Source organism: Cebidichthys violaceus, unplaced genomic scaffold (assembly GCF_023349555.1).
Source record: "Cebidichthys violaceus isolate CVI_PGR_0920_01 unplaced genomic scaffold, fCebVio1.0.p SCAF_25, whole genome shotgun sequence".
Classification (NCBI taxonomy): Eukaryota; Metazoa; Chordata; class Actinopteri; order Perciformes; family Stichaeidae; genus Cebidichthys; species Cebidichthys violaceus.
In genome coordinates this window covers 827203-897523 of record NW_027176428.1, presented here as the reverse complement: position 1 = coordinate 897523, position 70321 = coordinate 827203, and the positions used below count along the sequence as shown (strand labels likewise).

General features: G+C 44.9%; 4 protein-coding genes across 14 annotated transcripts in view; 1 reads left to right on the top strand and 3 right to left on the bottom strand.

The window, feature by feature from the left end:
* Positions 1-14801, bottom strand: part of dido1 (death inducer-obliterator 1) — a 20471-nt gene extending 5670 nt beyond the window's left edge. Inside the window, exons 1-16 of one of the 3 annotated variants that reach the window (XM_068719952.1) lie at positions 14697-14801; positions 13109-13203; positions 12137-12255; positions 10754-11876; positions 9324-9717; positions 7940-8293; positions 5849-6098; positions 2700-3261; positions 2419-2578; positions 2162-2278; positions 1890-2042; positions 1416-1572; positions 806-1319; positions 443-590; positions 249-338; positions 1-133 (exon numbers count right to left, since the gene is read on the bottom strand). The exon at positions 1-133 is cut by the window's left edge and continues 63 nt beyond it. In XM_068719952.1, coding sequence (XP_068576053.1) covers positions 1-133; positions 249-338; positions 443-590; positions 806-1319; positions 1416-1572; positions 1890-2042; positions 2162-2278; positions 2419-2578; positions 2700-3261; positions 5849-6098; positions 7940-8293; positions 9324-9717; positions 10754-11876; positions 12137-12218 — 4237 coding nt within the window. In that variant the 5' untranslated portion in view covers positions 12219-12255; positions 13109-13203; positions 14697-14801. The remainder of the gene's footprint in view (positions 134-248; positions 339-442; positions 591-805; positions 1320-1415; positions 1573-1889; positions 2043-2161; positions 2279-2418; positions 2579-2699; positions 3262-5848; positions 6099-7939; positions 8294-9323; positions 9718-10753; positions 11877-12136; positions 12256-13108; positions 13204-14696) is intronic. The other 2 variants (XM_068719953.1, XM_068719954.1) reach the window with 2 other exon arrangements.
* A 667-nt stretch (positions 14802-15468) lies between these two features.
* Positions 15469-29168, bottom strand: zmynd8 (zinc finger, MYND-type containing 8). 9 transcript variants are annotated; one of them, XM_068720054.1, is made up of 21 exons: positions 29077-29168; positions 24510-24577; positions 24157-24308; positions 21959-22180; positions 21653-21766; positions 21150-21215; positions 20858-20950; positions 20671-20758; positions 20380-20435; positions 20203-20280; positions 19968-20083; positions 19371-19882; positions 19158-19292; positions 18840-18995; positions 18146-18673; positions 17489-18007; positions 17151-17347; positions 16875-16955; positions 16690-16768; positions 16346-16585; positions 15469-16194 (listed from the first exon to the last, which is right to left on the bottom strand). In XM_068720054.1, exons 1-21 carry the CDS (start codon positions 29088-29090, stop codon positions 16019-16021), a joined length of 3690 nt encoding a protein of 1229 aa, XP_068576155.1. In that variant the 5' UTR covers positions 29091-29168; the 3' UTR covers positions 15469-16018. The 9 variants fall into 9 exon arrangements, with proteins under 9 accessions (XP_068576155.1, XP_068576156.1, XP_068576162.1 ...); XM_068720055.1 differs by having other exon boundaries at positions 19383-19882; XM_068720061.1 differs by having other exon boundaries at positions 21959-22102.
* Positions 29169-33699: 4531 nt separating this feature from the next.
* Positions 33700-62415, top strand: ncoa3 (nuclear receptor coactivator 3). The gene is made up of 22 exons (XM_068719991.1): positions 33700-33769; positions 50458-50562; positions 50777-50937; positions 52226-52326; positions 52536-52710; positions 52861-53052; positions 53176-53262; positions 53577-53720; positions 54548-54695; positions 54803-55398; positions 55489-56441; positions 56533-56656; positions 56803-57048; positions 57257-57469; positions 57659-57776; positions 58074-58245; positions 58628-58990; positions 59106-59348; positions 59461-59716; positions 59810-60002; positions 60163-60412; positions 60567-62415. Exons 2-22 carry the CDS (start codon positions 50477-50479, stop codon positions 60576-60578), a joined length of 4833 nt encoding a protein of 1610 aa, XP_068576092.1. The 5' UTR covers positions 33700-33769; positions 50458-50476; the 3' UTR covers positions 60579-62415.
* A 2503-nt stretch (positions 62416-64918) lies between these two features.
* Positions 64919-66172, bottom strand: id1 (inhibitor of DNA binding 1, HLH protein). Its single transcript, XM_068719992.1, is given in 4 exon segments — positions 64919-65495; positions 65684-66075; positions 66078-66129; positions 66131-66172. Coding segments are annotated over 4 exon segments (522 nt in total). The 3' UTR covers positions 64919-65459.
* Positions 66173-70321: the final 4149 nt, after the last annotated feature.

Below are 70321 nucleotides of genomic sequence, written 5' to 3'. Positions count from 1 at the left end.
AGAGGTCTTTGATACGACGGTTGTTGTTAGCCACCACACCAAACCGTTTCCTGCTGCTAAAGTAAGAGTACAGAGAGACGTAGGCCACCTCCTCTTCCTCTGTGGCTGGGTGGAAGCGGATCAGACACAGCTCCTGCAAACACAAAGAGAGCAAAAAAAAAAAAAAAAAAAAAAAAGCAGCATGTGAGTGACGCAAAGGCCTTTAAAGAACGCACTTCTACACAAATTAGTTTTTCTCCCGAACAAACCTTGGAGAGCGAGGTTTTGAGTTTCCCGACGTAATCCCACACCGTGCTTGGAGATATTCGTCCTCCGACATGAATGGTGTCTGGCAAATCCTGCACAACATTGACAACACTAAGTATGACACTCTTGCTTTTATGTATGCCCAACGTTTTTGAAAGGAAGTAAATTTAAGTTTGAAAGGAAGTAAATTGCTAACCTCCTTCAGGTGCTCAAAGGCACCAGACACCAGATACGCCTTGGTCACAAACTTGGCCACAGACTGCATGTTGATTAATCCTTTCCAAATCTTCTCTTGACCGTGGAGGAAGATTGCTGTCTCACCAGCAGGAGGAGGCTCAGATGTACTGTAAAACCCCAAAAACCCAAATCTCAGTCTCAGGCCCGTATTCTTGTACACAGGGCTTATCAGAAAGATTACAACAATGAGCTGTAGAGCTGCCCTATCATACTGTAGCACCACCAATCTACGCATAGTCAATGCAAGTCTAGCACACAATGTAAAAACATAACTGACAAATGTTTTAATGTAAATATATAAAAGCGTGATGAGATTGAGCACCTTGTTTTTGCCGTTTTGGACGCGGCTACTAAAGGCGGTGGCGCTGGGGGCATCGGCAGCGGTGCCTTGAGTGCAACTTCCACCAGGGCGGCGACGGGAGCCGGGAGGGGTTCTGCCGAGTTGTTGATGGGTTTTTCCGGAGCAGGGTAGGTGACGGTCACACCGGAGCTGTGCCGTGCCATGCGCGGGTCTCTGCGGGTGATGCTGACAGAGGACAAGGTGGGGTTGATGGGTGCGGGGGCTTGTGTCAGAGGTGCCAGCATATTGAGGTCCAGATGCTGCTGCTGCTGCTGCTGCGATTCTGGGACGACTGGCTCCATGTTAGTCGGGTAGGACGGGGGGATTGGGTAGGCTAAGGGGTCTTGGTGCTGGTGAGCTGAGGGGACCTGAGCATGACCCGCAGGAGAGACATCCCCCGACCTCGACAGATGCTGCTCTTGTCTGGCAGGCCGAGTTTCAGGCTTCTTGGTCAGTCTGGCTTTCTTAGCTGCAGGCTCATCTTCTGTCTTCTGACCTGGAGGGCAAGATAAAAAGAGTTATCTGTTACATATCTGTAAAACAAACTCAATCAACTTCACCGGATGAATTTGACACCGTGTGTCTCATTTACCTGTGCATATTTTACAGTTGAGGTCAAACAGGTGAGTCCTGTGTTGAGAGGTGGTGTCTTTGAGCATGGTACCGAAGATGTCTAGCATGCCGCTGCCACTGTTCCCCTCCGCAGCAGAGGGCTGAGCCGAAGCTGAAGGAGTGGACTCGTCTTGGTCCTGTGGACACAGAAAAGACCTCCGTCAACACTGAGGTGAACTGGAACTGGAGGGTCATTCCCATAACACACAGAATTCTGGATTACTTTTATGTACAACTCTGTATTTTGTAGTAGATAATGAAGAAAGACAAAGCTTCGGTAAGAAAGTAACAGCATTGGGAAAAACAGGATAGTTGGCAAGATGACTGACCTGCGATACCTTGGCAACAGTCTTGACTTTGTCAAACATGTGTAACAGTTTGTTCCTAAGCACCTCATGCAAAGATGAAAAGGAAAAGTGTGAAAGCTAGAGAAAGACAGCATGCCACCACTTACTGCAGCAGAAGCCATGCGAGAGGCAGAAGTGGCGGCAGAGATACATACATCCGTATCAGACGTGGGCGGAGCATCCTCCATATCCATGCTATGTGAGCTCGCATCGTGCCTGTTGCCCAGTTTGGAATGGGCCCTGGCACTGGGAGACTGGGCCTGCAGGGGACAACCGTATATGCTGTAGCAATTTCTATACATCCTGGAGAACAGTTTAATTAAAAAAAACAGGGAGCTCTTTAAAGCTGAAGTTGACCTGTGCTCGGTGTAACATTTACCTCCGCGGCGTCGGGCTTCTTCCACTCGGATATCTCTTTGGAAAGCAACTCTTCCGCACTTAGTCTCACCAGTCTGAAGGGACTAACCTCTCCACCCACCACCCTGTAGAACAAGCCCTGAGGCAAACACAACACACAGTGAGCTTAACGTCTCAGCATGAGGGACATCAACCTAAAGCTTGTCAGGCTGTAGGCATCCCCCCTTTTACATACAGAACTCTGCAAATACAGGCGGATGCATGTTTATGTCGACTCACTTTGTTTTTCGGGTCTTTCAGGTTGAACATGAGGGACCTGTATTTGTTCTTGTACCTGCTGTCAGTGTTAAGACAGAGGTTGAACATTTCCTTCTCAATGGCGACCGACAGCCTCGCCACCTCAGTCTCGGTCTTTTTCAGATCATCACTGTCGCTCACCCTGGTGGTAAGAAACAGAAATATTCGTGTGTGTGTGTGTGTGTGTGCCGTTTTAAAAAAGGTGCTTTACAGAGAGCATTTTAGAAGCAAGTAGCCTGGACTAGGTTTCGTGGGACTCTTACCTCTTATAGATGATGTCCGTCAGCGAGCGGCGGATGTTCGTTCTCATCTGGTTGTTGGGTGGCGCCGGCATCGAGGACGCAGGGGGCGCTGAAGCAGCTGAATGTGAAGGTCTGGAGGACGAGGAGTGGCCGGAGGGAGCGGCAGAACCCGGAGATGGTGGGACTCTGGAGGATGGGGAGGACTTGGTAGGGGATGAAACCTCCTTTTGTTGCGGAGCCTTCTTAGGAATGGTAAAGTTGGACTTGGTGACTCTGAGTGCTCCCGTGACGTGGATCGGACCCGGAGGGTAGCGAGACGGAGTGTGGACCGGCGTCTGGCCTTGTTTCTTGGACTTTGCTGAAGTTTTACTCGGGGGTGTGGCGGGTTTCTTGGACACCTTCGAGCTGGCGGTCTGAGAGGAAGGCTTCTTGCCCTTCGGGGAAACCTTGGCTGCTTTAGCAGTCGGGGACTTCTTGGTTCCTTTGACTGGTGTTGCGGATGCTGGTGGAGGATTCTCAGGAGCCGGGGCTGGATCCTTCTCTTTCTGCTCCTTCTCACTCGGCTTCTCTTCTTTAGGGGGGGCTGGAAACAGAGAACACAGATCACACATTTAAAATAAAATAAAAGAATATGCCATCATTTACAACATGACATGTAGAGTGACAGTATATTAACACGGCAGATCATTATGAATTTGGGTCTATAACTCAGACTGCATTGTTTCAAGATGACCACAACCTCATAGTTGATCCAAAAAAATGAACGTCACACAGAAGTACCTGTGTACAAGCTGAATACACATTCTGAAATAAACACAAAGTTGACAACCGGGCAGTTAAAAAGCCCTTGTTTATTTGTAACAGTGGATGGCAGATAAATTGTGCTGTTTATGCAGGTCCATTTGAGAAAAATATATATATATATATTCTTCCCAATTATTATTTAATGGCAATAGTGTTTATCGCTCAGCTTACCAAACCCTAACTTCTCAGTGCACATAAATCCGAACAGGAGAGAGGGAGAACTGATGAGTCTTGTGCAAACTCGGCACTTAAAACTTCCTGAAAACGGACCAGCTAGATATTCATAACTCCCTCCTGCTCAAACTGTGAATTTAAACATTTCTATCATGAGTTTAACTACAGACCCAAACCATAGCCGATGAGGCGACGAGCTCCGACTACATCCAGATCGTATCAATGGTTCTTTCATTTCAGTAAATTAAGCAGGTACAAATTAATACATTTCCTCAAAACACATAATAGAGAAGTAGATCAACCAAGTTGCACCGACACCCGTGTGACAATACACACTTCTTTCTTCGACCGGTCGTCTGCAGATACTAGTTCGTCGTCTATTGCGTCCAAGTTGCATATTGAAGCTGCCTTAGAACAAGCACCAACCCCTCAGACACAAACGACACACCCACTCAAATGCATAAAAACACAACGATGTTGTGCGGAGCAACAGTAACTGTGACCCAAAGCAACCAAAGTCAAAACCATCTTCTGAAGATAGTCACAACAATCAAACAGATCAGTGAGCCATAATGTCCTCCTCCTGTTGATCACACAACAATCACTGGTCGTACTGACATATGAAGCATTTACTAAAGATTAACGCTTTGCCATCTTTTCAATTAAGATCCTTAGATGCCTTCAGTGGCCCCTTACAAAAACAGAGGTGAAACCAACATGTCCACATTTCATTGCAACAAACGTTCCTCTCAATATACATCGGATCTCATCGAGGTGCAAGATGTGTGTGTGAAACTGGAGCGTGGGTCTTCTGAATGTGTGCTCGGCCCAGGTCTTCGACTTCCCTTCTGAACTTCGCTGCAGTATCTCCGGGCGGTCTGGTCCCTGTGGCAGAGCTCCATTCTCTTTTTTTATTCTCGGCTGTTCGCCATCTGAGGGGGGGGGGGGGCTCTTGAGTGTCAAGTCTCCGAAGTGTGTGTAGATTTATCAGTTGTATGTGTTTAGTTTGAGCTGAACCGGTCAGGATATCCTACAGCAAGCCAACATCGCTCACATAATCAATCAAGGCATCCTAAAATCTGTTATATCACCTTTTATTTCAAAGCCAGTTTCCCACGAGTAGTTTAGCATCATATTCAATATGAATCAAAAACTTTGAAGTCAGCCTGTTACCCACAGAATTATGGGGTGAGGGGAAAAAAAAAATTAAAAATACAAAGTAGTGCTCAAGAGCAGCTCAATATGAACCAGTAACGTCATTAGTCCACAGTAAAATGGGCAGATTCTAGGACACCTACCTGCTGGAGACATGGAGGGGAGGACCTGTTTTTTTTTTTTTAAATGGGTCAACAGCTGAGGTGATGAACCCAGGAAGTGGCGAGACTTGTGTGGGTAACAAGAAATCACTCAAAACACACCCACACCCACACCCACCGGTCCACCCATCACATCTAGAGCGAGCACCAGAGGTCAGAGGTCAGATTTCGGCCCTTCTTTTATCTCTGTGCACGTTTTCATCTGCAGCTCTGCATCCAACTATGAGGAATTCAAAAGAGGCACTCTAGCCATTTGAGTGTTGCACTTACAAAAAGTTGTGGGAAAGGGTCAAATTTGATGCAGCAGAGGCCTTGGTATCCTTACTTTAAAAAAAAAAAAAAAAAGGGACAATGAAGCTGGAGCCTACATTTCCCATAATTCTTAAGCATCATTTATTAGATGCTGCCTGCCGGGTAAATGCTCCTGCCTTCAGTCTAGAGATAACTCAGGTGACGTCGCAGCCATAGAAGACATTATGCGATGGTGTTCCCATGCTTAGTACCTAATAAATCTATTGAAAGGATCTTGAGGAGTGAGACCTGTAGAGTGCCCCTGTCAAAGATAAATGTTCTGAATTATTAAATACTTACCCAAAGCCACAAATAGCACTTACCTTTTTTTTTTCTCTCAGCTGCCAACATTTCATTGAGTGACAAAACCTTTACATTATCAAAATCACAACACATTGCAAAAGACTTGTTTTGTTTGTTTTTTTTGATCTAGCGAACAGCGGAGGTCTTCTCCGGAGCACTGTATGTACGGATCACTGCTAAGTGACGCTAGCGCCACATGAACCGCATGTATAATGGCAAAATAAATAAATAAATAACAATGTGGTTTCAACAACAACCCCAGACATTCAAAGAGATACATACACTTTTTGTTTAACACTGTTGGTGATATGGGTGTAGTCTTTTCTGGTGTTACTGCAATGTAATTATGGTCGCTGGACCAGGATGCAGTGGCCGGCGGGGGCGGGTGTTCCTCAGCGTGCTCGTCTTCGCAGTCCTCATCATCATCCTCCTCCTCCTCATCCTCATCATCTGGATCAGCACTGTGGTCTTCCTCGCTCTCCGACTCCTCCTGGGCTTTCTTCTGCGGCTTCCTCCCGCCAGCGACGCTCCTCTGGGCGGACAGGAAGAAATACACATTCAGGCCTTTTAGTAGAAGCACTCAGCGAGCAACGCTTTGACAACATTACAGGCAAAACACAGAAATACAAGAATCCCTCAATGGAGGGAAATACGTCCGTGGTGAACAAACGGTTAACTCTTGCTGTCTTCGGTTTAACTGCTCTCAGTTTTTGTCCGTTCTAACCACTGATCACACAGAGTGCGTAGTACAACTCAAAGTAAATTAATAGCATTACTGCAGACACCGCTCTGCATGTAGCATCTAAGCTTCTGTAGATCTGTTCATATTTCTATGAATAATGGAGTCCGTTTACTACATTTTTCTAGGCAGGTCCATTTTAATGGCCGACAACATTGACTTTAGGGACCTGTGTATAACAAAGCAAGCTCAACACTCGTCAGGCCAATAGCGGTTCATCAAGTTTACGCCGTATGAAAAACGTCTCCCTGAATGCACACGGGACCTGAAATACTTAAAGATCGCAATGCATGCAGGGTAAGATATGCTCGTTTAGAGAACATCATTGTTTACTCGCTTCCCCCGCCCTTTAAGGTTTAATCCCAAAAGTTCATTTGGGTTTTCAAAGTAATGAAACCACAGTTATAAATCCAGCTCTGACTCCTGCGGGGATTTAATGAGGTAGCTGAGGCAGAGTTAGGCTAATAAAAGAGCGCAAAATTAAACTATACAAAACAGGAATAACAGTAAAAGCAGGAATACTTATTGTAGTTATTATAAAGGCTGTCCTGTACAGTTGATATTACCAAGCCTATAGCTGGTTATTTCCCCCTCTGTACCGTCACTATTTACTAGAATATAAATATGAATTATACACGACATGAGAAATGCAGACTAGGTATTAGGAGCAATATTCATTTAAAAAAAAAAAAAAAAATAGGCTTATCACCCGTCATCGTCAAGGTGCATCGGGAAAATGATTCACTTATACAACCCATGAAAACAGATTTTCACTTCATAGAGTCACCACGGATTCTTTGTGATTGTGGAACATCAATAGCTCCGATGGGCAACAACATTGTATCTCATCACTAATAAAAGTGAATTAACTTGTAAAGCAAAACATTTTCATTGAGTTATGGGCGTCTAAACACATTTCTCGACGCCTTGAAATACTTTAATCTGCATGCGTGCTTTCGCAATCCAGTGGAAACGATCACTCATGTCGTTCCCATGAGCCTTTGATCTGATCCATTGAACTTGACCCGCTTCCACTGCCAGGCACCAATACGTACAGCTTACCATTGGGATCCCATCGTTAGCTGTGAGGCAGCTTCCTATTACCAAGCAGCCTATATTAACACCAGATTTAGGCTGCTGACCCACTCTTACATTTTGCCTCTTAACCGTCAGGGCGACATCAGAAAGTAGCTGCTGCCAGTTACCGATTGTTACGCAATTTCACTTCCAGGAAGCATTTTAGAGCAACAGTAAATCCTTCTGAACCACTTTAGTCAGGCCAAAATGTGGACTATTGTAACATGGTCAGAATCCATAGCAAGGAATCTAGTAGAGACACATCCCACAGTGGGATTAACACCTTTTTAAAGTTCAAAACATGACTAAGAACTGTGGGAGTGTTAAAAATGAGGTAATGATTGATATGTTGGTTGAAACCAGCCACCATTACAACGAAACATTCTAACAAAAAGCCCCTCAAAGGTGACAAAGACATGAGATCAATACGTCTGATATCTACACCACTATGACACGGTTGTTACCGTTAGAACCCTGCTACCCTGCACAGCCTCTCATCAGGGTGAAAGGCGTGAACGTGACAGACCAAAGGCAGCATTTCAAGCGGTCCAAGTTACCTTTGGTGCGGACTTGGTTTTCTGAGCCTTCTCCTTCTGCTTGGGCTCTTTGACGTCGGTGATGGACTTCATGGCCGCCGCCGCGTGTCTCAGGATGCAGCCGCTGCCGCAGTAGACGGAGTCTGGCTGGGCGTTGTTCTCGCAGCCGGGCCCGATACATTTGGGGAGGGAGGAGTCCTCGTTGGCCTTCTCCTTCAGCGGCTCCGCCGTCGGCGTCGTTTTCACCTCCACGTTCGACGCCACTTTCTCCTCCGTGTCCGGTAGAGGCTTCTGCTCCGCTGTGGTCGCCGGCTTCTTTTCCACGGTCGGTGCCGCTTTCTGGTCTGCTTTTGGTTGAGCTGGCTGCTGTAGGGCCTGCTCCAAGTCAGCACACAATAAAAGTAACAGCTGATGACGAGCAGTGTCATTTTGCATAGTTTTTAACAATACCAGCTTACCGAATTCACTACTCATTCTACTGATAAGAGATTCCAAAAAAAAAAAAAAAGTGTGTACAACATTTTGCAGAACGGTCTTAAGTGTCAAGTAGCGATAGGCTGCCTGATGCCATCTCCAAACCTTGAACCATTCATTTGTCCAAAAAGAGATTTAGAATCTGGAGCTACTTTTTGGGACCGAACCTGCATTCTCTAAACACAGCAAAACCACAAGCAAGGACTCAAATCACAGTCACAGCTCTGCACAATTAATCAAAAAACAGAATATAGCCCATGCAGACATGTCCCTGCTTACACATCATATTCAACAGACTTCAGAAAGCATATTTCTTTGGTACAGATCCCACATAATAATATATACCATAACCATTTTTATTTGTTTTTCAAAGAAAATGGTGATGTATAAATCATCCTTGCCTCTAATATCGCAATTGCGGTATCAGAATAAATAATCGCAATTGGATATTTTTTCTAAATGGTTCAGTTTGGAGTCATGAAGCACACTGTACTCCAAGTCAGAGATTGGGGAATTATTAAAAATTTACTTTTCAACAAAAACATTGAAGCCCTTTAACAATAACTGTGGGGAGATGGACTTCAATTTGGTTAAAGTATGAAGAAATATTTAACAATGGCATCATATTAACTTAGACAGCAGTTGACAGGCCTCATTGCCTTTGTAGACACAAGTTATGAATTCAATGAATAATGTATATAGACTGTAGTGATACGATACATCCTAGTTTTTGACTATTCTGATTGTACCATTCTAACTATGATTTACGTCATGTATTATGTTTTGTCCTTTACTTTGGACCACAGGAAGATAAGGAGTTAATAAACAGTAAAACTGGCAAAACAATAAGCAGAGCAAATAAGTCAACGATTTAATAGCTTGACTCGTAACACAGTTCAAAGCCTTTAAGTTGAGATCAGTTGGAACCTACCGGCTGAAAGATCTTTATCTTCTTCTTCCCGGTTGGATTGGTAGCTTTCTCTATCCTGCCTTTGATGCCCATGTCCTCTGTTGCCTTCTCTTCAGCTCCGGTAGTGGAGGGGGCCGCCACGGCCTGAGCAGCTGACAGACCGACGTCTACCCCGCCGGGGTTAGTTTTCCCGCCAGAGAAAGCGAGAGCGGAAGTCGCTGCTTTGGTCTTCCCGATGTCTGAACTTGCACAGAGGATGGTTGTGGCGGGTCTCACCACCTGGTTCTTCTTGGCGGTGCAATTAGGACAGATGTAGTCTTCGCCATTTCTCTCCATGAGGCGCCCACGAGCCTCGGTGATGCCCACGCAGTCTCCGTGGAACCACTCCTCGCACCGGTCACAGCAGATCATGAACCTAGTGAGCACAGAGCATTCATAGAACCTTCACAGAGCATTCATAGAACCTTCACAGAGCATTCATAGAACATTCACAGAGCATTCATAGAGCATTCACAGAACATTCATAGAACAGTCACAGAACAGTCACAGAGCATTCATAGAACATTCATAGAACATTCACAGAGCATTCATAGAACATTCACAGAACATTCATAGAACAGTCACAGAACATTCACAGAGCATTCATAGAACATTCACAGAACAGTCACAGAGCATTCATAGAGCATTCACAGAACATTCACAGAGCATTCACAGAGCATTCACAGAACATTCATAGAGCAACATTTCTTTAAAGTCAAGCTGAACAAAAACTCAGCAAGAGAGTTGAAAGTGCAATGAAGACCAAATGATATTATGCTCATTAAAATTTCATTATTAAAACTTTTTAGAAAAGGTGCAATATAAGGGATTCAGAGCATCAACATAGGCACTAACAGCTACTTGCTATGTAAAGACATCGTGAGAGTAACGGTGTCCTGAGCAGAGAATTAAATCATTTTCACTCTTTGTAAGTCAAGCTTCTCTTTGCTTTGTTGACATGCCGGTCGGCCACGTGTGCTTTTAGTGCATGTCAGTGCCCCACTGGCTAGCTAATGGCCGCCAGTGGGGCACTTCGCTCATACGGCTCAAACCCCGTTAGCTCTGTGCCGTAGCTTGCACTGTTAGCACCGATAGCTGTGAGCCGCTGGCTCAACCCTAGCCATGTTAAACTCCAAATCTCGCACCTTTAAAAAGGACCGGTGAGTGTTAGATTTAGGGGGATCTATAGGGAGAAACAGAATATGTGTTCATTATTGTGTTTTCATTTGCGTATAATGGACTGAAACTAAGAATTGTGGCGTTTTCGTCAGCTTACAACGAGCGAAACACCCTCTGTAACCTCCAGGCTAGATGCCACTAAATCCTACACACTGGTCCTTTAACAAAAAAAAAAGACACTGCAGTCACTGTGATCACATTAACACCAACAACCGTTCAAAACGATACGATACCTTTTGTTGTGTTTCTGGCGACAGATGCAGTAAAGGGCATTGGGGTCGTAACCCCCCTCGTCTGAATCAATGGATGATGATGAGGAGGAGGAAGAAGAAGATGTTGAGGAGTCATTTTCATCATCATTGTCCTCTTGTGTCATTCCAGCAGCTTGGGTAGCTTTGGGTTTGGCCTCCCTCTTGACAGGAGCGGTGACAACAACAGCAGCAGCAGCAGGAGCTTTAACAGGGCCAGTGCTCTTATTGGCCGCCCTCTTTTTATTGACATACGTTCTTATTGGACCACGTTTGACCAACACCGCAGCGGGCTTGTCTGTGCTCTCCTCGTCAGTCTCATCGTCGGTCTCCTCCTCTGTCTCCACTTTATCGTTTTCATCTGCATGTTCGTTCTTCTCCTCCACGTCCTCTTTCCTCTCAGAGTCCTGCTCTGGCTGAGGCGGTTCTGCGTTCGTGTTCCCTAAATCTTCTGGACCGGGAGAACTCTCTTTGTCTTTTTTCCCCTCGTCTTTATCCATTAACTGGTCTTTCTTAGAAGCGTCTCTGCTGTCCTCCTCGTTCTCGGAGCTCCCCTCATTTTTCGCCGTCACTCCTCCTCCTCCTCCTCCTCCTCCTCCTCCTCCTCCTCCTCCTCCTCCTCCTCCTCCTCCTCGGGTCGGTCGGCCGCGTCGACTTTTCCTTTGGACCTGCTTCCTTGCGCTACTTCTCGTCCTCCTCTCTGGGGACTCCACCTTGTCCTCTAGTGCCTTGGTGTCGGCGTTGCCATCGAAGCTGGCCTCTGAGGCCGTCTCTGCATCGGTTGGTGTTTGGGAAGGAGGATCCCCGCTCTCCAGACTAGGAGGGGCGCTCCGTCTTTGCCCTCTTTTGGCAGTCGAGAGGAATTCCTCTAGTTTGTCGGTGCGCTTCGGCTGCCTGCCACTGCGGCGTACGGGACAGCGGTTATCATGGCTGTCGGTTGCTGCCTCCACTGGCATCTCTCGCTTTGCGACAGTGGACCGTCGGAAAGACCACGTCTTCTTCACTTCACTGTTGGCTTTGGAGGACTTGTTATCTGGCTCCTCTAAAGTCTCTTTGGCCACATTCTCGCTTTCTGTTGGAACCTGCTCTGTATCCTCTTCTCCAAACCCTGTGAACAAACAATCAAAATAAAAGCTGTGGGCAAAACAGATGGCATGCAACATAACAGAGCCAAGAAACTACTGATTGTTTTGTGATCAAGCATACCAACAAATCAAATTCGAAAACGATTGCTTGGCTTGGCTAAGACCCTTAATTGCCCAACATTTTCACCCAAATTTAAAAATCATAGAACCAAAACTGTGCCCAGTGTGACTACAACGTCCCCACCCCTTTATTGTGAGGGGAAAAGAAGCTCAGCCAAGGTACCTTGAGAGCAGGTATCCATAGGGTCCTGGCTCTGCTCTGGCTCAGGAGCTAGAGAGAGCTCAGGGCTCGCATTCTCCTCCATAGATGATGGAGTCAATCACTACTTTCAAACAGATAGTCTACAGTTAAAAGAAGAGCACAAAAGACCAGCTATGAATCACTCGTTTCATCTCATTATATGGAAAATATTGAGGGCTGCCAGGTAGTTATCAATATTTTCTGGGAGTGCTGGGATTGCTCCGTTTCTTAACAGAAATGTAAATAAACTCGTTTCGATTACGTTCTGGCTTCAAAATTGTGTTCCAAACATAAACGCTAAAAGTTGATTGGCCCCATAGAGCTCTAGTTCAACAGATATTTGTAATGGCAGCTCTATTGAGGGCATGCAATGATGTCACCACTACTGTGAATGGGGAGAAAGGCTGTCATAGTAAAGTGGAACCAATTTCAAGTTCACCTGAAAATGAGCTTTTTTTTAATTATTGCGACAGTATTTTCCATGCGAGTGTATGAGGACAGATGCTGAGTGTGGCGTGTTTGTTACTCAAGCGGACTGACAACAGCAACTTGTGTTCATAGTCACATCACATGCATACCCTCAGTAGTCTAATGCTGCAATTTAAGGTTGTAGAATACTTTTTAAAGAACATTACGATTATATAAGCTTTACTTAAAATTGCATGCGTTCATTTTTACCATTTGAATATTTTTTAAATTTAGATTTTTGGAGTTTAAAGAACAAAAATTGGAACGAGAACCACAACACATTTTAATAGTGAGGAAACACAAGTCTAAAACCAAATTTACTGTGACCCAACACAATTTAGAAATAGTTACTGTTGGCTGTGATTGGTTAATTAATCCTGTTTAGTCTTATTGAAAATGAGAATTAAGTTAACTGTACTTCACTTAAGATCGTCTAAACTTTTCTTTAATTTAAGAGCAGATAATGAAAATAGCCGAAGTCTTTACCTGTGGTTCAGCAGTGATGAGTAGCAGAGATGTTTTTCAAACAAAACAAAGGCCTTGCACCAGTAATCATTGGTCTTGGTACAAGGTGAAAAGATCTGCCAGAAAGTGGAAAACACAAGTTAACACTTCAGCTAAGATGCAGCGAGGTCATGTTTAAATGACAATAACAAGATGTGATGTTCATTGAACTGGGATATTTATCAACTCCACAACTGCTTAATTTAAGTTTTAACTTTATATGATCAACGTAAAAAAAATACACCAAACAGATGGGAATTTGGACACAAAAATGTAAAAGATTTCATAAATCGCAGTGTTTTTCAAAGTAACTGGAAACGGATAAAATAACCAGAATGTGCAACAATTTGTTGACGGTAATTAAGAAACTTAAGAGGATAAGAAAGCATTCATATATTTATAGTTAAAAGCATGCATGTACAATTCTGAAATTGCATCTGTTTTTAAATGAGCCTTGCGTGCGCACACGCACGCACGCACACACACACACACACACACACACACACACACAAACACTGCACCGCGGACACAAAAAAACATCCAACCAAAGACAGAAAGTGATTAATCAGGATTCTCCCTTCTCCCAATGGTGTCACGACACCGTGCCACGTGAATGGCAGAAGAACTGTTGCCATGAGAGGTGGGAGGGGCGCGGGACGAGCATCAGATGTAACACCAAGAGTATAACAGACAAAACAGGGGAAATCCACTTTGTAACGTGTACAGATACAGCGATGTAACATGTTGACACGGTGATGTTTGTATGTAACATATTGAGGTCCAGTAAGGGAGGCTGCACGCGGGGCCTTGACACGCATATTGTAACATTAGTAATAAAAACACATGTAATCCCAATCACACACAGTTTTCACAAACGTACCCGGTTACTATGCACGAAACAATATGGACTATATTGACGAGATACTACGACAACAGGCTATTACGTTACCTCCTGTGCACACGACGCAGAGCCAACCTGCTAAACACCGCACGACCGTTAGCTTAATGTCCCGTTAAACCACAAGCACGGGGGCTTATATTGTGTTGCATTATTGGAGGGACATCCTCCGCGTGTAAAGATAAACACGCATTTTAATGTATCAACACTTCTTTCTCGTCGTTTATGGTGCAATCTTGCGATAAACTGAGCGTTACAAAACGTGCATACTCCTAGCCAGCTAACGCTGTTAGCCACCACGAGCATGGGCAAGCTAACGAGAAACTCGACCTGTAGCTACACAACGTTAAGCTAACGTTAACCCTCGAAATATAAAGCACATACCGTTTACTAATAAACACGTACAATGATGGATATTCGTTCTATTGCAAGAGCTATGTAAGACTAACCAAAACGAATGACCAGAGTCAGAATTAATGGCGTAGTTTGACTAACTTATACAAGTTAACGTTACAAGCTAATGCTAATGTCAGGCGCAGAATAGCGTTACAACATAGCCTCGAACACCTGGAGTAGGATACCGCCTGCAACAGCAACACAACGGAGACAGTGTTGTATCCACGCAAAAATCCATCAGTACACTAAAATATTAGATTTTTGCGTTCTACCCACCTACACGCTAGAAATACCGATGATATGCCCTCGCTCTTCGGTCAGTCCTCCATTTTCCATTCCCGCTGGATCTAAGCTAACTGACTGCGGCAGATGGCTGACGGCTTAGAGAACACGCTCAATGTGTCCACAGCGCCCCCCACTGGTCAGGAGGGCAACTGAGCAGTATACGGGTAACTGCTGAGTTTTGTTTTGGCTTCTATGTATAGTTTACAGATACAAATGAATAAATACACCGCTTTCTAGTATTTTTAGGTTAATCTCAAAGTATGTTGGACACTTTAAATACCCTGATATAAAGATTTACTTTACTTTATTGGAAACAACCTTGAATCAAATGGGAATTTGCCTTAATTTCGATCACTTCAATTCGTTATAGCAGACAATATACTGAATATATTTTAACATACTATTATACTATGTATAAAACCTCCTCCTCAGGACTCCTGACATGCATATTCCTGAATTTTCAGCTATTAAACACAGTAGGCGTGAAGCTGACAATACATAGTCTTATGAAATCTACATATACCAAAATAATTCCAACGCATGAACAAGTTCCTCTAAGACGACTATGAGATAAAACGTGAGATGGAACTGCTTGTGAACAACAGCTTCTCAAGATTCAACTTGTATCATCAGATGTTGAGTTTCAGAAATGAAGCTCTCTGTTTAAAACCAACTTACAGACTAAACCTATGGTTGAGACTTTGCTAACATATTGCAGACTGCTTTAGAACTAATTAGACCACAGTGTAACAATAGAAACAACTTGTTTAAAATGTTTGTATTTGTTATTTTCTTTGCAGTATACAGCAGGCAACATTAGAATAACAAATAAATTAACATAGAATACAAAATAAGGAATTTACAGACATTTCTGTCAACAGTCTAATCTAAATCTGGGTGGTCCATTAGCGTGGGTTACATTTTTGCAGTCTTAAACTATTTAACTGTTGTCCTTTACACTAGATGTATGTTTTGAGACACTCAGGCATGCTTTTAAGATCTTTATACTGACAGCTCTCTATAGACTGCAAAGCAGTGCGTGAATATGCAGTGTACACTTTTTAAACTGCCCCCTCTAGTGGTTACTAACTACCTGCTGTCAGTCTTGATTGCACATTTAAAATGTAAAAGACCACTGTGCACTGGGGGCAGTATGTGAGCCCTGAAAGGCAACAAAAATATATAAATAAAAATAATTTAGATTGCTCCCGTAACAGCTGCTTGAACAGAACGATTTACATAGACATGTCCTTATAGTGAAAAAAAAAAAAAAAATCTTTACACATTTACATTTTCAAGTACGGTGAACTTGTTCAGGACAAAGTGACAGCGACGTTGTCAGAGCTCTTCTCCGTGTCACAGTCTTTGTCTGGTGGTGCAGAGACCGGCGTGTCTCTCAGAGAGTTCGGCCCACTGCTAGTCTGCCCTAAACCTTTGTTTGGGGGGTCGGCTGTCGACTCAGCCTCAGGCTCTTGCTGTGGGGCTGTGGCTACGAATAGAACAAAAGCGAAAAATATACATCACATCTATGAACATGTCATGAGGCTGGTGATTATGCAGGAAAGCAAAGGGTTGGAGACTTGCAGGGTTACGAGCTGCCGTAAGACAAAAAAACAAAAAAAACCAGCTTGTGCTGTTACCTGACTGAGTGCAGGACTTCATGTGCTCTGGCCAGTGGGCTTGCTGACACGGGTAATCACAGTAGCTGGTGTTCCAGCAGCAGTAGAAGATGGCCTCTTTCCTGCAGTTAGCGCACCACTGTTTCTTCTTCGTCTCGTCCACTGCTTGCTGCTTCTCCACCTCCATCTGTTTCTTCACCTCCGTCACCAACCTCTCTCTCTCCTGCTCCAGACTTTGCCTCATCTCTGCCATGGTCAGCTCTGCATTGAAGCACACACGAACACGATCAAGGGAAAGTCATTACACGGTTTTGGATGATGAAAACCACGCGCATAGTATTTTCGCCGATCGACGAGGTTCTCACCGAGATTGTGCTTCATTTCTGACAGCTCCTGTTGATGCAGCCACTGTAGTTTTTCTATTTCGATTCTCAGTCGTCTTATCTGGATTAAAAACCCACGGGTTAGGTTCAGTAAAGGGTCACATATAAAGCCACTATTATGATCTGAAGAGTATTTCGTCTCTACAGGGCCGAGAGCGAACACCTACCTCTGCTATTGTATTGCCTGAAGTACTCTTAGAGAGGTCATTGTAGATTTCAGTCATTGTACCTTTGATTGCATCCATTATCTGAAAAGAGTAGAACATAATATTCTGATTTAAGAAAAATCTATACCTATAATTTGTACATTTCACACCAAGAGAAATACACCAAATTGCTCTCAGGGCTTGTTTTCATCTCAGTTGTTTGGCCAGAGAATGATCAGTCGGTGCTGAAGTCCAGTGGATTTGGCACTTACAAAGCAAATGTAAACTTCTACTAACTTTATTCGTGTACTTGGCAATGTCTGCAGCCACGTCCGCCGAGGCAGTGGGGATATACAGGTCTGTGGCCGTGGGTGAAGACGTAGCAGCTGTGCCTAAACTTGACGCTGCCATCGTGGCAACAGAAGATGGGCTACTGGATACCAGGGTGATGGCCGACGTGGATGTGCTGAGTGGAGCGTCTTTCTGTTGAACAGCTGGAACAAGACCATACTATTCATCAGACACATTACAGAAAAAACTGGTTATATGATCATATTTAGCGAGCACTTTGTTGCTGTAGAGGGTAAATTGTAATACCGGCCCACACACTGTGTCAAGTCATCCTTGATATCTACCTTTAACAGCCTGTCTGGTCTGATAGCGTGTGCTTTGAGAAGACTGCTGTGATGAAGACGAGGACACTGCCGTCGAGCCGTTCCCAGTGGCCTGTGCCTGGGTCAGTGCTTGAGCCTGGCCTTGCCTGGGAGGCGACGACGACGACTCCTGCGCGGTCGCCGCAGGTTGCTGGTTCTGTTGCTGACGCTGCACCTTCTGCATGTGCCACTTCTGCGAGGAGGTCTGAAACTTGGCACTGGGATTCCACACCACGGCTCTCTGCACCACCGGCACCGTCTCTCTGGGCAGCAGAGGACGCTGTTTCTTCAACGCCGGCGTGGTGGAGGCCAAGGAGGAGGAAGAGGGGGGTGTTGCGGTGGCACTGGACACGTTCGCGAGGCTTATGGTCGCGGGTGAGGGAGTAGTGAAGGAGACCATGGTGACAGGAATGGCCATGGGGGACTGAGTGGAAACGCTGGAGGGAGTGGACGGAGCTGTACTGTTTTGAGACGGTAGCGTCGATGGGGTCAGGCTTTTCCCTACAAGGGAAAGTACACTATTTACCAGTTCCGCCTGTACAAAGTTGGTGATCTTTCCACTTTTACATGCGTTAAACATAGACATTACATTCTGTGTGTGTTTCTTGTGGGATCAACGCAAAAACGTAGAACTCTCACCTTCAGTTTTACCAGCAGAAGAGTCTTTAACAGTGGCGTTGTCTTTCCTGCTCCTCTTCCTGTCCTTGCCTCCCTGTTCCTCTCCGAGGTCAATAACCAGCTCTCTCTCTGAGTCAGAGTCCTCCGCCGGCACAGGCTGCTTTGCCTCTTCTTTCGCCTGAGCCTTCTCCCTGAGACTAGGTGATGCTGGAGGTGCTTTGGTCTTTTCTGGGCTATCTTTTTCCGAATCTGTGCTTATTTTCTCTTTAGTCGGAGCATCTGATGCTGTCGCAGTGGCGTCGCCTGCTGTAGTCTCGGACGAGTGCGAGTCAGCTTTGCCCTCCTCTTGGCTCGAGGAAGGTTGGTCTTTGGCTTTACTTTTGGTAGAATCCTTCTGGGTCTCATCACTGGGTGCTGCATCCTGACCATCCTTGGTTATTTGCTCCTCATCGCTGGCATACTCACTGTCACTGGAGTCCGATTTATCAGAGTCCTCTGAGTCACTGTGTTCCACACCTTTATAGACATCGACGGATATCTCATCTATGCCTGCAAAACAAAGTAAGAGGAGGGATATATCACACATCATCACATATTCACATCCCAAGATGTGTTCTGTTAAGCGACTTTTCCAGTCGGGCAATGATTCTGCTGACTATCCTCAACAGAAATACTTGAGAAATTGCTATTTTTTTTCTATGCATACTCCACTGACCCAACTGTGCCTTGCAACTCTCGATGGTTTTGTCCAAGTTCAGCTGGAAGCGGCTCTTGATCTGTCTTTTTGGAGAGGTGAGGACCGGTGTGGCTCCTTGTTTCTGTTGAACCGTTTCACTGAGCTCCTTCAGGTCCATTTCTGCTTTACTCCGATCTGTGAGGATACAACGTAAAATAGTTCCAAACGGCCACATCTGCACAAGAGAAAGACTTTATTTCTAGCAGAATCGTGTCCAACGGTGACCTGTATTTGCTCACAGAGAATGGACATCATTACTCTTTCATGCGTATTACATAATTGCCATAAAGGATTCACCTAGATTGAGGTTCAGTATGCTTCCTGTCGGTGGTGTCTTCTCCTGCTTGGGAGCGCCAGGAGCTTGAGAGTGGAATGGTTTAGGGCTGTCTAAGGAACTGCCTGCGGGACAAGGTCGAGGATGAGCAGGTGATGCTGTAAAGAGATATTCACTGTTAAATTAAGCCCCCTGCCATTAGACACATACATACTAGTTGCTACAATGGAATGCACCTGGTGAAGTACCTGTACAGTCCATGGACTCTTCTCCGGTACTGTACTGGCTGTTCGGAGCCTTTGTCTGGGACTTGTCCGCTGTCTCCGTTTCCCCATCCGAACCAGTGTGGGCGGAGGAGTTGGTGCTCATGGGGGAGCGAGGCATATCGCCAAGGGGGAGTCGCCGGCCTGCTGCGCTCCCTCCCAACCCGGCCCCAGACAGCATGGTCCTGGCCAAAGAGATCTTGGGCGATGCCGTCATATCAAAGCTCAGCTTGATCTTCTCCTGTTTCTCGGGTTTGAGCGGGGTGGATGACGGGTTGGAGGGATCCAGCAGCATCTGGAAGTTGTTGTCAGGAGTGTACGGCGTCCTGAAGGGGGCATAGTTAAACACTCCGAACTTCTTCCTCATGTTCTCCACATAGACCTCCATCTCTTGCATGGCACTGTTGAAGATGCTCTTGGTCTTCTTCACGGAGAATGGAATCTCTTTGGACATGAGGTAGCAATTGTTTAAAGGCACCCAAGCCCTGAAGGGGGTAAAGATTCACATCATGAACGAAGTGGGACAATGTGCCAAAGCAACTGAGTAACTGAAGCACGGAGGGCTGATACCTGTCATGCTGACCAAAAAAGCGAGCATCCACTTGTCCGTCTTTGTCCCGCAGAGCTTTAGCAGGCCAGAATGGAAATCCTTTCAGTTTGGCCCACACTAGAGGGTGTGGGTTACTCTGCAGACACACAGTGAAACACTGGAACTGAGTGGTTGCATTTTAGTGATCTATGCTTAAAACGGTAAACAATCAGGTGAAATCATCAACAGAAACGTCAAGTCACTCAACTAGCTTACACAAGGCTCACAGAACCAGTTGTCTCTCTTTTGGCAAGCAGACAGATAACACTCGGGACAAACTTCAATCTCATTCATCTGCAATTAAAGAATCAGAAGTTTCAGCTGTCGCGTCTAGTGTTTCAAATCAATCGACGGAAATGTGAAGGTATTTTCTGACCCAAACCACATACCCACCTCATGTTCACAGATCTTTACTATCACTTTGGCTGTAGCCGTGAGTTTGTGATTGCCTGAAACAAGGACATAGGAATCATTTGACAAGATTCTGTTCTCCAAATGAATCATTCTAAGGATATTGGAATTAAAAACGTACAAAATAATTAACTGACATCTGAGAATCAACAGTGATTTCATTGATCAATTTGATTTTTCATGACATTGTATGTTTTATTTAAATCAAAAGCATGACATTGATTTAAACAGCTGGATTCTTCTTAAATGCTGTTTCCACACAATGAAACATACCTCCATTGTATATAATACAGTTGTGCAAAATCCATTTCGCATCTGCCAAGAAGGCCTCCGTGCAGCCGTACATTTTCTTTTTAATATTCTGCAGTGCAAAAAGACAAGATGGTGCCCGACTGACAAACTTTTTAACGGTGTTACATTCATACTATCAGAGACGAATATGTGATAGCTTGTGGTTTACCTTCTCAAGTGTGCAAAGATCCATCGGGTGGAAAATGTACTCTGCGTAATCCGGATGCTGTTCAAGAGAGACAGGTTTCTGGAAGGGTTCGGTCTGTAGGATGGAGTGGACAGAAACAAAATATGAAGGAAAATAAACTCTTACTGCACAACCTTCCCCTCTACTGCACATGAACATGCTACGACCATGCTACTACTAAAAATAAAAATCTAAAAGCCGCTTCAAACAAAAGCTGGAAAACCAGTGAAGGAAGAAATCATGATGGGGTCTTGTTAGTGTTGTAATTGATTACCCAATTAAAAGTCTTTCTCTGCGTGGAAGCTGCATGGGGGGAGCGAGATGACAAGCGGGGATGATCCTGAAAGAGAGTGAGAGGGGCAGCTGTATCCTCACCACCAGCTAGCATGTTTACCTTCATGGTTTCCAGCCATGACAGGCCCAATACAGCACATTGACTATGATTGTTAGTTCTGTTATTAAAAACAATTTTGCACATGCAAATCAATAATTTATCATGCTGGACTGAGAGGCAGATCTTCGGGGTGCAGATCTTAACATCTGGCACGACTGATGGGAGTATGATGGTTGCGTAAGCAATCTAAAAAAAATTAAGACTGGCCAGAAAAAGAGCACATGCCAATATCTAGGTGATCAATCTGAATGTACAATTAGAAAAAAGGCAGCAATGAGAATAAACAGTGTACCCCATCTGTAATTAGACCGTCTGCCACAACACAATGTAATCAGTTTGGTAGCATGAATTCCCTAGAAAGACAGAGGGACCAGAGTACTTACACCTGGCTGTTTCATCTTCTGAAGGGCAAACTTTAGTAGGTAAGACAGCTGCTCTATAGTTAGCATCATCATGGCTTTGCTTTGAGTCTCTATACACTCAGCAACTGTTATTTTCTGAAAGACATCAAGAGGAAAATATTTGAAAACTTTGTTCTTAATCCCATAATTGCACAGAATGTATGTGGTCTCAACGTCACTTACTGAGAGGCCCTCAGTAATTAAACAAATATGACTACAAGTTTTGACTAAAGGCTGTGAAATGTGGTTTACAACAACCCTACGCTGCTCATATTCCTGGGCGAGTACCTCACACTCCGGACAGAACCAGTCGCCCTCGGGCTCGGCTGGTAGTTTGAGGCACTTGGCGTGGTACACCCTGGGGCAGAGCTCACAGCAGAGCACCTGGCCCTCGCGGTGGCACAGCCAGCAGTAGAAGTCGTTCCTGCCGTCCTGCGGTACAACATCAACAGGGTCTGTGGTGAGTGCTGGCTGCTTCACATAGTAAAAGGGACCGTGTCTTAGTTCTGACTGGAATGCGGGCGAAAAAGAAAGACAAAGTTTGGGGAAGGTCAAAATCAGAGCCAGAGATTAAAGAAGCCAAGCAGACATGCACAGCATCAAAAACAAAAGAGGCACACGTGTGTTACACACTATCTGGTTTTAGAACACAACCATCACCGATGTGCACACGGGTAAACACAGTGTGGACAGCCTGGATTAAACTGGCAAGGGTTCACATAGTTCCAGCTGCTACTAATCATTTACAAAGGTCAACTTAATGCGTCAAGTGTAAGATACTAGCAATCATTTACCCACTGTGCATTTGTGAACTGCTTCACACACACACAAAGGAAGCACAGCATGCTGGGAATTTTACTAAAATACTGGCGACTAAAGAAAAGCACTTTCTGTCAGACCTCAGAAAATACACCAAGTTACTAGTACCAGCAGTATCCAATGCGATTGAACAATTACATAAAAGTGTACGACAACAACATGGATTCATATGAGCAGACAATCCTAAACAGAACACTGTAAAACTGACAAAGTGACATAACATGCTAATAGTGCAAGGAAATACTTAGATATTTAGATCTCAATGAGAGGTGGCAATCACAAGGTAACCCCTGATATATTGGAATAATATCACAATATTTCGCCACTGATAGAGTCAGACTTACAACAGCAAAAATTAAAGGTTTATCAAAGTGCAAAGAGTTTCAGTTACATGAGAATATTTTCCATTTTTCAAAGTACCAAGAAATCCAACCGATCACTGAGAGCAAAAAGGACTAAAACCCGGCTGCCTCAGGAGGTTATCACAAGATAATGTACCGTCATGTTTAGCAACAATACAAAGCAGGACACGATATCGCTTTGACCCAACACTAGTACACTGGTACTCTGTACGGCAGAAGGAGCTCATTTCAGAAGAACTGTCTACGTGCACAACATGTCCCTCTTTCTTTTTTTTTACAAGAAATGAAATGAATTTATTGAAGGAACCCCTGTCTGCTCCAATGGAGCGGCCAACAGTTAAGAGTGTGGTTATAGCTTCCAGCTGTTGCAGCTTCCAGGTGTGTGTTGATGTAGAGCAGCAGAGTCTCCCTACTAAAGAACACGCGGTGAACCGACCCTGAATTAAAATACTGACAGATTATGAATTACTGATCACACATGGCCTTTAGATTGTACCACCTACGATTATCATTCACTGAATTTGAGCGGCTGAATGTGACAGCTTCTATATTTTGATGTTCTTTTTTTGCAGTGTTATGACTCACGATATAAAAATAGATCGTTTTACACAGATTTTAGCAGGATGTGGTATGGCAACGCTTCCAAAATATCTTGCTTAAACAAGACAGTATTCACCACAGTTTACAGTAAAGAAAGCTCTTCTCTTCCAACTGAAGCTAAGAAAACACTTCCAGTATAGTAAAGTGCAAATTCAAAGAAAATGAATACAAGCAGCAGACTATGCAATAATGTCCTGCAAAGTAAGTTAAAAACACAACAAAATGACAAAAAAAAATAAGCAGGAAACTGAAAAATAGATTTGTAAGTCTAATGTCACTTGGGTGCATCTGGGGGTTAAACTAACCCAGAAGACAACAAATAATGTTAAATATGTCATAGTAGTTAATATGATTCAGTTGTAATCACTGAAAATAAATAACACATTTGAATTGAATCTTTTTGGAGTCTCAAGGTCGATGGTGGCAGCAGACGACTCAGTCGCAGACGTCTCGGACCTTCAGCAGGTAAAAGCAAAACGCTCCACATTGGGAGTAAGAGCAGAACAACTTTTAGTGATTTGACTGCACTGGCCCTTTAAGACAACTGCATACACTGTATACATTGTAGGCCTAGAGCTTTACCTCTTGATGATTGAACAACTTTGAGAAGTTGTTGTCTAGTGTAAGTCTGGATATCAAAAGGCAGTCGATGGATGAGGTTGAGAGCGGTAGCTGGTTTAACTCCTCTTTCTCGGTGACCGTTACCTGGTCTTTGCTGCTGCTAACAGCACCTGGCTTCTTCTTCTTCTTCACAGGGCAGGGCGATGTTTCAGCAGAGGAGTGACCATTCGATGAGTGAGAGGGACTCGGCATCCTTCGCTTTTGGGTGGTCCGTTCTGTTGGCCCCGTGTCTGAAACTGCACACAAAGAGGTCAAAAACTACAGGAAACAGTAAAGGAGCACTACTTTAACACCAGAGACGACACACCACAGTTGTCCTGCACTCTCACCAGTGGGTGAAGCCAGTAAGCATGGTGAGTTGTATCATGGAAATCAAAGACAACCACAACAAAACCACTTTACATAGGATTGCATTCATACGCACTGTATGTTCTTACCCTTGGATCGCGTTGAGATCTCCATTCCTTCTGTTGTGATGTCAGTCTTCTCCTCTTCCTCTGCCACGCTGATGCAGAAAAGAGCATCGAAGGGTTACCAGTCAAACACAACCTACAGCTGAAGATGTCTCGTATATATTACTCGTGTTATTATCATAAAGTTAGGATGTTGTTTGAAATTGTTCTTTGCTTCAATGTCTCTGACATTCATATAATTCTGGTTAGATTTTGGCTCTTAGTTGGTATCAGACGCATCATAAAGCCGCTGTTAAATTCAAACTACTGCATCTGACAAAGTGCTATGCTTATGACGTAGGTTTCAGAGGCTTACAAACAAAGTAAATTAAGTTATCGTCAGTAACGGGGAGCTAGATTGTGTCCGTGAATGATCACATTTTTCACCAAGCATTTATTGTCCGGTATGGTTGCAGTTGACAAAAACACAGTTTTCAACGTTTTCTACTTTGCTGAAGGATTCATGATTTCAATAAACACATCAAAACAATTACTACAAAATAAAAGAACTACGCTGCATGACAACAACTATAAAGAGTCTCCAGAATACTTTATGCCAAACAAGTAATGTAATAGAAATGTCGCAATAGACGGGTATCGGCAATAACCACGATATTTAAAAAATGTAATATTGATATCATGTAAAAAATACACATATGATGTTGTGTAAACAAGCCAGCACCTGATTTAGTACAGTTATAGTTAGACTCTCTCTCCACCTCCCGAAACTCGTAGTTTGAGTGTAATTCCTTTGCCAAAAAAAATCACGATATTACCTTTATTGTGAAATCTTTTGGCCACAATAAACAGATATTTTGACAGCCCTATACTGCATAGACAATACTGATAGCATGGCAATGGTGTCACTCAAAGCATACATCAAAGGCTTAAAGACACATGCAAATAATAACATTCAGCTCTGAAGTACAATTAGAACACAACTTGGCATCTTCTACATTTTAAACTTGATTAAAGCAAAAGATAACCGGTCCTGAGACAAATGCAGCTCGATGTGCAGGGCCACTTCCCAATCCTAAACAGCAGGCACCTTTCTCCCACCACCACAGATCTATAAATAGTAAACATGACAAACACAGAACAAAAGAATCTGCAGTGGCCGAAAACCTTCTGACACCCAGAAAGTGAGACGCATGTAAATGAAGAGATCCCTGCTGTTTTTTTAAAACAACCACATAAACAGTCATTGATCATGTGACCTAATAACAGGCAGCATATCACACGCAGCCCGAGTCCTTTTTGAGAAACAGCCTTGAGAATGCAAGCTACAACGTGCTGTGAACCACCTTGTATTCAAAGTCTGCCCAACAGGTTTTTCCTCAGTATCAGTTCAACACGATTCACCTTGGTTTGCAGGCGCCCTGTTGTCGATCCTGCTATTATGATTTCCATTTTCTCTGATGCCACAGCAGATGCAGTGGCCTTGTCGGTCGGATTGGCTTCAATTCTGCCAAATTCTATTTCACCTACTCCTGAGGAAAGCCCCGTTTGAATGTTTTTTTGCAGAACTGAAGAACAGTCAGGCATTGACTGAAAACCAAAAATATACTGCTTCCGTTTCAGTAATCCCCCCACACACACACACACACACACACACACCTCCTGCCCCTCCATCACTAAAAGAAGGATGACAATATCAGACAGGAACACAGCACATCTGCAGAGACAGTGTGCAGTGAAATGGCTTCCCTGGCCTCCTCCTCTAACCTGCCTGGACAGCCTCATACAATCTACCCCAGCAACATCCTGTCACGTCCAGGGCAGGAAACACAGCAGCAGAAGACAAAGACAGAGACAGGGACAGGCACAAGGACACAAATCAATACCACTCAATCCTGACAACGACATTTCTGAATCAAAGACCACAGAGCACACAAACAGCCTATTGTAACCTACACACAACCCTTTCCACACCCACCATTGCCACAACGTAGGAAATTCAACAAGCATACCTGTTTTGTTTTTTTCCTCCTTACTCACATACAGATTCTTCAGCCTATTCTTTTAATCTTTTTCAATTATTGAGGGCGTAGGGGGGATGAGGGGAAACGATGGGTCCAGGTTTCCCAGAAGGCCTTCTCTCTCCCTGCTGCTCTCTCCTGCAATTGTCAATCTTTAACCTCGGCTGCAGGCTGCCGATTGGCTCGAGCGCCACACGGAGGCGGCTGATTGGGCACTCGGCTCGGTGTGCCACACGGGCTTCTCTTCTCCCCGCTCTCCTCAGCCACAGTGCTGCAATGCAGAGAGGACTGCTCCTCACTGTTGCTTAAAAAAACAAACCAGAAAAGCCGAGTCTGTCACTCTCTTGAAAAGCCCATGCAGACACACACCGGCCGTGTGTCTTTTATCAGACATGGAAGACGCAGCTCCTGACAGGGAGAGGATCAGATTCCCTCCCTCACTGTGCTCTCAGCCGGTGTATGTGTGTGGCATCCATTTTGAACACACACTCTCTCTACCTCTCTCTCTCTCTCTCCCCCTCTCTCTCTCTCTCTCTCTCCCCCTCTCTCTCTCTGACCATTGTGCACACCGCACACACGGCACGTACACACGGCACCAGTCGAATCTGCTGTAAAAGACCACATGCAGCTTATTATGTGCCCCAGCATGTTGATATGCAGCATGGGCCTAATGCTGGACACAAAGAAAGGACTGAAAATGTCACAGGCCTCCCAGACAGCATGGACAGCACAACCCACCCTCCCTCCCACCCTCCCTCTCTCTCTCTCCCTCTCTCTCTCTCTCTCTCTCTCTCTCTCTCTGCAATGCTTCTTCAACATATCCTGTATCATAATCAATATCTGCCTGGAGATTCAAGTGTGTAAGCCGACAAAAACACGCACAAACAACTGAGAGCGTCGCTGTACATTGTCCCATCTTTGTGTGGAAGGTGAAATCGGTTTGACCAAATGTGTGCCTTTCATTTAATCACTATAGAACTCAACTCATTGGTGCAGATTCAGGGCAACACAAGTATGAGCCATCCTTCAAAAACAGACACACACAGACACACACACACACACACACACACACACACACACACACACACATCCGGGCCAAAATATCAAGGCCGGCTACATTATCTACGCAGGTCCAAGAAGGTCAACTGGTGGATATTTTCAAAAGGCAGACACCCAACTGAAGAGGCAGTGAGTGTCGGTCTACACCACAGTGGAATGAAGGGATTAGACGAATTACCAAGCACCATTCACAAAACACTGAGCAGGAGGATTTTCAGTCTCAATCAAATCAGCCTGCTTCTGAACTCTGGTCAAGCAACATTATGTGCGCCATTATATCCAGGCCATAGTTCTCCTGGTTGTATTCAGAGCAGAGCCTTTATCACACATCCTCCACTAATAATGACAAAAACAAACGTCACATATTCCACCTGGACAATATCAAAATGTTCAAAAATAAAAAAAAAACTATTTTGATCATAAACTAAATTGAAAAATATTTATCTGATTCATGCACACAGAAAAGCAACACCAACATCTATATATATATATATATAAACAGAATTCAATCCAACCTTGTCGACTTCAAACAGGCTGTCAAGCCTCTCTGGATGAGCTGAGGTTTCTATGCAGAGCCTTTTCAGAGGAAGTCCTTCCCCTCTTCTTTCCTTCTCTCTCACATACAAATACTCAGTGTGCTTGGAGCAGAGGGACAGAAAGGGGAAGCTCTCTAAAATGGCTGACACTCGGCAGCAGAGAACAACACTGGGAGGCAGTGCACACCATTAGGCTCAGGCAATTCCCTCCAACCCTGGGATAAATAAGCTGCTACGGCATATTTAGTCCGCATATAATTGGTATTTTAGAAAACTGGTGAGCGGCTTACAGGTTTAGGCCGGTGAAAGGCTTCTTTTTTTTAAATTCACCCTGTAAAAAAACGCCATCAAGGTGAGGTGAAGTGGGTTTTAGGTGAGTGTGGAAAAAATGACGACGACTAGATGACCCTACTGTCATTTTTTTTTCATTGCCGTGTTGGTTTGGCAAACAATTAACGACAGTGCGACGCTGCCTTGCCTTGGTGCCAGTTTGAGGCCTAAATTAAACTTGCTGTGCTGTCACTTTACCATCTGCTAATTCCTCGGGGGACTCCCCTCTGCTCTGCTCCCTGTCTCTCCCATCCTGCCCGGATCCCTCACCAGGCCTGCCATCTTGACAGCAGAGGCCAGTGGGCAGCCACACAAACTCAAATCCTCTTTTAGATCTTGAGAAAAGAAAGCAGGTTATAGTTAGTATCCTATGAATATAAAATGACCTCACACTTGACCTGTGGGCCCCCTACTGTGTGTGTCCAGACGGCCAACCAGTTAGCAGAGGCAGTATATGTTGTGCCATGCTATGCTCTCCTTCCAAGCTCCACTCCTGTGCTGTGGGGTGACAAACACTCTTCCCCCTCCCCCAGTCTGTCAGACAAACCTGTATTATTGCTCAGGCACGGACCACACACAGTGGCTGGTGCCTTATCAACAGTGTTGTGTGTGTGGGTGTGTGTGTAAAAGAACAAAAATAGGGCTTACCTCTGTGGATGCATGGCTACAAACTCTGTGTGATATGTCAATGCTTGTTAAAACATGGAGGACAGCCCTGTCAGCCCTTCACCCTGCTCACAGCACAGCCACGGCTCTCCAAGCTGTCCGACTCACTGCTCCGATGAAAGGCACACTGAGACTGGCCACGCGTGCTGACGACATGTAAGCCGGCTGCTGATTGGCTAATGCATTTCCTGGTTGCTTGTCTTTTGTTTAGCACGGGCAAGCTAAAACAACGCAGTGCTCAGAGCAAGAGGAGCTATAGGCCCAGATCAAAAATAGTCAGCCTCTGCACACCTTTCAGCTACCAAGAAGACTGCATGCAGCTGTTACTGTTTACTAAACTTGCTATAAAGTAGGTGCAGCTATGAGGAGTAGTCAGCAGATGTGCACACAAAGAAAAGGCCTGTGGCTGTGTTCCTAGCAGGAATTTGCCTCACTAGTTCACACCCTCGAACTTAAGCAACCGTCAATGGGCAGGATACAACCTGCTATATGAATAACAGCAAAGAGTAAACAGGCAATAGATGAAATGTAGTCTCTGTTTCTTTGGCCTATAAAGGTTTAACAACAACTAAACTACAGCCGTGTGATTTGTCTGACACTGGCTCTTGAACTGGTGTGGTCACATGTTAGCAAGGTGTTTCCACACAGGCCACAGTTCTACTGTTAAAGAAACAGTGACTTTCAGTTTCTGGTATATCGTTCCACCACGGGGCATTATTCAACTAGATTTGGAATGACTTGTACGGTACCTCGGACTATATTGTACGCACAGCTCGTCTACATTTGTTGCAGTTGTTTGCCATTTTAGAGGCTTCTTGTTTTCTCTTCTGTTTGCTTTATGTATATCTTTAGAAAATGTGATCGTATATCAACATTATTACAGATCAGAACTTTACTTTTGAGAATGAATTTCACAAAAGACAAGGAGGAAGTGTCATGTTGCAATATATATGGGAAGTGCTGATCGAATACATTTGGATGGCACAACCTGTCAGCAAATCATCCACTGATCTGTTTCATACTTCTTAAAATCTATAGAATGAATTGGTAACCACTCTGGTAACTATACTTGTCTCCAGAAAACTGCCCCTGTCATTGATAGGATCAATGTGCTCATTGTCAAAACTAAAAAGCAATTGTTTACTTACAATATGATAGGTTATCTATCACTTCATGCAGACATACAGCATGCTGTTGTTAATTCATGGCATGTTTCATAGCAGGAAACGATAAGATGATCCCTAATGTATTGGGTAAATTAATACAGGGGGGAACAAACTATTGCTTCTCTGTACGAAAAACATCATATCCTGTTTGTTTCACTTGACGTTAATGATAAGTATACTTTGCTTTCTCTAAGATTTGGCTGTTGAGAGGAACCTGCCTGCACTGTTCAGTGGGCCTCTTCTACAGGAAGAAAGACAGCAGCGACCTCTTGTGGTAAAACGTTACAACAGCTCAGTACACACTAACCCAGAGACTCTCAAAGGTTTTCATGTCAAAGAATCACCAATTAAACACGTTTACCAAGGAGCCCATTTGGTAACATTAGTTCAAAAAGGTCCACAGATTGATACAAGAGGAGGGAATGCATAGAAGTAGACAATGTGTGATGGGTTATAAAAGGTGAAGCCTGGAGCAATGGAGTCATCCTGTAGTTTGAACTACCTGATAGCCTTGCTTGGTTTAATGTTAGCTAGTCTCTCTCTCTGCTGCTAGCGAACTAGCTAAATTGTAGCGAAAGTAATAGCAACAAAAAAATTTAGCTAGGCTTATTAACTTGAAGCAAAATTAACTAGGAACAAAGTTGCGTTTCTTACTCTCAACTAAGGTTACATTGTATAATTGGGAAGCTTTTCACACCATTTAATGGTAACATTAGAATAACTGACTTGTAGTAGCATGAACCATATTAAGCTGTTTGTAATTAGCCATTAGCGTCTGCACAAAAGACACAAAACAGGTACATATGTGTCGGGTTACTAGATGTTTTAACGAGGAAATAAAATGACTTTGGTGGCACCACACATGTAAAAAAAAAAAAAAAAAAAACTTATCAGGTTGTAACAGTATATATTATGTCACCTTTGTCTGTCTCCACTAGGAGTTACCGTTTGGTGTCCAGTCTGCAGACGGTGACCGGTGAAGCTTAAGAAGTCGTCGACCGGTAACGAGCCTCGCAGTCCCCAAGATGGCGCCCTATAGCGAGACTGGCTGCTCCGGTCAGAGCTCTTTTAAGTCTTCCTTGGATTCAAGGTGTTGAATACAATACATGTATATGTGGTTTTTAGGAGACTGCATCGATATTTGTTTATTTTCACTAAAAAGGCATGACATTTGTCAGAGCTGCCATTGAGAAAGGAATACAGTTAACCTGCAGAAAGTTGTGTACAACAAAACATTTCTTTCATCCATTGGTTGAGAATTAGACATGAGCCTTTGACTTACTGACTTGTGGTTTTGGAGGCAAAGAAACACTTTAATGATTTTTGCTTTTGTTGTTGTTATTATATGATCATATTATCATTATACAAATCAGAATCATTATCTGGTTACCAAAAAGAAAAATACATAGACAACTCTCTGTGTCGTCAGCTGAGTTTTAGTGACTTGATTTGAAATGTCTTAGTCATTTACAATAGAGAAACCAGAGGAAATATATCAACGATTTGCCTATAGATTATACCCCTTTTTATGCTTTTTTTTTCAAATAAAACAATTGAAGTTCCAACAGCAACTGATGAGACAATCAATGTGTTTTAACTTAGACCCAGGATCATGAGATGTGCACTTTTTGTCAACCTAGATTTTATATTTAAGACTCTTTATTGCCGTCTGTCATGTTTAGTCATAACTTGTGTTATAGCTGATAATGTTTTGCAAGATGTGTGTTGTGCTTTATGCATCTGCACATGTAATGTGATGTAATGCATAGTGTTGCAGATTTGGGGGATGGGAGCAGGCTTGGAGAAAAGAAAGAAAGAAAGAAAGGCATGCTGTTTGCAGGTAAACTAATCTGAATGCATTAATGATTATGGGGCTATCTCCTGTCCTTTCAAACTGTTATCTCCTGTCCTTTCAAAGTAGAGAGGCTGAGTAGGGGGGGGGGGGATGGGATAAAGTGTCTCACACTCATTGAGGGGGAAGGTCAGTTTGCCGTGTTTTGTGGGGGAAGGGGCACAAACAGAGGGCCACTGGGCCCCTCTTTGGGTCTCCATGGAATGTAATTGAGGTTCCCTCGCTCAGGAAGACATACAAACAGACCAAGAACACCCAACAAATAATGCACAAGGTTGTTTTTGTATGTTTTACTTTTTGTGATTTCATTATGTCATGAACACAACATTAGCAAACAATCCACCTGATCTGGATGAACCTATATGTAATCATGTTTTGCATCAATACGGTGAAAATGCATGTATGACTTATTATCCTTCACTACCAGCTGTGTAACACTTTTGGGAGTAGTCCTCTGCTATGTCTGCCAGCAGTAGATTTTTCTGATTACATTTTTTTGAATCGGTTGCACAACATAAGAAGCTGTGACTTTGGTAATGAACCTCCTCAGCAGCTACGCTTTACCCAAAACAAAACACACCCTTTCTCTCACCTCAAAGTTTTTAAGAGGATTGCAGACGGTTCAGACAGGAAAGAACAAGTAAAGAGCTAATTACCTATAGTTTTCAACTCTTCTCTTCTTTTCTCCCTTAACCCCCCAACGTCCTGCTGCCCTCCCTCCATCATTGGCCCTCACTCTCTCCTTAGTAGTAACATTTTAAAACTTGTGTGCCTGGGGATCTCCATGGAGACAGCTTCTTCCATCCTCTGTTGCTACTCAAGGGGCAATCTGGCACAGCGGCTCCGCACTCACTCCGATTAATATAACTGACACTGGACCCAGAATCTGTGGGGCATCAGGCTGCGCATGTTGGGATTAGAGTCAGCGGCAGTTACTTTATAACTGACATATCAAGGTATTAAAAGGCATAATCTGGTATTCTGATCATCAATATAGAGACCATATGTCATGACTGCAAATTCATATTTGGCAATTATATTTGTTCCTGCTTAATACAGGCCATATTACATACCAACCACCCTGTCAACATGCCTGGACATTTGTAAATTCCCAGAGAAACAATATTTGAAGAATTTGCAGCTCTTTACACTGTTCTGCTTTATTACAAGTCAACATACACACATACATTGTGTACATGTTTCTGTTCACTAAATTCCAATTGCCCACTTGTGTTCTGTCTTCAAGTCTTCATTTTATGTGGAAAAATATAAATTGTAATCGCATGTAAAGTGAATAACATAATAACGTAATACTCTAGGGGTATGATACGTCATTTGCATAAAGCTGCTTTTCCGCCAGCCTATAAATAAGTTTTAAATCTCTCCCCTAATAATATCAGTCACTAGCTGCTCATATCGCCTATGGGTATTGGTGCGCGTGTAGTTCGTTTGCAGGAACGTGTCAAGCAGTTTCGGGTGCGGCTCGCAAAGGAAAGCAACTGCATTACCCAGAAGTCCCCGCGCTCCGCTTACAAGCTGGCTCCCTCCGCTTCTGGGAGTGTTTCGCATTTAAACAAACACGGTCCTGCTGAAGATGGCGGAGAGTTTGTAGAGGCGTAAAAAGAAACTGCTCTACTCAATGAAAGCATCGAAGCCGGTGAGTTTTCTGAATCTAGTTTGTGATGCTATTTATTACCAAGTTTAAAACACAGGCGGTCGCGCGTGTTTTCACCGTGCACATTTGTCACAGAGACAGTTGTGTGTGTTGCTCCGCTTCTGAGCAGGCTGTGGTTTTTTTCTGAGCTATATACGGGTGATACAACGAACCATCTCACCACTGTGTCTCGTTTGTTATGGAATGTCTGTTGTGGAATTATCGTCCCCAATAAGCAATAAGACGAACATTTGCGTTAAGTCTCGCTTGTTATTGCGCCATTTGTATCGTTTTTTTTTTTTTTTCTTCTTCTCCATTATCTGCTCGCTACAAAGTTTACGAGACACAGGCTCCCTGGTTCGCTGGAGGTGCGATAGCCTAACGTTAGCTGTTCATCTCTGCTCAATATAAGTGAACTCGTTGGTGTTTTAAAACACACAATGTTAACTTTGTAGAGCCGCATGGTTGTGTTCATTACCCCACATCGCAGCGGAATGGCTGTTTTTTTGTATTTTTTTTGTATGGGACTTGCTCCACAGTTTCGGTACAACGGAGAGCTGCAGGAGTCTCTTGTGTTCACAGCTAACGTTAGTCACACCACAGTAGTAATCTTGTGTAACAAGATTACAAAATAAAAATTATTGCACGTTTTTGCCGAGCCTCCACCGTGAATGCAGCGCAGGGTAAACACGGTGTAATGTACCTGCATTGTGTGTATATAGTCACATAGTTTTTCTTCCCTTTTTTAATTTCACACCAAGAGTGTAGCAGCGTCTAAACAAACAGCAACACACTAATGTAGTCAAGTCACAAAATGTGCACAAAATTGTCTCCTTTTTTTTTTTTTTTTTTTGGAAAAATAAGTCATATTTTATACATTTATATTCATGACGTCACCATTAACCAGCTTGTATTCCTCGCTGACCTCCACTGCTGACGAACCAAACTTGAACTGACTTCGCTCAGCAGCAGCGCGGCTGCTCTGGAGAATCCACAGCATCTGTTATGTATTTTTTGCACGGCTGTAAATGAGATTATGTATACCGTGATTGTAAATGGGGGGGGTATATAATGGCCAATCACAGTATGATACATCTTGGTGTTTTCACCCGCTGATGAATCATATGTAGGTGTGTGTGTGTGAGAGACAGACAGACAGACAGACAGACAGACAGACAGACAGACAGGCTGGCAGAGGGAGATGGATGTGTTTCAGTGCAGGGGGAGGACGATCGCTCACAGGGTTCAGGTAGAGTCCAGGTTTGCGTTCGCTCAGTTTTTGTGAGGCGGTATGAGAGAAGATCCTTGGAGAGCGTGCACATGTGGAGGCAGACAATGAGGAGAGGTGGGTTAGTCATTCCTCTGAAACGGTTGCGGTCTAGGTGTGCTGTCTGTCTCTCTCTCTCTCTCATCGCCCGGAGCCATCCCTGCCAATACTTGCAGGCTATTAACAGCTCAATGCACATTTGAGAGTTTCTGAAGTCATTGAGGTGTATTTCTCACGTTAGTACGCGGTCTGGCCGCCCGCTGAATGATGAACGCTCCTGCTTATTATGATTTCATGCAGGCCACTCATTAGATAAGCTGCACTATCTGAACAATGCCGGGATGCAAATGGGGAAAGAACAAGGGAGAGCGACGCTGCCGTCAGATGAGCTAACTTGTCTTTATTTTGAGGGCCGATGGAATGCCATTACTCAAAGCCCACCAATGTGGTATTTCTTTTTTTTTTGCGAGCGGTAGAAGGACCACTGTGGGAACCTGTCCAATGAACTGCTTCTGCTCATATTCTTGGCAAATGGAGCCCCTTGTCCCCCCCCCCCATTCTCTGTCCCTTTTATCTCCCACTTTCTTTCTCCCTCACACAGGGTGTCAGGCTGCGTTAACAATGAATCAATCTTTGGGGGGATTCTTTGACTGCAGATGGGGTGAAGAAGTGACCGGGGATGCATGGCTTTCGCTCTTTGTCTGTCAGCCCCCGAGCTCTCAATAATTCATTAACTTATCACTTTTTCTCATGGGACTGGGAGAAGTCTCTCTCTGGTGGCGGATTCTGTGGTTATGTCGGATTGCCTGATTTGATAATTCTATGAGCGTACATTTAGAAAATATTCAGTTTGAGAGATAGTGTCCGAACATTCTCAATACATCTGGGGACCAGGCTTGTCAGAAAATACATCTGTGTAGAAATATTTGGATGTGTTCAGTGACATCTGTAGCTCCCTGAGTTTGGTAATGTTTGGACTTTGTTCATTATTGTCTCCAGCCAGCTGTATTTGTGGTGTGGTGTAGCGTTTAAAACTGGATTCCTGAAGTCTGTACGCTGAATTAGAAATCATGCTTCTCAGTGAAGTTCTTACAAATTTGGATCTGTGTTTTTTTAATAATTAAAATCTCAGGTAAATCTCGCTGCTTTGCGGTTACATTGAGTTCTAAATACTGGGTGGCGTCATCAAAAAAAGGAGGACAAATAAGCGAAATGCTTGCCTTCTAATAACTGTCTCTAATCTGTCTTTGTCAAGCTGCATTTCTGCGTCGTCGATGTCTGAATACACGGCATTCTTTGAGTGTTTCGTCAAGTCTGTGTGCCTAAAGAGAGGCAGGGAGACCGAGATAATGTGTTTCGTTTCGAGTAACTGCCCGTCGGTCATGTGACGGGCCTGTGTGTTCAGTTTTAAGATGAACGGCTGAGCGGGTGAGCGGTAGCTCCGGGAGGACTCTTGATGACACACGGAGCTGAAAGCAAAGCCTGATTGTTTCCCCTTTTAATTGAAATATGACTCTGTAGTACCTTTTGTGTTAGACGGCAGTACAGGTAGAGTGAGCTTAGTAGAGTCGCTGCCTCTGATGGATAACTTGTCATTTAGGGAGAGAGAATGTTGATGGGATGTTAAGTTAAGGCATTCATCATTTGTACGGGATTCTCTGACTCTTTACACTTGACTCCAGGAGGCTTTTCTTTCTTTTCTTTTTTTTTTTTACAACCAAGGTTTAAGAAAGTTTCCTGTGGTCAGCTCGGGCTGTGTTAAAACATCCTGTTCAGCCCCCCCCCCGTCTCAAGGTCACTCCCGCGGTGACGCCGATCCGTCTTTTGTGCTTTGTCAAAAGTGAACAGCCCCATCGTGGCACTTCTCCACCCGGTAGGCCTACCTCTGTGTGGAGCTAAATATAGAAAACGCTGCTCAACAAGACAGTCGTGTTTCCACTGCTAAAATATTTACAGCTATACTTCGCCCAGACGAGTGAGAGTGACGAGATGAGAGCTCCCCGAAACCAGATTGTTGTTTTCTGGTTGGAGGAAGCCAGACAGTTTGCACTCTGACTCCATTTGAAGTCCCGTCTCACTCCCCCCCCGGTCGCCTCTTCTTCAACTCTGAGGTAATACCCGAGTGTTGGGCTTAGCTGAGCCATATGGGAGCCATGCACACTTCTGAAAAGCCAAACGGGCAGCCTGAAGCAATCATTGCACCCAATTCCAGTTTATAACCAGCGAGGATTTGGAACAGTTCACTCTCTGCAGTCCTCGTTGATTGGACGAAGGCAAGAGTTTATTAGGGAAGGGGGGGGGTGCCAAGAGCTTTTGTCCCCCCCACCCCAACCCCCTCCTTGCCCTTCCTCTTTAACTTCAACTCCCCCTTTAACTTTCGCCGCCCCCCCCCCCCCCCCCCCCCCCCCCCCCCAGCTGAAGAATGCTCGTAAAAAGGGTTCACCTGAACGAGCCAGTGGGAGGGTATAGCTCCCTGGCCTAGTTTTGTTACCATTGTAAAATGTTAGCAAGACCTTGTTTGTGTTTTTTTTTAGGGCCCCCTTTTATAAAAAAAAAGAAGAAGAAGAAGAAGAAAAAATGCTTGGGGGGGGGGGGGGGGGGGGGGGGGGGGGTGGGGGGACAAGGGTGAAAAAAAGTTTGGTTTGTGAGATAACTGCTACCAGATGCTGTCTCTGTCTGTTATTCAGCGTAAAGAGAAGGAGAAAGAACAGAAAAGACACAAACTTCTCAACTTGTTACATGGACATTCTCCATCTTCTCCCTGTCTACCTCCATTATATACACTAACATTTAATAAAGGGTGTGTTAGCACGGGCAAAGTAATTACTTTGCAACCAAAAACAACAAGGGGCTTTGGCCTGGGCCTCTGCAAAGTGAACAGGTCCGCAAATTTCACAAAACTTTGTAATATTGAGAAATAGAACGACGTTAGGTGGTTGGTTGTGTTTATCCCCTTTTGTTTACGTCGCGTTCCTCTTCCTCTTCTTCAGTGCATCTCCGAGATGAAACGGTTCCACGTTGGCTGTATGTGGCAGTGGGGTGTGGTTTCTTGGTCCGTGTGGATTGAGAGGCAGCTGCGGCTGGCACAGCGCCGCAGTTTGCCAGCTGCAGGAGGATGTGTGTGTGTGCACGTGTGTGTGTGCACGTGTGTGTGCACGTGTGTGTGTGCACGTGTGTGTGTGACCGTGCGAGCGCTGCGTGGAGCTCACCTGCAATTTTAAAAGCTCCTTTTCATTAAAAGAAATTACCACAAATAGCTGCGAGCGTGCAGACGTTCGCTCACAGCATTCCGATTTTTCCACGTGCGATTTCTACTTCTTTCTTCTTTTCTTTTTTTTTTATTGCGGCCTTAAGTTCAGTGAGAAGTCGAGTTGTGAACGACAGACTTCCACAGCGTCGTGAAAGGCTCCAGACTCACTACAGCCTTTCAACACTGGCAACGCATGTGTCAGATAATTTATTACTATCCCGTTTCTTTCCACAACATTTATTTCTTAATTGGACTGATTTTTTTTTCTCTCGCTCTGGGATAAAGTGGAAAATGTTCCTCTCACCATTGCTGCTCTGCTGACGTCACCCCTGTGTATGCTGCTTGTCATTAAGGCAATCAAAAGGTTGCCTCCTGACATTGCCACATCACATAAAAGCTTTGCACCGTTGCAGTATTTTGTACACCAAACAACACTCACAAAAGTTGCCCGTTACCCGTCCAAAGCATTTTGTTGTGTGTTTGTTGTGTGGCGGTGGCTCTACTTTTTGGCAAAAGCTCAGCATGTTTCCATTGGGCTGGTTTCTCGGGGTGCTCGTGTTTGCTCATCTAATTGCTGCACTGGAACGAGTGATTCCATACGACTGCGGTGTGACTAAATAGGAGACGTATGGAAGTAGAGCGCCACAGACTGATACCACCCGGTTTAACGAGGCCCCCCTTCAAATTGGATGAAACATAATTTAGAGCAATTTATGAGTTTGCTTTTCACAGCCGTGTGGCTCAAATACAGTCAAGTGAAATGAAGTCAACCCACCTGGTTTTGTAAGATTTAAATACTTTTTTATTTCTTTTAAAATCAAACCACATTGACAAGAAGATTTCTTACTCATACTTCAATAGGCATAAAGTCCAAAACGGTTGTTTTTAAATAAGATCAAAGTCCAATTAGATGTATGGTGTTGCGTTTCGATGTTATGTTGTTGGTACTAGTAGTACTAGTAGTACTAGTTGTACTAGTACTAGCAGTGCAGCCTGCATACTGTGTCATCTGGTTCGCAGATAAGCCAGATAACGCTTCCACTGCCAGCACACAGCGGTAAGAAGTCCGTCTTCATGGTGAACTTCGTGAGTTCTAAAATACAGGATACCATATTCTCCCCTCGTCCTGCTGATATGATTGTTTGAATATTTTTTTGGGGTTATCTAATGGCTTCAGTGTAGTGAAATGATGTATATGCAGCTGCTCTAGGGAGAGTGTGTTCAGGCTTCCACAGCAACGCTACAAACTGCATGTTCCAACACGTTCCCATTAAGCTTTTAGACCAGAGCGCTTCTTCTGACTGAGAGATAACTAGGCTGCACGATTAGTCCTGTAATAATTTTTACTCCTCAACACACCAGTACCATACCGTGAGTGTCTAAACAGCGTTACACAGTAATGCAGTGTTATCAAAGCCCCTCAAGGCTTTATTAAGCAAAAACCAATAGAAACAGAAGACTGACTTTAACGCCCGAGAACAGCGAGGAAGGAGTTTCCTCGTGGGAATGGGTATTGTCAGTTTTCATAATTAATATGTATTGGTACTGCTACTTCTCAATAATTCAGTAAAAGGGGAACATGTTCTGAAAGTAGTTTTTTCAATTTTTTTTTATTTTGACTTCTGTCAGCAACAGTAAACGTTGCTGCTGCTATACCATAAATAAACAAAATTTAAATGAGGCTATGTAAGAGCGAGCAAGGATTCCAGCAACTGGAGCCGTTTAGCTTTGTGACTGTGTGAAGTGCCAACATCAGTTTGACAAAACTCGAACTAAAACAAATCTAATGGTTGGCCTACGAACAAGCATGGGGTCATTTTGGATTCAAGGCACCGTACATGCCCCCCCTCCACGAAGACTCCGCTTAGTTTTCGTTTGGTTTGACAGTTTGAAAGCCTTTCTGAAGCATTTCATTTGGAGCAGCATGTGGGTCTGCCACAACATTGACCCTGAACCTTTTTTTTTTTTTTGATTGTTTTGTTTTTGTGGCTCAAAAACTAAGAAAGAGGTTTTGAAGCAAAGACCAGCGTGAGTCGTCCTTTGCCCGCTCCCGTACAGTACGAGGGACTTGATTAGCAGTGCTGGCTTAATCACTCAGCAGATGGGGACGGAGTGCAGTGTCACCAGGACCAAAACAAACCCACAGTTAGATTATAGCTCAGCGGGTGTGTGTACACGTGTGTGTGTACACGTGTGCGTCTGTGTCCAGTCAGACCGAGCAACTCTGATTTGATCCCTAAACAGATTCCTGTGTGTTTTTGATACGAGCCCAGCGGTGCTCCTCGTTTCTTTGGACTAAAGTCAACTAAAACGGTCTCCACTTGTGCAAAATGGTCCTCGTGATTCCCAGATTATACAGTAAAATCTGTGATTCATCTTTTTTTTTTTTTATTGCACCATGATTAGCCGTTTGTCAAAACCGGAGGTAAAAGAAAGCAAGTATTGGTAGTTTTCTAGCAAAGCATGGCTGTGAGGACTCGAGGATTAACACCCCCCCCCCCCAGTTCCGCTGCTCCTGCTCTCTGGAATCTTTTTCACCTAGACTCTGTCAACACATGAAACTGGCCAGTTGAAAGGAAGGAAAAGGAGTAGTAAAGGGAAAAATGGGAGAAGTTGAGGGAGAAGGAGGGGGGGGGGTTGCAGTTGTGAAACTAGCGTCAGACCATCTTTTGAGTGGAATTCTTTGCGGGGGTCAGAGTTCAGGCGCCGCAGCGTGGAGCTGTGATTGGCTGAGGAAAGGTGAAATGAAAACCACAGTAAACTTTTGACCTCGGCGCAGGAGCTGTGCAGGAACGCCCAGCCACAGCTCTGGCGTGGTGGAACAGAGCCCGCTCTCTTCCTGTGTTTACTCCACCAATCCAACAGGGACGGGGGGGGGGGGGAGAGGGGGAGTAGGGGGAGGGGGAGGAATAGGGGGAGGGAGCACAGAGAGGGAGGAGAGAAAGGCATGCAAGAGTGGAGGGAGGAAGGGAAGAGAGAAAATGGTCAGAGCCTCGTTGTGGTCTGAAAATGAATATCTGCCTTTTGTTTCACAGTTGAAACTAGTACACACACACACACACACACACACTGCTTCTGAGAAGAAATGTCTTTTAAAAAAGAAGTAATGACAATGGTGGACAAATCTTCACACTGAATTATGCGAGGCTACATGAGATTTGTCTTCACTCCATCCATTGCTAGTGAAGGTGTGTGTGTGTGTGTGTGTGTGTGTGTGTGTGTGTGTGTGTGTGTGTGTGTGTGTGTGTGTGTGTTATCAGACCGGGCAGTATGGCGGCTGATCAGGCACCGGCGCTCTGGCTCTCCAGATAAAAGGCTGTGTTGCCATTGATTAATGAACTCATTTCCATAATATTAGCCTTCATATGGTCGCTGCCGCCTGCGTCTTGTTCGGTCGCCGCCATCTCTCCGGTCCTCGCTCTTATCGCCACACTTTTTACATCACACACATGTCGAGCTTCTAGAGAAATTAAGAGCTTGCTAGAGATTTGGCTGGTTGGATCTGTGCCCGTGTGGCCCTTTTTTCTGTTCTTTGTCCATATTAATGATGGATAGTTGTAGGAGATGCATGTGTGACACACACACACACACACACACACACACATGCACACACAGTGGAATCTGCCATCTCTTTGTTTCCACCTTCATTTATTTTCCCTGGTTTTTCTACATGATGCAGTTTGTGTGAGAAAAAATGTGGAGATGCACACACAGCCTGTCTGAGGTAGGTGTGTGTGTGTGTGTGCACGTGTGCGCGTGCGTGCGTGCGCACGCACGCTGGGCACGGGTGGGGGATGTTTGTTTGTTTTTTTTCTAGGGAAAAAGCAATCCTATGAAGGCAGTTTCTCTCTGCTTTGAACTATTTTCTCTCCCTCACTACATTCATCAAAAGGCATCTTGTACACTACAAGTTTGAGGAAAAGCCACAAAGTCAAATATAACTGTTTTGTGTTTTCATACATCGAATGTTTTTTTTTTTTTATGGGCCCTTGTGAATTTCTTTTATGAGAAGATGTCTTAATAGATTTCGTTTTTCAGTCGGGGGGGGGGGGGGGGGGGGGACGAGTCGCAGATAGACGACGCAGCGTTTAATTGATTGATAATGAACCCCACATTTATTTTTCATCTGCAGAAGGTTGTGTGTGACTTGGATTATTTTCAACTCTTTAATTGTATAGAACATAGCAGACCACGCTTATGTGTCCGTCACACATTGTAGGCCTTGATCGGTCGATCAAATTGAGCCTTAAAGGCTTCCTTAGACATCAGTTTCTTTCTGATGCTTCACAAACTCCGGTAAGCTTCTGTGAGCGAGAGTTTCAGTCTGCTTTCCCAACCCCCCCCCCCCACACACACACACACACACACACACACACACACACACACACACACACACACACACACACACACCGTCCTCTGCGCTCACATTTGCGTCACTGCCATGGTTTTGAAAGGTGTGCTTTATTCCACTGTGAACCGCTCCTTGTGGAACTTCTTTCGGCTTTTCATTTGAAAAACTCATCCAAGTGAGTGAATATGGTCAGAAATTATATTTGGAGTTGTTTTATTATTATTTTTTGCAAAGCGGACATGGACGAATGGATCATCGCATCCATAAAAGTATTCGTAGGAATAAAGAGACTTAAACATCTTATTCTACCAACAGACACTCTGCAGATAAACGTGTTTCCAGCCTGGTATTTTAACCTTGCTTCCTGGAATACCACAGCTGCCATAGCACCTAAATAGAGACTTTGAGAGACTCTGTGAACAATTTACAGCTTCACTTTTCTTTAAAAATCCACACTTCTACATACACACATGCTTAACATGTGTCCTCCTCGTCCCCGTCCCTAAGTCACATTGTGTGGCGACGCTCCACATCTTGCCATTAAACCCTCTGGCTCCAGTTTAGTCCCACTGGCCCATGTTTGATTAAAATCATGTGTAATGTTGGCAGGAAAACGGCAAAAAAACAATATTCATCAACAACAAGGATGCGTTTGACTCGATGAAAATGATTGCCTCTGGAAGCCATCTTCCCTCAAAATGAAGGGGAAATCCCCAAAATGTCACGGTGATGGATTGCTGCTGAACAAAGTGAAACGTGGTTCTAAATGATGTGAAGCAAGAGCAGTAATGTCGCCTATAGTTCCCTTGTTGTTTCCTGCGATCTAGCAGGGTCAAATAAACACAAGATATTGGTTCCAGCATGGAGTTCACAGCATTGAAAGTTCACAAGTGTCAGACGCTAGGCGCTAGGCGCTAACTTATCCTCTCATTCAAAATGAACAGTTATTTTTTTAAATCTGATTCATTGCAAGAAGAACTGATTAAGGATCTTTAAAAAGTGCTAAAAGGGGACACATTTTGAATTGCCTTTTTTCAAATTTTACTGACATTACTTCCTCTCGGCATTCTGACCTTTTTTCTTTTAAAACCATTTAAATGATATTCCCTTTTTCAAGGTGTGATGCTTTCATTCACTCAGACTGATGGACGTCTGTTATGGGAGCACCTCTTTTTATTGCTCGTAATGACAATTCGATTTCAACCTAAGTAGATTCCTTCTCCTTTATTCCTCGCTGAGGGCCAGAGGAGCAGAGTACTTTTGGTACGTGCTTGTCGGTCGTGTAATCTCACCATTAGCCATTAAGACATGAAGAAAGACCATTTATTAATTACCCTTTGCTTAACCCCTCCCTTGAATATTTATTGTCCAATCTTCTTTCTTTTTTTTATGCCTCTCTGAGAGCGCAAAGGTTCAAGGAACAGATGTAAGCGTAACATTACAGGAGGCCCCTCACACATTATGCCACGTCTTTAAAGTCCATCAGGACAGCGTGATGGATTTAGTTGCACAGGACTAATTAGTGTTGTTAACGAGCTTCACAAGGTGCTCCTCGTTAACTCCTTGTTAACTGTGGACAGTGTTTTAGTGCAACATTACAACAGGTGGGTCGTGACAGACGACGGGTTCTTCGGCCTGTTACACAACAAACCAGTTTTAAAGGCTGTGACGTGGACAGACGGCTTGACTGCAGCTCACGTCACACAGTCAGATTCCTATATTTCAGGTTCCAGCAAACCCTTTTTTTGTTTTTTTGAAAAAACAAAAACGCCAAAAGAAAGTGTAAAGAGCTGATGAAATGCATTATTATGCAAGTACTCAGAGATGTATAATACATCAAAACTGTATCATACAATAACTTTAACTTGTATCATTTTGTCATTATTATATATTTTTATTCATGGCCACAGTCCGAGTGGGCCCAGTTCTCAAGTCTAAAGGCTCGGCATTCGGATTCATCAGAAAAATGGCTTCTCTGTTCCACAGGATTCGGTCTTGAACAAAAAGCCTGAGCCTCGAAGTTTGCGTGAGCTCCAGTTGCATTTAACCCGGTAGCTGCTTTGCTTGTATGCTCAGCAGGAGGAGGAGAAGTTCTTTGAAGCAAAACAGGAAGTCATTCGGCCCTCTTGTTTCATTTTTACTCTTGGTGTCCCGAACTCTAGTGGACACCTTTTGTTTGTTTGTGTGTGTGTGTGTGTGTGTGTGTGTGTGTGTGTGTGTGTGTGTGTGTGTGTGTGTGTGTGTGTGTGTGTGTGTGTGTGTGTGTGCAAGGAAGCAATGGTGCTAAATGCTTCTTGTAGCTCATGTCAGGCATGATTTTGAAAAGACAGAAGCTAAATATTTTTATTTTTAGCTGTCTTTCCACATTCTCAAACCCTGGGCTGTTTAACACAGTTATAATAAAGACAGTTTGGGGAACATGTGCTTTTGGGTGTGTTTTTTGGGGGTCTGTAATTGTGTGTATCTTTGTGTTGGGTGGGCCTCTGTTTATTGTTGGGCCTGCCACTCATTGTCTCAGGGAGCTCAGATTGCAGGCTTTATTTCAGGCAGGGCAGGAATGTCCTCGTCACTATTCTGGTCCTGAATGACTGACGCTGCTGCCATTCTGGCCTTGTAGCCTGTGCAGCGAAATAACACACTTTTAATAATAATAACTGAAGTGCTTTGATACAACAGAGTGCAGAAAAAACCCAGTGTCGTTCAGTATCACCTTTTAAGTAATCTCATTGGCATCGTCTCTGTAACAGAAGAGGCATTTTTGTTTCGGAGAGCTACAGTGTTTGGCTCGCTTGCTTATTCCTCGAAGGCACACGGGGGGGGGGGGGGCACATTGCTCATGTGTCCCCTCATGTTGTCAGATTTGTATCTTTCCGACAGTCCTTGAACACATCATTGTCAATCAACGCTTCCTTCAGAAAAGGCAACCGAAACTAAGCTTAAAATTGTGATCATTCATCAAAAATATTTTATCCTAAATGTCTCATATAGAATTTTGCCCCAAATAAACCAAATACTTGAACCAGATCCTGTAAAAAACATTAAATTCTGCGTTCCTTAGCGCAACTAGGTAGCCACGATTGACTCATCTGAGACCAACAGTCTCGTGACAAAAATTCTGTGAAACTTGGACTGAGCTGCAAGCTACTGAACAGAGTGCTTTGGGCAGAGGTTGTAAGTGGAGGTTGTAAAAATGTAAATAGTTCAATATATATATATATATATATATATATATATATATATATATATATATATATATATATATATATATATATATATATATAGCCTGTGGAGTAAAGAATATTGCAGTCTGTTGCAGTAAAGAATCAAGGCCACAGAGAGGCGAAACTGCTCTGGGTTCAGAGGGTTAAATACTTATTTTATTTATAACACACATTCGCAATGTTGGCGGATATTTTTAAGATAATGAGAAAGCAGTTAAAGGGCTTTGTAGTACAAGAGATTGTGTAGATAGACAAGATAATTTATATCTATTAAATTAGCAATTTCATATACAAACTGTATATATTTCATATATTTCAAGTAGTAAAGAAGTTTAGTTGAGGATCCGTTTCAATGCGCCACCAGTATCTACATTTTTCTAATGGATCCTCAGCACTATTTATGTTGGTGCCTGTGTCTCCTCTCTTCTCCCCTCCCCCTCCCTGTTCTCCCTGCCTCCTCCCCCTCTTTATTCTACTCAGTCTGCCCTGACTCCTCCTCCTCCTCCTCCTCCTGCTGCGGCCATATTCATACCAGTGCTTATATCCTCTGGTTTGAATTACATTTCTCTACCAGAAGTCACTCATGCATGCACAGTGTGCAGTCGTGTGTACTCTTGACAGACAAACTCTGGGGATTAACAAAGTCGAACACTAATAGTGGACACGGATGAGAGTTAGTTGAGGATACAACGAATGGAAAGATTCTCAGAATTATTCATGCGTCTCTCACTGTAGTTTCGGTGAATTGTTTGTTTTTGTTGTTTTCGGAAGAGTCGATTTAGAATTATTAAAGTGTGTTTGGACAGCTGACAGAAAGGGAACGCTTTTCTCTCTTTCTCTGTGTTAAATTATTCAGCTGCAGCATTAGCTCAGTAGCAGCCCTGCCTTTAGGACTGATGTGATCAGTGGTCTGTGGTGGAGGATCACACACACACACACACACACACACACACACACACACACACACACACACGAACACTCTGTGTGGACATAGTAGGTTGCATGCTTGCAACTGCCAGCTGTGTGCAGCTGTGACGACTGTGAGTTGTGACTATTAAGACTAAACAATTATTAAAATCTACATTTTTTTAATTTAAGGTTTTAAATCTGTAATTATTGTTGATGTCCTTAGAAAACAGTTATGCTTTTCAGTGAGTCACATGCTGTTCTCTTTTATGAGGAATCTGTGTGTGATTATTAGATTTCATGAAGAAAAGGACATCTGCTTATCTGTGGCAGTAGGATGACGGTGCTAAAGGCCACTGATTTTTGGGAGCAGTTTGTACCCAAACACTGAAGGTCAGGCCCTCCCAGTTTTGTGTTTCGTGACATTTATTTATTTTGAATTTTATTTACATGGACAGTTTAAAATGTAAATGTGCCGCACCGTACCAGATTAAACCTTCTTACGTTAATTTGCATCTTTAGTCCCTCGACGCGTCAAAAGAAATGAAACGCAAAACAAAAAAGAACACTCGAGACAAAAGAGGATCCCTTGACGTGAAAATGATGCCAGGAAAAAAAAAGTAATTATTTTTGAGTATAATATTGTAACTTCTGTTTTGAAATGCAAAGACTTTACAGAGACGTGAGCTCAAGAGGGATTCCTCTCTGTCGCTCTGATGAAAGCTGATCCAACTGCTGTGATGAGAAAACACAAAACCCCAGAGGGCCTTCTTCACTGTGATTATGAATAGGAATGCACTAAAGTATGGAAGGTTATGAAGGCTTTGACAGAATGGTTACTAGCACATGAAAAATGTTTCTCTAAGTTAGTTGGGTATATAAGCACTGTATATAAAAAAAAAAAAATAGAATGTGGGAAAGCAGGTGACTTAGCTTCTTTGTTCCCATTAATGATGACATGAGGAAAGCTATTTCACCAAGCAGAGTTTCAATTTAAATCAAAATTTGCACGACTTTTGTGAGGATGTTAGTAAGCTAAGCTTTGGACCGTCAGGTGTGAGTAGGAACCAGGACGAGCGGGGTCCCGTCTGAGAAACAGAACATGTAGATATGGTGGATGAGTGGCCACATTTCCAGGAAAGGGAAGTGATGACGCAGTGGAGTGGGCTGAGGGGAGGACACAAACAGGATGCTATCTGCTGTGGCTTCCTGTGCATTTTTAGAAATCAGTTGTTGTTGTTTCCCCCCCCCCCCATGAATTTCTGTGAAAGCTATTTCCACAGGGAGCAGTGTCATTACAGTAGAGTCATGTTGAGATGTCCAGACATTCAGAAGACACCCCAGTTGATGGTCGTTTAGATTTTTATGTCTGTTTTTCAGGAGATGTTGAGACATTGAAGCGCCACTAGACCCTGAGTGGAGCTTGTACTGGTCAAGGTGAGCCTGTGGGAGAAGTAGAAAACACACACGCCCCAAGTGGACAATCTGATTCAGAACCATTTTATTTTTGACTATGAGATTGCTCACATCGGCGGCCGCTGTTGTGCAACACATCTTATCTTGTCCCTGTAGCAAGTTTCACATTGTCAAACGCAGCTGATTCAGGTCAGTGGCATGTTGCCAGGCCTGTTGAGACTCAGCTGTGGTTTTGGTGGGCTGCTGCTCAATCGCTCACTCTTGCTGTAGAAGTGCCCTGCGTGTCGCTTCTCGGATTATAGTCGTGTCAAACATTTAGAAAGTGCAAAAATGTCAACGTGGGTGAACTAATGAGACGCACTGTTATGAAATAGAAAGGCACAGTAAGTTGTGTCCGGTCTCTTGAATCCCATGAGAGCGTGGTTGTTTTGGTGACGCTGTGTGTCGCAAAAAAAGACGAGAAGTTTTCAACAGTGTTTTCCCACGACCAAAGTAGAAACCGTGCTATGCATGGCCTGTTCTCAGAAAAAGGCCCAGCGTTTGTCTGTTTCAGGATGTGAGGCTGACTTCGGGCTGATGTCATCTTTCTCCACTGCTGCAGAGGTGAGCCGTAGGACAGAAACCACGAAGGAAGGAAGGAAGGAAGACAAGGGAAAGGCAGCGAGAGTCGCAGCCGGAGCAGGACAGGCAGATTTAGAGAGGGGTGCTGAAAGGTGGACGGAGGAGAAGCATGCGATGCAGATTTATGGCGCAGGGTGTGTGTGTGTGTGTGTGTGTGTGTGTGTGTGTGTGTGTGTGTGTGTGTGTGTGTGTGTGTGTGTGTGTCTGAGACTCGGTGCTCCTCTTGTAGGATATAGTGGCGGTGGGCGACTGGGCTGCGTGTCCCAGCCTGCAGTGGCGGAGCAGAAGTTGCATAATGGCTCCCATCCGTTCTATAGCTTTCCACTGTGGAATGAGCTCACTCGTGTGTTTTTTTTAGGAGCGTTTTTTGTGTGTGTGTGTGTGTGTGTGTGTGTGTGTGTGTGTGTGTGTGTGTGTGCACAAGCATGCAGCAGAGTTCGTGGATAGATCTGGTTGTGCAGCCCCACGCTACAGCTCTGTGTGTGTGTGTTTCTGGGTGGGAATAGGAAAGAGCAGTGACCTTAGAGACTGGCTTCAGAGGTTTCCTCCAACATGAACTCTTGAGAGGGTCAGACGTGGGGCAATGCCAGAGCAAGAAAACAAGGGCAGGGTCCACAGCCCAGTGCTGCTACGCCCAGGGAGGGGAGGGAAAGAAGGGAGGGGTTGTCGTTGGATGGTATAGGAAGGGGGGGGGGGCAGTTAAAAGCGATTGAAAGAAAGAACGGATATAGCAGAGTATGGAGAATGCGGAAGAGGGATCATTTTTACTTGTCCCTGAAATGCAATGTGGAGCCTTGCCTGGATTGTCTCCAGGCTCCACAAGCCCGAGCAGTGTGTGTGTGTGTGTGTGTGTGTGTGTGTGTGTGTTTTATTATTTTTTTCCCAGTGCTGTCCCAAGCTGTTAGACAAAGAGGCAGGCTGGTGGATATGTGCCTTGCTGGGACAGTAGCTACACACACACAGACTGTGTTGTGGCATGCCTGTACATGCAAGCGTACTGGAAACGGTTTGTATGCACATGGTGTGTACGTATGCTGCTGCTGCTGCTGCTGCTGCTGCTGCTGCTTGCAGAGTGGTGTCGTTCTAGCGGGCAGGCTGGCTGAACGCAGGATGACCCATCTCCCCCGAGGCTTCAAATCACTACATCATCATCAGTCGCTCCTCGCAGTGGAACAGATGAGATTTCACTCCCATCAAGCACTAAGCAGGAACCAAGGCTGCTTTACTAACTGGATGGTCTACCCTCATAAATCTGTGTGAATCCACAATCTACTCTATCCCTTGAAGAATCACTTCACTTATAACCTCAATAGCTCGGGGATTTTGTTGATTTATTTTTTTTCCTCCCTTTTTATAAGTTGACACTAAGCTTTTGCGGTTTGCCTGAATTTGACGTCATTTCAGTGTGAACTTTTGCAAAGCATCGACAGCTGAGGGCAATTTCCAATCCACAACATATCCTTTGATTAGATTGCACCACACACATATGAGCATATAAAACCACTCTCTCGGTTCATTCCCTCTGATCATGTTGCAACGCCTGTATGTGTATACATATGTGTGTGTGTGTGTGTGTGTGTGTGTGTGTGTGTGTGTGTGTGTGTGTGTGTGTGTGTGTGTTTACATGTATATGTGATGTGCAGACTTTTGTGCTTTCAGGTGCTGATATGCGCTGAAGATGAGTGGCGTAGGAGACAACTTGTTGGAGCCGCTGTGCGCCGACCGCAAGCGTAAACTGTCCACCTGCGACACACCGGGCTTAGGGTGAGTGCTGTGGCTTCTGTGAACTGTCGATCATACAACATTCCACTTCGTCCGCCGCTGTCCTTTGGTGTAAATGTCAGCAAGTGCATGCTTCCTCCAGCAACCCAAACATGCCCCCCCCCCGCTAGCAAAAATATCGGAGGCATCCGAACCGAGGCCGTACGGTGACATGTCTAATCCCCTTGCCCCCCTCCTCCTCCCCACCCCCCGGCAGGTGTGACAAGCGTCGGAGGGAACAAGAGAGCAAGTACATCGAGGAGCTGGCCGAGCTCATCTCTGCGAACCTCTCCAACATCGACAGCTTCAACGTCAAGCCGGACAAATGTGCCATCCTCAAGGAGACCGTGAGGCAGATCAGACAGATCAAAGAGCAAGGTACCACCGAAGTACACCCATACACTCACACATTATTATCATGTATCATATTGTTGTTGTCGTTGTTATTATTCTGGTAGTGTTTGTGTTGTTGTTTTTTTCCCGTATTTGTTGTGGGGAGTAAACAGTGAATTAGACTGGATCTGGTGAAGCGCCCTGCTGCAGGACAGATGATGCCGGTGATGAAGTGGAGTGTTTGGTTCACGGCCAGGCTGCTTCACACTGACAGCCCGTTTGGCTGTTTTGTATTGCTGGGGGTAAACGAACACCAGTAATTGAGACCAGTCCTTGGTGGTCGCGGCTCAAGGCTGTCGGTGACAGCGAGTATCTGTTAGTGCCAGACCGAGCTTCTCTCTGGGAGACAAATGACACTGGTGACTCAGAAATCAGGCGTCTTATCGCTCCTGCCCGTCGGCCCTTTTCCAATTGTTTTGCACATTTGACATGATTGGATAAAAGAATATCTATTGTCTTCCAACTGTTTGAGCTCGCTTGAGTGTAGCTCTGTGAGGTTAAGTTGGTAAGGAAGAGAGAGGGCAATCATATTGGAATCTATCCAGAGGGTCACAGCTGGCTACTGCTGGCCCCGGTGTTATGCCGCGAGGTTGCCATAGTTACAGGATGGGAATGATGGAGCGCCTCTGTTTTTCTTCTTTTTCTCTTCTCTGTCTGTTGTCCATTTAACACACCTTTTCCCTCCCCGTGTTTACACGTCTTTGCTCTTTGCAATCAGTTACCCCTGTGTCTCCTTTTTGTTATGTCAATCACTGCTTTACTCTCTCTGCTTGCTCATACAGGGAAGAAAATTAAATCAAATCCAGGGTCATATTATTTGTCGTCTTGCTCGGTGTCTCGCGCCACAGATGGTTCCTCTATATAGAGAGCCATCTAACAAAGCCTCAGACACATGCTGGTTTTATAAATAGAAAGGCATGCTAGTCATTCATCCGTGACTCACGCTGCCACCTGCTGGCCTGGAACAAATGCACGTTATTTCCTGGTATTAAGGAAGCAGCTCCCACAGCTAACTGGACGTCATAGAGTGGCCGCTGTGAAACTCTGACCAACAGAATGATCAGGAAAAACACTACAAAACAACATCTTAACGGGTCATGTGCACTTCTCCAAATGAAGGTCTTCTGAACAGCAGCTGTTCTACCCGAGTTACACCATGGAAACTGTTTGCAATATGTGAAGTACCAAATAAAACGAACACAAAGAGCTAGAAAGCTGTTGTAAAATGACAATTCTCTTCATCAGGAGTGTGATGTGCTTCGTCTATCTTTAGGAAAGAGCTCTTGCAGTGATGACGATGTCCAGAAGGCGGACGTGTCTTCCACTGGTCAAGGGGTCATTGACAAGGACCATCTGGGACCGCTGCTCCTACAGGTCAGCTTGAGGAAAATCACTGGGGGGCAAAAGAACAACTCTTATTAGCTGCCCCTCCCGTATGCTGGACCGGTGCTTCCCCGTCATTGATAGAAATGTCTCAGCTGGTTTATAGAAGGGCAACCAATAGTAACCAAACATGGTAAATGTTTATTTTCATACGTCTTCTTCCATTCAATTCTCCCTTTTTGTGGCCCTGTTGTCTTCAGGCCTTGGACGGCTTTCTGTTTGTGGTAAACCGAGAGGGCAACATTGTGTTTGTGTCGGACAACGTGACGCAGTACCTGCAGTACAAGCAGGAGGAGCTGATCAACACCAGCGTGTACAACATAATCCATGACGAGGACAGGGAGGAGTTCCACAAGAATCTGCCCAAGTCTAATGGTGAGTCATGGGTTTATAACACGTGTGGGTGCAAACACATCTAAGATCACACGTACCTAGATGTACGCTCAAACGCAGTCACTCTCTCACGCACACAGGCGTATGACTAATTTAACTTGTGTTCAACCTGTTGCCTATTTCTCTTCACAGCACCAAATGGGGCATCGTGGGGTGGAGAGGCACCCCGGCAGAAGAGCCACACCTTCAACTGTCGAATGCTGGTGAACTTTGTTCACGGTCAGAGTCATGGGTTGTCGGAAGAGAGGCCTGGGGGCCAGCGCTACGAGACCATGCAGTGTTTTGCCCTCACTCAGCCCCGGGCCATGATGGAGGAGGGAGAAGGTAAAAGTCAGACGTTCTTGGTCTAAACTTATACATACGCACAAGATTTTCCTAAGTTTCCAGTTTGTCCCCCCCAGCGTTATCCAATGAGGACTTAACATTGCGTTGTCTCTTTGCTTTTAGATTTACAGTCATGTATGATCTGTGTGGCACGACGCATCATTGCAGTAGAGAGGACGGAGAGGTTTAGCACACGCCATGAACTGTCTGGTAAGTTTCCACTGTGCTATGACTAATACATGCAAGTACATTTCCATAGTGTGTTCATTTTGTATACATGTGTCACTATCATTGGAAATGTTTTTGTGCCTATTTTAAAAAATCAACAGTAAAATAAACATTCTCCACTCGTGCTCATTACTTGTGCTGATATGACGATGTGACCTTTCAAGCCATGTCACTTTTAGATATTGAGAGATGTATACGCCATAGATTCTTAATTCCCTTAGGCATACACACTGCCTCTAAAGTTCACTTGCATCATCATCCTCTGTGTAATCCCAACGGTGCGTCTTCTGTCGCAGGTAAGCTGATTGAAATCGAGCAGCACACCTCTCTCAACACCACGATGCGTCCAGGCTGGGAGGACCTGGTGAGGCGCTGCATGCAGATGTTCCTCCATCGAAGCGAGGGACAACCGTGGTCCTACAAACGGCACTATCAAGATGGTTTGTAATTCTGACCCTTCCTACCATTTAACCTCCCTTGTCACTACCACTCAGTCGCTACCACAAATGTTAGCTCCATTAGCAGGTGTCTGCCACAGCAACTTTATTTCCGCATGGGAGGGAACGCTTGGCGAAGGCATCAGCCGTTATTAAAGGCATCAGGTGGGCAGGTTTGAGCATTGTGAAGAAGGCTGCACAGACAAAAGTGCACAAGGAATGTACCAGAACACAAGTCGCCTCGTTAAGACGTTTGGTATGTGGGACACGGCCCTTGCTAGATAATTAAGAGGCTCAAAGCATTAATGAGTCATCTCTAGTACAACAGCAAACGTTACCGCATTTGTAAGACACATTGAATAACACTCTTGACTTCATGGGGTGGCAGGAAGAAAACAATATTTTAAATCTCTACACTTACTTTTCCGTACTGTTGTAACTCCTGTGTAATGTACCGAGTCTCTGTGGTTTGGAGTTTTGTTCCACACTCTTTATTTTTTTATTCTTATTCAGTGAGTTTCCCATTAGCAGCTTTCAGACGGTGATCACTGGAGGCTACATGGCAGTTTTATTTGTTCCCAACATTAGCGACTATAGGTTGAGCAACAGCTTGTACCATTGTGTTGTGTGTGTGTGTGTGTGTGGGGGGGGGGGGGGGGGGGAGTTTGACTATTCCCAGCACTCAAAGTACAGAACAGCAATTACCCAACTATATGGAGATTCAGCTTAAGTCCCGGCCACAACCTGAGACAGCTGTTTAGAAGCGTTTTCTTTTTTTATGTTGCGCATGCTTTGTCCTGTGTTTTTAATTCTACCTTTTTCTACTCTAGCTTTCCACACTGGCCATGCGGAGACCCCACTCTACCGTTTCTCACTCTGTGATGGCACCCCAGTCACAGCCCAGACCAGAAGCGACCTCTGCAGAAATCCCAGCACCAATGAACCGCACTCTTTCCTCTCCACACACTTGCTACAAAGGTGCAACTTGCAGGAATTATTTCTCCTAAATTGGGGTTGTATTGTGTTGTACGAGCTTAAACTTTGTTCTGTTTTAATTTTTTGTTATCTGCTGTCTTCCCATGTAGGGAGCAGAATAGTTATCGTGGAAACCAGAGTGGCGGTATGAGGCCTCAAAACATGCCTGTGAACAACCCCAACCAACCCATGAACATGGGCCCAGGAGGGGGCATGGGCGTGAACAGGGGCTACAGCATGGCTGAGCAGGGCAACGTGCCACAAAGAGGAGTGCCTCCGTACACCGGGGGCAACCGCATGAATCCCATGAACCAGATGAATCCCATGCATCAGATGAATCAAATGAACTCCATGCATCAGATGAACAACATGGGTCAAATGAATCAGATGAACCAAATGAGTTCCATGCATCCAATGAGCTCTCCCATGAACCAAATGGGGCCCATGAATCAGATGGGCCACCATGGCATGCATCCGCAGCAGCAGCAGCAGCAGCAGCAGCAGCAGCAGCACCAACATCAGCAACATCAGCAGATGGGTCAGTTCCATGGAGGTGGAGGTGGACCCGGAGGTGGAGGGTACGGGATGGGAATGACCAGTCCCCCCCAGGCCAGTCCGGGTATTAATGGGCCCCCGCACAACGTCATGGGTTCACCCAGAGTCCGAGGAAGCCCCAAGATGGGTGCCAGCCCCTTCTCTCCCGGAGGTATGAACCAAACAATCACAGCTTCCTAACTCTCACATTTTGTGACACTTGTGTTATTACATTGGATGTATCTGGTTGTGTCTTTTGCAGGTATGAACTCTCCCATGAGCTCCAGTCACCCTGGTAACTCTGGAGGAGGGACCACCTTCTCCAGCAGCTCTTTGAATGCCCTCCAAGCTATTAGTGAGGGAGTGGGCAATCCGATGCCCTCCCCCCTCACCTCTCCTCCCCCTCACAAGCCTGACAGCTCCCCGAGCATCAACTCCACCAACCATGCAGCAGGGGGACCCTGCAAACCAAGCCTCCCAGCCTACTCTGACTCCAAGAGCCCGGGCAGCTCACTGGGAGCTGGAGGAGACCAGCAGTCTCAGCAGAATCCACACACCCCCACCAGCGAGGGCCCTCCTGACAAGCCCGACAGCCAGGCCAGCAGAGAGGCGGGACCAAACGGGGGAGAATCCAACCGACGGGTCCCTGACACCAAGTGCCACAAGAAGCTTCTGCAGCTCCTCATCACCCCTACAGATGAGCTGGTGCCACCTAATCACACGCCGGGCTCCACGCCCGAGGCTAAAGACGGTACCGCCGGAGTCACCAGCCCCTCTTCCTCAACGGGAGTGTCCTCCTCTACGGGCGCTGTGTCTTCCACGGGCGCCGCAGGACATTTAACAAGCCAGTCACTGCAGGAGAAGCACAAGATCCTACACAAGCTTCTGCAGAACGGGAACACTCCCGACGAGGTGGCTCGCATCACAGCCGAGGCCACCGGGAAGAGCAGCCTGGAGTCGGGCGCACAGGAACCTGGGCCTGCAGCCGCTGGAGGGGTCAGGGGATCAGAATCAAAGCAGGAGCAGCACAGCCCCAAGAAGGAGAAGCCCCACGCCCTCCTTCACTACCTCCTCAATAAGGACGACTCCAAGGAAAGTGGTGATGTCAAGCCAAAGCAGGAGGAGCTGGAGGGGAGAGGAGCTCAGGGGTCAGGGGTCACCAGCTCTGACCCCCACTGCATGGATGGGAAGGTCAAGTTGGAGCCGTCGGATGAGGTAAAACGTTAGAATAAACGTTTGTTAGATGTAGTTGGAAATGCCCACTAGAACATTGTTGTCTGATCGTTGTTGTGTCTCGATGGTTCAGGCGGAAACCCTGGAGACCATTCTGGGTGTCCCGAGGAACAACCCTGGCTTCTATCCAGAACCAGACTCCAGAGCAGGGAAGGAAGCGGGAAACAAACAGGGAAACGGGCCCGACAGTTTACACGGTAAGTCAGTCTATTTGAGTATCATGATCAAATCTTGCTCACTGTGGAAAAACACAGAGGAATATGCATGTTATGTACATGGTTCCTTGTCAGGAGCAGTCTTGGTCTGGGTATGTAATCCAACGTTGGTATTGTGTGCGTTTCAGATGGGGAGAGAGGCCCCATGCCTCCAGCTCAGCGCAGTGCCTATCAAAGAGCCTTGTCCATGGACGCAAAGCCCATGGGTGGAGAGGGAGCTGCAGTAGGAGGAGGAGGCCTGGCCGGGAGACGGAATGTCCCCTGTCCCACTTTGGTCAAACAAGAGAAGATGGACGCTCCGATTCGACCTGGGCTCGTTCCCAATGGCTTTCCAGGGGGCATGGGTGTGTGCCCACCACGGGGCAACCCAACAAGTAACTTAAACACTTATTGCTTAGCATGCCCAAGACAGCCTGGCTTTCTACTTCCCAAAGAGTAGACCGCATGGGGATATTTGTTTCTTTTCATTTGGTAGCTAAACCCACCGTATTTGAACGTACAGAAGCCCAGGGTCCAGTATTCACTGTGTTGCTAAGCTTACTGATGAAAACACTAAATGTTCATGGTGTTTGTGTTGATCAGGAGGTATGGGCAGGGGAATGGGAATGCCCCAGCGGCCTCCCATGTCGAGCCCAGGGGACTGGGGGATGCCGAGGTCCAGCGGCAGCCCCGTGACCGGACCAGGACACCCTGGCATGGGTCGCTCTGGTCCAATGGGAGGACCCATGATCAACCGGTCCAACAGTGTACCCGGGAAAACCAGGTCTATGCTGCAGCAGCAGCTCATGGATATGGGTATGTCTCATGTGGTGTGTGAAACTGAAACAAGTGAATGTCTGGTGCTTGTACTTAATTGGTACTTTATATGATAAAGTAATGCAATTATCTGAATTGCGATCATTTTCTGGGAACTGACTGGTGGATAATTTGACTCATTGTATCCACTCTATATTGATCATACACTACACATCTTCATCTCTGCAGGTACCAATGAAGCCAATATGGGCATGAGCCCGTTTGGTGGACATGGGCCCCCACCTCAGTCCCCGTCCTGGCCAGACTCTGCAATGGGACTGGACAGGCCAAAGACTAAAACAAACAGGTAAACTTTCTGCACTGGTCTCAACTCTGTCCCTCTGAATTTTTGCCAACTTGGACTTTAAAGGGAAGGTTTGGATGTTTTGACATGGGGTTGAATGGAGTACGTATCCATAGTCCGTTTATTACCTACTGTTCACATGTACCTCATACAACCCCACTTCAAAACATCCACACTATTCCTTAGATTATGGTGTATTATCTCTAAACTAAATCCAGACGCTGGTGTTTATGGTGTCTGGGATTGAAGTCTTGTTTCCTTGAAGTGATTCAACATTTCTGCTGTCGTTTGTCGTGTTAGGGACCAGTTTGGGCACCCCCTGGAGGAGCTGCTGGGGCCCCGGATCAACAGCGAGGGCCCGAGTGATGAACGGGCACTTCTTGACCAGCTGGACTCTCTGCTCAATACCACTGATGTCATTGCTCTGCAGGAGATAGACCGAGCCCTAGGCATCCCTGACATAGTAGGCCAGGTACAGCACTCACCACAGTAAAGATAATCTTTTGTATAGATAATAGTAACACATCAACGGTGCTGGCACCAATGGGGCATGAGCCCAAATTTACTTCAGTTCTTCGAAAAGTAATTTTAATTTATAACATTATAAACGAATGAAGCAGAAAGTGTGAACTTATAAATTCAATGCTATTTTTATATGTGTAGTTGTCTATTAGATGGTTCTATTTAGACAATTGTGTTTGATGTGATGCCCATAACTTAATGTTATTTTGCAGTAAATGTTTTTAAGCTCCAGATGTTTTGTACTGTCAGTAGTTTAATTACATTGATACCCTCATCCAGCTTTACATTTACTCGTCCAAACTAGCATGACATGCAGCTTCTCTGTATCCTAGAACCATAGACCTGAAGGCCACCATCAGGGTCCGGATCGAGGCCAGGGTCGGGGCCCACCATCGGAGCCTTTCCCGGGACCAGGCTCCTCCTTAGGCATGGACCAGAAACCCATGTATACCCAAGGTTACCCCGGGCCCCCAGGGCCCTCCTCTATGGGCATGCAGCCGGGCTATGGTGGCAACGCGATGCAAGGCCAGTCTCCTGGAGGCTTCAACCCCATGATGAATCAAGTGGGCCAAGCGGGGGGCTTCCCTGGCATGGCGGGTATGGGCAACCCCCGCGCAAACATGATGCGACCTCGCATGATTACTGCCACCAAGCCTCTCCGACTGCAACTGCAGCAGAGACTGCAAGGACAACAGGTGATCACACAGACCCAAATATCCTTGTTATATTAAAAATTGAGCAGGTCAGCTTGTGTCTTCAGTTGGCAAACAAACTGGCATATTTAACTCTCAATCTTGTCTCATCTGGCAGTTTATGAACCAGACCCGACAAGTCTTGAAGATGGAACAGGCCCCCGGAGGAAGCTCTGCAATGCATTCAGGCATGCAGCCCGGCATGCAAGCCGGCATGCAGCCCGGCATGCAGCCCGGCATGCAAGCCGGCATGCAGCCCGGCATGCAAGCCGGCATGCAAGCCGGCATGCAAGCCGGCATGCAGCCCGGCATGCAGCCCGGCATGCAGCCCGGCATGCAGCCTGGAAGCATGGCTGGTCAGGTACGTGATCAGCACTTCCTCACATCTACTGTAGTGTGCATTTGCTTTTTAACAACATCAGCCAGGTCACCATTTGTGAGATTGAAGTAAAAACATTGATGTTGGTCTGCAGCCTGGTTTCCTGAACGCCCAGATGATGGCTCAGCGCAGCAGGGAGATGATGACCATGCAGATGAGAAGGCAGCGGATGATGATGCTGATGCAGCAGCAGCAGCAGCAGCAGCAGCAGCAGGGGCAGGGCCAGGTAGCAGTGAGAGGCTTCAGCCCTCCTCCAAACGTCACGGCACCCGGAGGCATGGACGGCTCCATCGGAGGCCCCCCCATGAACCAGCCTGGACAGCAGGGCTTCAACTATGGAGCTAACTATGGTGAGTTGACTGAGACGGAGCTCTGTATCATTTCCTCCTCCATATTCGAGTGTCACACTCGTGACTCTCTCTGTTCTCTTGTTGTTGTTGCAGGGATGAACCAGCAGGGGGACCCATCCTTCATGGCTCCAGGAAGCAGCCCACCAGCAAACATGATGCAAGGGCGAATGGGAGGTCCTCCACAGACCGCCATGATGCCAGGGATGCAGGGCAATCCACAGGGAGGGCCAATGTACCAGTCAGGAGACATGAAAGGCTGGCCACAGGGCGGCATGCCACGCAGCAGGTATGCAGCGCCAGGCTTCCTTCAACTACATTATGTAGAGTCACCAATTATCCAAGTGCTTGTAGTTAAGCATGACCATTTTAGCACAATACTCAAAAATATTTTTCCCATTTAAAGACGCAAAAGTAAATTACTTACTTAATTTTTTCTTGGTTTCCAGCACATACCCCCAGCAACAGTTTACCCAGCAGAGCAACCAGGGTCAGTTTGGACCCATGATGATGAACAACTCCATGGGTGGACCCGGGCCAGTCAGCGGGGGACCCGGTGCGGGTCAGATGGGCCAAATGCCAGGCCAGAGGCAGGGCCAGATGCAGGGCCAGATGCAGGGCCAGATGCAAGGCCAGATGCAGGGCCAATTAGGCATGAACCCCATGGGAATAGGCAGAATGCCAATGGGACCTGATCAGGTAGGTAATACATTGTCACAGGTGTTAAGTGGCCTTATGTGATGGTCAGCTCATGTTTTTAAATACATTTGAGATATGATAGACATGGGAAGGAAAATTTGTTTTGTTCAACCCTCAGGAGAGTTTGCACATCTCACTGTTTTCCTCTCTGCAGAAGTATTGCTGAAGACCTGTGGCTGATGAGAGAATCTAGAGCCTTTCAGCTGTGGCGGAGCGGTCTGAGCCCTGAGAAGAGCTGGACCTACATACACACACACACACACACACACACACACACACACACACACACACACACACACACACACACACACACATAGTAGGAGTTCTCCAGCATAAAACGTGACGCAGGAGACTCTGCACAACATACTGCTCCTCCTGGAGGAAGCGGGCTACAGGGACAACCGACGCCTCACATACTGTACCCCTGTTAAGGTGATGCACAAAACCCCAAAATGTCAGCGTGTGTGTGGGTGAGCGCGAACGACCTGGAGCTGTTGGGCAGTAGTCAGCGTCCCGGCCCGGGCTGCAGAACGGGACTATGGTACAACTAGCTGTGGCTGCACTTTACCTGGAAGCTTCTGTGTGGAACAAAGATTGATGCAATATTTCTTCATCATTACAGCCTTACTAGAGATTCAATGCCTTCACAACGATGGGTTTCTTTCTTTTTCTTTTGTTTTCCTTTGGAATGCGCCTCATTCTTGAAGTCGTCGGAAGCTATAAGCACAGTTAAAACTATGTTATGCAGATCAGAGCAATAACTCTCGCCTCTATGCTTTAGACTGTAACTGAGCATCATGACACCTGTTATAAGCAAACAAATGGTACTGCAGTATTAGATGTCTCAAATGTCCTCTGTGAATATGAATTGTAAATATTCTACAAAATATATCAAACATGCTTTTTAAAGGCCCATTATTGCACAAAGTATGAGACCTGGTTGTATTTTTGTGTCCCATAGGTCAATACTGATTTGGTTGATTTTTTTCTTTTTTCTTTTTTTTTTTTTATGCTCCTTGCAAATATTGCAGGCGTGTTCGGGGGTTTCCTTCCCGTGTTTGTCATTTTTCTGAATGCTGTATTTTAAAAGTTTTCCGAAAAGTCATGTTATTCCATGTTTTAGCGAGGCACTTTTACTTGTGACGAGTATCTGATGAGTTGAAGGTTTTGAGCTTTCACGCTGTCAGGAGGTTTTATCCGAAAGTAGGCGGAAGTGAATTCTGCCGGGACGGTTGATTACATGAAATGATATGATTTTTTTCGTTGGGCTCTGTGTGATGTGAGCTGTGTGGGGTTTTTTTGTTTTTTTTTGTCTGCAGTACAGTGAAGACGGGAACACAAACTCCTCAGTGTACCAACAAGCCTGGTCCTTGCAACGGTCCCACCCTTCCCCCAGCTCTGTCTGTCGAGTGTATTTTTATTCACAGCGTTTTCTTTTGACTGTTCTTCTAAACTCGCTGAATCTACCTTCTCAACATGCGCAATCCAAAGATATTTTTCCACATCTCTGTATAGTTTCTGGTGTACATTTTTAACGACATGTGTTGTAGTAGTCTGATGGTGAATGGGTACATATCACGGATCTGTAAAAGCATTTGATGGTTTTGTACTGCAAGCATAAGGAGCATGGGGCTGAGGCTGTCGGTGCGAAGAGGACTGGAGACTCAACCCCACAGCAGAACGTTTTTACATCCAGAAAAGAAATAGAAAAAAAAACAACACAGCATGTTTTTGCTGTGAAAGAGAAATACCAATGGAATGAAATCCACTTCAAAACATATCAATATCTCTTCTATCTGTCAGGAAGCAACTTTTATGTCCAGCTTTTGTTACTTCATGGAAAAAAAGGAACTTTGTAGAGTTTGAATGAAGTGCAAAAAAAGAGATCATTTGGTTTGTTTTTCTTTGTTTGGAGGTAAAATAAGCTGTCATTTTACAGGATGTATATTACAGATTTTTTCTGTTGTTGATATTGATGTAAATACAAATTTCTATTTAAACAACTTGGACTCCGGCTCTCTGATTGTCTTCTGATTCTTGACTGCAGTTTACCCAGCCGGACTCTAGCACCAGTAAATATCAGCCAGTTTATTACATTGACAACAGAGGCACTGATTAAACAAAAGCTGTTGGCTTATTACAAGATGCTCATGAAGGCCCAAATACTGAGATGCACTAACCTACAAACAGACAGCGGTGGAAGAAGCATCCTATAAAGGTAGTGATAGAACCGTATATTAATACTGTAGAAGAGATGTAATATACCGAGGCAGAGTGCTGCACTGTAAATATATTCCATTACAAGTAAGAGCCCTGAATTCCAAATTCTATACAAGCCAACGCTCAGAAGTATTAGTAGCAAATAGTAGAATTAGTCAATCTGCTCCTATTACCGCTTAAGACATTAATGGTTTGTTAATATTAATCATCATCGGTAGCATGTATAGCCGGTTGAGATTCCCAAAAATCAGGCCTCTCCTAAAGATCATCAATGTGATTTATGGAGCTGTAAAGAAGAAAAAACAAAGTGGAACTGCTAACAACTCTGAAATAGCAGCTGATTAAAATCATAACATATATATATTTTATATATAAAATCTAAAAAGAAACAAGTACTTGTAGCTGTCGGATAAATTCAAAGCACAACATTTCTACCAAGTAAAGTGCAGGTACCTCAAAATTATACTACAGTACTTTAGTAAAATGTAACCCAGGGAAGTTCACTTACTAACAGTGAGTCGTATATTTCAGATGACCGTGTTCTGAATGTAAAGTAAGCTAATATAGCTGTCTCAAACAAAACAAATATTTAGAAGTCCCAACACCACATGAACAGATGTTTTCACATCACTGTTAACACGAGGGGGCGCTGTTGTCCGCTAACGTCGCACACAGCAGCTCATACACGTTTATAATCCTGAGATTCACGTCATGCTCGCACGAGGGCGCTGACTACAAGAGAGTTGCGGGAAGGGACAAGAGGTTTGATTCATTTTTATAGACTGAGGGATTATAGTAATAATGATAATTAAGCATTGGGCGAATATAAAAATGCAAGACACGGTCCTAATTGGATTTAATGGCGAGACAATATCGAGCTTTACGGCGACCACAATAGCATGTTGTTCATTTTCTCCACAGCTCAGCCAGATTACGTAAAAAGGGGATTTGTAGATAATTATGTGTGATTAGAAATTCAGAGCTCAGAATTTTTTTTTCAGTATAAAGGCACACATTGAAGAATTGTATAAGCTAAAGATTTATGTTCTAGTACTTATGGACACTTCTCAGGCGGCTCAAGCAATGTTCGAGTTCTAAAAAAAAAAGGAAAAGAAGAAGTATATATTAATAGCACATTTAGAACATACGACTGTACTGTGGGAATCTCTACCCGAGAGCAACTCTCTCTCTCTCTCTCTCTCTCTCTCTCTCTCTCTCTCTCTCTCTCTCGGAGTGTTGGCGTGGTTCCCGGCCCATCTGCGGCCTGGCCCGTGGATTACTGTTTGTTAATGTTTCAATCAGCTGTGTGTTGAGGAATGTGGAGCTATTTAACCTGAACTTCCCCAGGTGTGCCGAGGCGCCGCTCAGTCTGGGCCCCGCCGCCCTCCCCTGCCCTTGGCACAAAGCTATCACACAAACACAATCACACACTGGCCACGCTGGGGCTGCAGCTGTGCGCATCGCACCGCAGGGAAATGGGAAAAACATTGCACCAGGGAGACAGAATAAATCTTATAACGAATCGCCTCGCCAAAGCCATTTTAACCCCTGCGGTGCCGGGAGGGGAGAGAGACTGAAACTGCTGATTTACACGATAACATATTGAAACACCATATTTAAATGGCTGTTTTATGGAGTTAAACAAACTTTTCAATCGTATTCATTTCAGCTTGTCCTGCCTAATAAACCAGTTATCTAGTTGTATTTATTTAATTCATTTGTAATGTGAATGTAGAATTGAAAAAAAAAAAACCAACATGTTTGTAATGACTGCGATTGTTTTATTTAATCCTAAACTTAATTTCAAACTGCCTCAATTTGTCAAGATCTTTAGACGTGACGATTTAACATGAGACTTCCTCTGGTAATGTGATACGGTAACGACCCATAGAGAGGCAAATTACCAATTTAACTGGCTGGGAGCCATTTATTGACCTCCAGTTTTAGTTTCATGTTACCTGAAAGACTTAACAGCTTCTTCTAGGTGTAGCACTTTTTTTTTTATTGACAACCACTTCGCACTCCCTTAGTACTCAAATCAGCATCAAGATAAGCCATTCCTATGAATATGGGTAGGTCTGCTATCAATCACAGGAATAATACGGCTATAACAGCCCATAACAACCACCAGATTGTGTCATGTTTCACATCTTCTAGTGGTTTCAAAGAAATCAAAACTGAGAATCTCCTGGTATTTGTTGTGATGCAGCATAATAACTTTCTCTTTCTCTCTCACACACACACACACACACACACACACACACACACACGAGGACACAGATGACGTCTTGTTCAAAAATAATTGTCTTGTTTTAATAAAAACACGAATAAGGTACATTGTAAGAAAACAATATTTTCACATACTGTGGCATTGTAATATACAATACAGTTTTGTCGCTCAGGAATCTGAGAAATTTACTTTTTTATCTTTCACAAAATGTTGAACATCTCTATATGGTTTACACAAGATACAAAGAGCGTAACAGAAACATTAGCTTTCTTTAGAAACTCTACAAGCAACCAGCGATGCTGGCTGCACTGAACATGTCTTGGTCCCCCGGCTAACCCAGTCTATATCTGGACTCCGCCGGTCTTCTTCTTCATTCTCTCAGGGCCCTCTGATGAATCGAGAGCCTTGAGTGACAGAGATCCTCGTCGCCGGAGAATGTCCACACAACGTCATTTTTCTAGCATTGGGAGTTTGAAACGTCCCTACACAGTTCAAGGTTTATTTTTTAATAGATGTGGTCGAGAAGTCACATCAGTTAGCCTTGTTCGTTCTTCGCGGTGAGCGCTTTGGGTTGATGGTGCGATGCTCCACGAGCTCTTAGCGGCACATAATCCTGTCGTCTGAGCATCCATTCTGCAGGGGGGGAAAGGAAAACAATGGTTGATTAGTACATCTGCTTTAAACGGATATGAGACAAACCGGTGCGCAAAACAACTTTTACGCACGGCCATGGCATTTTTACGCACGCGTACTGACGTTCAAACACACCGAACAATGACACTGAACCGTTTATTCTGCAGTATATGTGAAAGGATGTTTACCTCCACTGCGATGCTAGCGATCTCTGCGTTCAGGGTGGTCAGCGGTGTGCGCGTGACGCTGCTGGCGGCGTGATGGCGGCTCTTCTCCGGCTCGTCGAGCTCGACCTGCAGGTCCCAGATGTAGTCGATGACGTGCTGCAGGATCTCCACTTTGCTGGCCTTCTTGTTGGTGGGCAGTGTGGGCACGAGCTCCTTTAACTTGGTGTAGCAGCTGTTCATGTCGTGAAGGAAGGCGCTCATCTGCTCGTCCAGCAGCGGAATCTTGCACTTGGCGATGCTCAAGCTCTGCTCGGACAGGCAGCGCACCATTTCCTCGCCGCCGACTTTGCTCTTCAGGGCGCAGGTAGATCCGACAACCTTCATGATTAGTGTAGAAAGTGTAGTTTCCAAAGATGTCGAGGGAATGCAATAAAGTAGTTGAGCAATGAGGCTTCTCCTCCTCTTAAGAGATCTTGGCAAGATTATGTTGACAGTTCGCAACATCCACATGGGCAAACCTCCTCGTCTTTATAGCAGAGCAGGAGTCGGGGGCGTGCCAGATCCGTCCTGTTTGAAGACAACAGGCCAATGGCACGGCAGCGTTTGTATTGATGGGTCGGTCCACAACAGCGCTCTGAGCCAATGACAGCTCTCGCCTGGTTATCGGGATTTACAATCTGTTTGAGGGATGGCGTTACAAATGGAAACAAATGTGTGTCTTTTATGGGTAATATGTGGGAATCCAGCTGTCCATGGCTTGGGGACTCTGCAGGTGTAGATAGCCTGGGGACAGTTAAGGGGTGGTGAATGCCGGGGTATGCACTGTGAGAATGTGTGTGGGATGGGACAGGATGAATAGGATGAATGGCTAATGATAATTAGGCTACCACCGTGCCCCAGATTTGCCTCTCACAATTGCTGCAGATGTGGATGACAATAGTACAGTCAAATAAGACAATTGGTGGCATAGAGTGGCCAAACAATTCTGGGAAAACATTCACTTTTTGTTAACTTTAATTAGTTCAGGATGATGAAGTTTGTGTAGAAAATAAAAACTGTATTTCGTATAACAGTGTGGAATGCTAAAGAGATTAACAGTTTATTCAATTTATTTGAGGACAGATTGTTGATTGTTTTAGAAAATATGCTGCGAACCCATTCCCACACCACTTCTCTCTCCCAGGACAACATCTCTGCTTTTTTTTTTTTTTTTTAAACTCAAAGCTCCCTTTATGCTCACAAACTGCACTTTTTTTCCCCTTCGCAGCACAGACTCTCCTTTTCCTGGTTCCTTGTGCTGAAGGAAGCCCAGTGTGAGCAGCAGCTTCACGGATTCCTTCACATGTTTCTGCAGTGTGTGCTCAGCCTTGTGTGCACACTCAGATCGCATCGCTCTGTTCCGAATCTTCCCCCCAGATTGTCCAAACAAGCCCGAGCAGACTGGCAGGCGCCAGCGCGGTGACGTCACCCATTCATCCGAGCCTTGACGCCTGTCAGCCTGGCGCCGCTCGGGCGGTCTCCATGGAGACGTCAAACAAGAGAGCTCGCACTCCGCACTCCTCCATTCACCTGCGTGGCGCGCGGAGCCCCTGAGAACAAACCGGCTCCGGAGCTTTGTCGTTCATTTATCACTTTAAAGCAGCGGGGTGAGATTACCGCCCAGCGCACCTGCAGAGCCCGGGCTGTCAGAGGAGGGGAGAGGCTTCGCCATTATGTTGTTGCCGCACTTTTACACAAAATAACTGTCGCATTCCACCACATCGCCCTTTGACTTCTGCATGTCACATGTGGTTACTTAAAACGTATTTTTTTTAATTATTTGATTGCATGCATTTTATTTGCAGTTATGTAGTTTACACCTTTTTTTTCCAACATGATCATTTATTATGAAATAGTGTGGACTACATCATGCATCTAATTAATGTCAAAGGTTATTTAAAGATAATTTATTTTTTATTTTTTTAGGAATAACAAAATAAGTGAATGCAAATCCCATTTTTATTACTTCATTTACTGATGTATTACTTCAATTAACTGCAAAAACCCTGTTTTCTCTATATTATTGCAGCAGCTAATGGAAGAAGTATTAGGATCCCGTACTCAAATAAAAGTAGAAATGCAAAAATAAACTCTCCGTAAGTTGCTATTGTTCCAAAACGTACTTAAATAAAATTCTTAAATATTATAAGCAAAATGTGCTAAAGGTGTGAAAAGTTTCAACACTCATTAAGTAAGACTATCAGTGTCATATTGTTGTTTATTAAATAATTAGATTACTGATCTAATGTCTGCCATGTATTTTAAATGTTGTAGCTGGCCAATGTGAAGCTATTCTTTATAGTTTGTACACTGATCTGAATGCTAATCTATAGCATTACATCACATCAGAATATTTAAAGTAACCAGTAACTTTAGTGGTGAAATACAGTAAACAATTAGTTTTTGTGCTCTGAAATGTAATGAAGCAGAAGTATAAAGTAGCATAAAATAAATGAAAGGATCAGAAACATACCAGTTAATAAATGCATGTTTTTGCAAATCTTAGATTTAGTTTAGAGTATCATTAATATTCTAGGTATTGAACAGACTGACACGCTGCACAGTTTCCCATCACTTTTTAAATTCATTTGCATATTGAGGGACTTCAAAACAGCTTGTTCTCTTCACATTTTAATACAAATGCCATTTAAAGAGCCCCTTTTTTTATATCGGCACAGATCTTGTACCAGACCCAAGATAACATCGGTATTGCTTTGCTGTCTTGTAACAAAGTTAACTACCACCGAGCTCGTTTCTTCTCGCTGTCGAGAGCCTGTAAAAACTTTTTAAGAAACTTTCTTTTTTTTTTCTCTTTCTCTTTTTTTTGCCCTCTGTCCTAGGTCGCAGCTGACAGGGCGGAGAGGGGAGAGGGGGGGAGAGGGGGGGGGGGGGGGGGGGGGCAGTTGGGCAGAACAATGGGAGTGCGGTGCAGGGATTGTGGGAGAGAATCTAGGCTGGAGCCACAGTGTCTGGAGCGCCCCTCCACTCCCCTCATCCAGCTTTTGTTCAGCTGCAAAAGCTATCAGCACTTCCTACTGACACCAACAATAACTCCACACAGCTGGGCCCTTTTTAGCCTGTTTACAGCACATCAAGGCGAGGGGAGAGGGAAGACAGAGGGACGAGGCAGAGGAGGGGAAAGAAAAGTGAAACATATTAGCTCCTGATTTTAACTGACAGAATGGCAGTGCCCTCTCCCAGCTCCCCTTTCCCTCCTCCATCGCTGACACAGAATTCACCTCCCAGCGGACTCATTACATGTGAGCCGATTATCACTCGCTATTTTATTGCTGCGACAGGCTACTGTTTGTGACAGTGCTGCTGCAACGTCCTGCCTGCAGAAAAGGCAACACTTGTCTTTCTTTTGTTCAGGACATTGTGCTATATTTGTTCCAGCACACAAACCGGTTTCCCAGTAGTGTTTTTTCAGGATAAATTGTTCCATTTGTAGGGAGGGGAAACGTTATTAGCTGATACGCCCTCTTTATCGCCACAGCGAATAGATCTACAAAAGCACACTTGCAGGAAGCTGGTGCGGGAATTTACTCAGAGGAAATTCCAGCGATGCTTTCACACTTTTGCTGCTGTTATTATTGCTGCGGGGACAATAAGTAGAGTGCTTACTACTTCCTGAAACATGAAAGTGACCGAAGCACAATAATAGTAGAGGAGAATAAATGGTTTTCTTAGACGGAGGATTTTACTTCAGCATGATTATTGAGAGGCACTGATGAAAAGAAATGTTCAGGAATTTGATTATGAGAGGAGAGCTCCACATGCAAGTTTTCAACAATTTTTACTCACATGCACACAAACACACACACACACACACACACACACACACACACACACACACACACACACACACACACACACATACACACATGGGCCATCTCCTCGCAGCTGTGGGATTAGTTTCCAGTTCCCTGTCACGCTCTTCCTGTTTGCTTGATAATGATCACACCTGTGTGCAGGTGTGTGGAGAGGCTCACATGGGACTGGGAGGGGTGATTGCGGTGTCGGATACAAAAACGTTTGCCGCACCACAGCGTCACATCTCTATTCACAGCTGAGTGATGATTGACTAGTGGACATTCAGGAACCATCAGTCACAGGTACAGGTGGAGGAAGTTTGCGCTAAATGGGAGGTTTTGTATACTGTGTGTGTCACGGCTTCTGTGGGTGTGCGTTGTGTTGTTTTTTTTCTGCCCTGGATTCCTGGTATGTCCCCGCCGTGGCCTGGCACCTCCCTGGGCCGGCCAGCCTCTGTAATGACTGAGGACCGGTGGTTTGGAGTCACTTCCTGTGGGAGTCCTGGTTCAGAGATGTGTCATCAGCAGCACAGACCGGCTGGAGCCTTCGCCGCCTGTTTGGTGTTTTTCCTGTGTGCAGGCAGCAGACTGGGTGGGTGGATAGATGCCCTTCCCTGAGAGCCAGGGGCAAGTTACAGGAACACTATCTCCATCTGATAGTTGATGTGCGGCGAAGCCTCACAGAGATCCTTGAAGCCCCACAGGTGTCCTCTGCTCTGTGTCCTTGGCCCGGGAGGACTCGCAGGGACAGCTTGGTCTCTCTCTATCTCTTTCTCTCTCGCGTTTATGTGTATGTGTGCGCATTCAC

Coding starts and splice junctions, on each gene's coding strand:
- ncoa3 (XM_068719991.1), top strand. CDS start 50,477: ATGAGTGGCGTAGGAGACAACTTGTTGGAGCCGCTGTGCGCCGACCGC. Junction 50,563..50,776: donor TGCGACACACCGGGCTTAGG/GTGAGTGCTGTG, acceptor ACCCCCCGGCAG/GTGTGACAAGCGTCGGAGGG. Junction 53,053..53,175: donor CATGATGGAGGAGGGAGAAG/GTAAAAGTCAGA, acceptor CTTTGCTTTTAG/ATTTACAGTCATGTATGATC.
- zmynd8 (XM_068720054.1), bottom strand. Junction 20,951..21,149: donor AGAGAAAGACTTTTAATTGG/GTAATCAATTAC, acceptor TCCATCCTACAG/ACCGAACCCTTCCAGAAACC. Junction 20,436..20,670: donor CTGTATTATATACAATGGAG/GTATGTTTCATT, acceptor TCCTTGTTTCAG/GCAATCACAAACTCACGGCT.